The sequence below is a fragment of the Sapajus apella genome, unplaced genomic scaffold (genome assembly GCF_009761245.1).
Source record: "Sapajus apella isolate SASKATOON/1434 unplaced genomic scaffold, GSC_monkey_1.0 scaffold2, whole genome shotgun sequence".
NCBI lineage: Eukaryota > Metazoa > Chordata > Mammalia > Primates > Cebidae > Sapajus > Sapajus apella.
The window spans coordinates 60372187-60444275 of record NW_022436942.1 but is presented as its reverse complement, the minus strand read 5'-3'; the positions used below and the strand labels follow the sequence as shown (position 1 = coordinate 60444275).

Genomic DNA, 72089 nt, shown 5'->3' with positions numbered 1-72089 from the left:
CCTTAGCTTGTTTCTAAAGTCTTTTGCTCTTTACTCTTTGATCCTTCTTGCCTACTAGACTAAGAGTCATAAAATACCAGTTTCATCCTATCACTGCTGAACTCAGAAACCTAGAATACAGAGAAGCGGTTAAGAGTGAGTTAAGAGTTAACTGCCTGCAGTCAAATCCCAATTTTACCACTTAATAGCTGTGTGATCTCTGATAAGTTACTTAGACTCTGTCTCATTCTCTTCACTTCATCTTAGGGAACTTTTTGGAGATTGTTACATAGCCTCTTACTTCCTTTACATTTGAATCCTCCATTTGTAATATAGGTTGAGTATCCTTATCTGAAATTCTTGGAACTAGCAGTGTTTCAGATTTGGGATTTTTTTTGTATTTTGTAATATTTGCACATACATGAGATATCTTAGGAATAGGACCCACGTCTAAACATGAAATTCATTTATGTCTCATGTATACCTTATACACATGACTTGAAGATAATTTTATATAACTTTTTTTTGTAATTTCACACATGAAACAGTTTGTGTTAAGTGCTTATATGTGGAATTTTTCACCTGTGGCATCCTGTCGTCACTCAAAAAGTTTCAGTTTTTGGAGCATTTCAGATTTTCGGATTAAGAATGCCCAACCCTGTATTTTACCATATAACAGTGAATCTGCTCACACCTCAGGTATAGCTAATGAGATAAGGAACTGAGTTTCCTTTTTTTTTTTTCTTATAGCTGATGGTTGCAGAGAAGAATGGAACAATCCGGTTTTATGATCTTATGGTTCAACAGGCTATTTTATCTCTTGAATCAGAACAAGTGCCATTAATGTCAGCACACTGGTGCTTAAAAAACACCTTCAAAGTTGGAGCTGTTGCAGGAAATGATTGGTTAATTTGGGATATTACTCGGTCCAGGTACTTTCTTGATTATATTTGTCTATTACAGAAGAAAAGTAACTTTGCTAAATGATCCACTCAGCCATCCTGTTACACCTGGGACTACATTGTCAAGCAAAAAGAAGTCTCTCCTATAGAAGGCCAGATCTATGGATTTTTACCTAACATAAGCTTGCTATGCAAATTTACTCTGGGAATAACCCAGAAAGGACAGTGCAAAAGAGGAAACTGTGGATCTGTGCAATGTTTACTTATATTGGAAAATAGGAAAAAACACCAACCCTGTTGCATAATGGTTCCCTTTAGTGGTTCTAAGTCATGTCTTTATTGTATTCCATGTTTTAACTGATTGCTTGTTTAGGATGTATTATAGTTTAAACACATTGGACATTCTGTCCTATAAAGAGAAAATGTCTTTGAAATCTTAGTTTAAGTTCATCTTCTTGAGTCTAATACAGAATTCTTAAAATGCAAAATACTATCTTTTAGTTACCCTCAAACTAAGAGACCTGTTCACATGGATCGAGCCTGCTTATTCAGGTAATACCGTTTTTGTTGGAGCTTTGATTTGATCTTTTGATGTTGTGTGCCACCACTGGTATACTTGTGTAGTTCTCTCCTTTGCAATGGATTTTTTTTCCCCTGATTGTTTTATAAGTGGTTCTTTTACTTTCCCAACTAAGTCATTGCTTTTTTCTTTTGGTCTAGACAAGGAGTTGATTTGTTTTCTAAATATTTTCTTTACACAAAAAAAACACGTAACCACTCCACCACTACCACCCCAATAATTTGGAATATATTATGCTTCCTGATTGTTCTGTGCTGTTAAGGATGTAAATGTAGGGGAGCCCATGTTCATGTATATAAACTTACTGTTTGTTAAATGAAATCATGCTAGATAGCATATCTCTGCAACGTGTTTTTACTTTTCACTTAACATACATATCTGCCTTGTTCTTTTTCATAATACTCCATTGTATAGTGTGGTCATTAAGCTATTATTTCTGCTTTTTAAGTAAGAGCCAAACCAAATAAGAGACTAAAACCAGTTATTGGGGATATTTTAGATTTGCTGGAATATAGCATATTCTGTATTCCAGCAAATCTAAAATATGCTGCATTCCAGCAAATCTAAAATATCCCCAATAAAATTATAGAACTTGGCGATATCATTATTGAGAATAAAATACATTCAACTAAATGTAAGAATGCCATGGATTATAAGATACATCCTGACTTTAGAGATGTGAACAAGTATACACCAATGAGCAGGTATACATCAATTTTAAAATCAGTGAGCTATGGTACTTATAAGTCTGTAGGTAGTCTCCAGGTTTGTTTAGCAGCTCATCAGTGTCATCAAGAATTCACAGACCCTTTTCTTCCTTTCCCTCTGCTATTCTCAGTGGCAAGGATTTGGGACTTGTTGCTTCATAGTCACTGGATGGCTGTAAGAGTTCCAGGCATAAGAGGATTACTCCATTTGCAGAACAATTAAACAAAAAAAAAAGGAGAAGAAGGAACCCACTCTTTTTATGGGAGATTGCTGTGACTGCCTTAAACTAATAATGTGTCTCATCCCTTGGGGTTAGACACCCTGTGCCCTGAACAAAGTTGGGGTTCACTTAGCATGGAAAAGGAACAGAATGGCTGTCATATTTGATGCCTTATTTGTGTCGTCTCCCACACTGTTAGCCCTTTGGGTTGTGAAGAAAAGAACTGTATTAACCTTGTGTAACTTTGGAACTTAATGAAGTGACAGAAAATAAGCACTTCATAAATATTTAAAGTATGAGAAAATATTTATGGAATATTTTCCTGGAATTCCCAGTCTAATTATAAAGACATATGAACAAATTTAGGATTATTAAAATCACTGGTTTTATACAAAAAGAAACCTGTTTCTGGCCAGGTGCTGTGGCTCACACCTATAATCCCAGCACTTCAGAAGAACAAGTCAGGAGGATCACTTGAGGTCAGGAGTTTGAGACCTGCCTTGGCAAGGTAGCAAGACCCCATTCTTGCAAAAAATAAAAAAATTTAAAATTACCTGGGCCTCATGGTACACACCTGTAGTCCCAGCTACTAGGGAGGCTAAGGTGGGAAGATCACTTGAGCCCAGGAATTTAAGGCTACAGTGAGTTTTGTTAGCACTTCTGCACTCCAGCCTAGGTGACAGAGCAAGACCCTGTCTCTTTAAAAAAAAAAAGAGAGAAGAAAAAGAAAACACCAGCTTCAGAAAAGCTTGTAGTTATCTGTAGGATACGATACTTACTTTCATGCTTCCTTATTTCTTAGGTGGTCCACAATTAGTGAAAATCTGTTTGCAACCACTGGTTATCCTGGCAAAATGGCAAGCCAGTTTCAAATTCATCATTTAGGACATCCTCAGGTAACGTGGAAATGTTTTGTAACATATGTGCTTTTCTAAATTTGTGTTTTTGACTTTTCCACTCGTAGGTCTAAATTTGTAATTTGTTAACTAAAAACATTTGTATCTGTTTTCTGTTGAAATTGCAAGACAAGGTGGTTAATTTGTTTTTGATTTTTGCGTGTATTTTGATGTTTACATTACCAGTGACAACAGGTTTTTTGGCCAATATATTCATGTAAGAAGCTTTTTATTTTTTCTGTCACTTTTATATTTTCTTCTTTATTTAAATACATTAATTTTGCTTATTTGGTTGGTGTAGACAGCAAAATAGAGTCTGGACTGTGTCAGTTATTCATAGATGGATTGTATCCCATATTCCAGCTGCATATCAATAATGTGTATTTCACCTGTAAGGGAGAATATTTTTAAATTTTGTTTCTGCTACAAAGATAATTTATCAGCACATTTCATATTTTTGAAAGTCATTTTGATTTGTTAATTTTGGGGACTTATTGTGCTTCTTGAATTCTTCACATATTTTATAGCCCATCCTCGTGGGTTCTGTACCCGTTGGATCTGGCCTCTCCTGGCATCGAACTCTCCCTCTGTGTGTAATTGGAGGAGACCACAAGCTGTTGTTTTGGGTGACTGAAGTATAAAGTTTTCTCTGTACCTTAGAGTCACAAACTTTGTATTTTTAATACACATTTTGAAGAATTTCTTATTTTTATATCAAATATACTGTATACTTTAGAAAATGTCTCAGTTGCTTTTATTACATAAAATGTTCATGGTTTGAAAAATTATTTTCCTACTCTGTTCTTTGTGTGTATACATATATATCTTTTTTAATCGTCTTATAAAACTATATATTGACTCAGCAGCTCGGCTCCAGAGAAGAGATGACTAAGGAAAAGTAATGCTTTTGAGTTTATCAAAAAAGGAGTATTCAAAGTGTATCCTGTCTTCTATACTTTGAGTGTAGAATTCTAATTCTCAGGGTCACAAACATATCAAAAGAGAATAAAGTCAAGGTGCAGTGGCTCACACCTGTAATCCCAATACTTTGGGGGGCTGAGGGGGGTGGATCACTTGAGGTTAGAAGTTTGAGACCACCCTGGCCAACATGGTGAAACTCTATCTCTACTAAAAAAATACAAATAAAAAAATTAGGCAAGCATGGTTTGAGAGGCTGAGGTAGGAGAATCACTTGAACCTGGAAGGCAGAGGTTGTAGTGAGCCAAAATCGTGCCACTGCACTGCAGCCTGTGTGACAGAGCGACACTATCTTAAAAGAAAAAAATCTCTTAGGGTACTCTGGAAGTGGTTGTTGAGTATATATATGTGTATGTATACTCAATGTAAAAAATGGTCTTTAGTTTCTTAAATATGTAATTGATTATATTCCTCAACTCTGCTTATGCAGATTCCTTTGGCCTAGGTGTGTTAACAGCCTTAGAACATCTGAAATATGGGATAAAACTTACCTTGAAAAATGACTTCTAGTGGATGCCTTTTTAACAGCCTCTTTTATGAATCTTCACTGTTCTTACCAAGAAACTCAAATGTTTTTGAGCTGGGACCTAGTGGCAATGGAACTGTATTCACCCTCTCAAAAATCATTAAAAATCAACATTACCTAAGACAGCTGTATCACATTTTTGGGATACATCATGATACGGACAGAAGCATATAAAATTATGGTTCTGCTTATCAGTCATGTATAGAATTCAATACATTTTGACAAACTGTCCATTCCTGTAAGTTAATGCCCTCTCTGTAGCTTCATTTCCTCTTACAAAATGCAAATAGAAATCATTGTTTTGTGGAGTTGCTGTAAGGATTAAATAAAGGTGAAAGAAAATACCTACTATGTGTCTGTCACACGGTTTAGAGATGTGTATTTATTTCAGAGATGAGTAAGTCTTATTTTTGAGGTTTTAGAGATTTATGTTTAATTAATGCCAATAAATATTTTTTACTCAAGTTTTCGTAAGGTGTCTTAAAATAATTATCTTATGAAATCAAGAACATTATATTTTTAAGAGATAGGAGAATGTTCTAGGTAATTAAAGAATTCAGCGAAATTTTATAATCATGTAGATGTTTGGGTTCAACTTTTACATGCTTAAAAGTACAGATGAAAAATTTCGTAGCAATTTCCAGGTCAATTATTTAATACAGTAAGATATTATAACCAAATGATATAAATTGTTTCATGTACCCCTTTATCAGAAGATTTTGAACTAACAAAGGAAAAAGCAAAGAGCAGGGAATTTTGGCATGGTTCTCTTTAAGAGTCTCTGTGATGGGGCAAGGATTCCTAAAAGTATCAGGATAGCCAAAGGTCTTTCAATAGTGACTCTAAAAAAAAAATTATCATTTCACGGTATATCCAAGAAATAAAGTCATCCCTAAGGCCAGTGTATTCAAAAATGGTTGTCATATACTTCAAAAAAGTGGTGTAGGAAGTGGTGGGTTTTATTTAGGGATGGAAATTAGGGAGCTGAATATGTTGGGCTTAGGTATATAAGAAATGGGTTCTCTGGAATAAGGGCTTATCCAAAATAAAAAAGTTGTCTGATGAAATTACCCAATAGGGCTGGGTGTGGTGGCTCATGCCCGTAATCCCAACACTTTCGGAGGCTGAGGCAGGCAGATCACTTTTGGTCAGAAGTTTGAAACTAGCCTGGCCAACATGGTGAAGCCCCATCTCTACTAAAAATGCAAAAACAAAATTAGCCAGATGTTGTGGCATATGCCTGTAATCCCACTTACTCGGGAGGTTAAGGCAGGAGAATCACTTGAACCCTGGAGGCGGAGGTTGCCATGAGCTGAGGTCGTACCACTGCACTCCAGCCTGGGCAACAGAGTGAGACTCCATCTCAAAAAAAAAAAAAAAAAAAAAGATTACCCAGTAGGACTTCTGTATCTTGCAGTAGGGGAAGCTGTGTTGGAAAACAATAACTCATGATGATTGTATGTGGTTATGCGAAAAAGACAGGAAATATTATCCTCAAAGAGAAGAAAATGGTGGTTCCATTTGTGAATTAATATAGTGATCTGTAAGATAAGACATTCTCAAGAAATGAGAGGGTTGACTTTACCTGTTAGTTTCAGGAGTGAAATGTACTTTATCCTGTGTAAGCAGTGAGAACTCTAACCTCTTTTTCTTTCTTTAGATCGTAAATGTAGGCTACAGGACCATTTTCCAACTTACACTTTGTTGTTAAACTTTATTTTGTTTATTTTGAAATTGTATAGTGATTTTTTTTCCTTAGTAAACTTTGTTCTTTGAAATATGTTTAAATTATACTAAGACAGGAGGCAGTATTTATGAGGAATTAGTTACTGGTCATCACTTCTAATTCCTGATGATAACATGAGATATTTCACATTGTGTGTCCTGGTTTTAATTTTTCCATGTTTGTTTGTAAATATGTCTAAATTTCTGTTGTAATTTAAGTTTTCCTCAGGATGCTTCACTTAAAACATCGAAGAGAGAAAGTTGTACTTATGTTCTAAAACTTGTATTATTTAGGACTATTGAAGCAAAAGTCAGGATATCACAAATCTGCAAAATGTCAGAGCTAAATCCTACTTTTTCAGAATGATGGGATTATAAGTTCCATTTCGTTTTTATGATTTGGCTTCCATGTTGTGAATATTTCAATATCTCTCCCTTGCCAAAACACAAAATCACACACCCATGCACTCCAATTTGTTTCTTACTTCGGTAATTTGTGACTGCGTATTGACACTGACTCAGAAATGTTTCTGTTGCTGTTTTAAATCTCATGTCAGTGGAGAAGAAATTGAAATCTGGTTTGCACATTTGTGTCTGTTTTTTTGTAATTGTCCAAAACCTGACATTGTCCCAGATTGGGAAGTTATGAGGCAATATTGTGCCCAAGACTGATTTTAATAGTTTTTAGGAGAGAAAAAGTATGGCTCTAGATTATTTTTCATGTTTTTCTATACCTCGAAAAGTTAAACTCAGTTTACTTTTTTACTTTTTTACTTCTATTCCATAGAAGTAGTAGCCTTAGCTCTGGGCTGAAATAAAATTTGCCAAATAAAAGTGATAATTATTATTCATTTCCACACACTCCTCCTGAGAGCTTGGTCAGGTCCTCAGAAGCAGCATTGTGTTCCAATATATCTTTATCAATCTGTGTGGTCAGTAAAAAGGACAGGAGAGAACACTCTGCTTCTTTAATTTTAACACCTTGCTGATTCAAAAACAGTTATCTTAACAGGCATTGGAAAAGAATTTCAAAACAATTAACATTTGTTTCTAATTACACATTTAAAGAAATAATGCCCTTTAAAATGTGAGTAGACCTTTTTTATTAACATGATTTTAATTTATAGCAACCATTTGTTACCTGATCACAATAACACCACAAAATAATTAATGTATCAGCTTTGAAGATCTCATTTCACAAAAGCTAAAAAAACACACATGTTATGATATATCCATTACTCAAACTCGTAAGCACTTCCATTTGCATGCATTGGGCACAGATTTCATGGAAAATCAAAAGCATTTAATCTACTTTCTGACCTTTTCATCTGTTCTTTGAACTACCTTAATTAAAAAAAAATTGTTGCTCTTATGTAGGATCAAGTGATGTCTGTCTGAAAATTTCCTTGGATCAGCTTATTTCTGTGCAACTTATGTCTTTGTTATATAGCTGTTTGCCTTTTGAACTAATTTTTGACAGGATGTTCTACCTTGAGACTTGTAACACTTAATGTAAGCTTATAAAATCCACATGAACAATGGTAAGTAATGAAGAAACCACCAAGTTTCTCAGCCTTTACAAACAATTTGATTTAAAGATTTATGAAATATTCATTTCTACCAACTGCATTTATAATACTGTAATGAATTGGGTTTCTATTTCTATGTGGTAAAAGACAATAAATGCTGCTGGCATCTTTGCTTCTAATGGTGGTTAAACATAAAACTTTGATCTTATAAACACAGCTGTTGTCCTATCATTGAGCCAAATTCAGACAGGATTAAACTCTGGCCAAAATTAAGGTTAATCTTTGCAACCATCTTAAGTAAGAGCTTTCTAATTCTGTTTTAGGAAATCTGTTTTTGAGACAGCATAAAAGGAAGTAAGTTCCAGACAACTAACCTCTAAAGTAAGCCAGACGCAACTAATGATAAATTATACCATAGTGATAAAGAAGATAGAAAGGTGGAAACTGTCTAACCAAATAAGTTCATTTTGGTTCATTTTTACTTAGAAAGTCACCTTTTACCCTAATAGTCTTAGTTGACATTAAGTTTAAATCAGACCAATATAAGTTACTTTTTAATGAACTTTCTACCATCTTAATGTTTCTTTGGTTAATTGCTAGTATTTTCTTCCACTAATACTAAAACTAGGTGTTTATTACAAATAGAATAACTTGATATATTTCATTGTAATTGTTGTGTAATAGCTCATTTTGGTTTCTAGCCAACAACAAAAAAAATTTTTTTCATTAAGTATTAGACTTTCTGGAATTTTGTATACTTTGCCAAATGTTCTGTAGGGCTGATTCTCCTGTGATTTGGACATTAGCACCTCAAGCTGTATTGTGAACAGCTAATAATGCATTTCTCTCCAAATTACCTATCCCAAGAGAAAATTTGTGGGACTAACCCTCACCTGAAATCTGTAGAGCTCTAATATGGATTTATCTCATAAGATTTTCCTGGCATGTGATTTTGAGCAAGTACAGGATGTGGTTATATAGACAGCTTTCAGAGGTCTCACCTCATCCTGGACTTAATCCACAAATCCATTAAATCCCAAAACTAGGGAACAATTCTGGAATTCTGTCAGTGTTTTTGACCTCTTTCTCTTCCTATCATTACACCCACCTACCACGATAACTAAGATGTATTTTTTTGTATATATAGTCTTCATGTAACCCTGGGTCATTGTTCCCCAAACTTGGTGGCAAGTACCCAGGAGAATATGGAACTATTGCAAGGTTTCTCAAAATTATATTCCTGCTGCCACTAGCAGAATCCTCTTTTTCCTTAGAATTCATGACCTCTTAGGGTCCTGAGATAATAAAGACAGCCCCAGAATCAAACTTGTTCACATATTCCTAACAGACTTTTGCTTAAGGTGTCTTGCCATCTTTCACTTCCTCCCCAAAACACCATAATAGGAAGGAGGGGAATGACCTAGCCAAGGAACTCTCCACTCATATTCAGAGATAGTGACTTTTAGAGATCTCAGCAATCTTGAGAAGGGTAATAAGGCATTCCCAGATATATGGAGGTGTGTCTCATCTTGATATCTACTACGCGTCTTCAGATTTAGCTCTGGAGTTTGGAAAAAAGCCAAAAGAGCTCACTTATATTCCTATTTTAAATTTCCCACACAACAATGTATATGTGTTTGTTCAGTGAATATTAGATGTCCAACCACAATCATCATCAATGTACTTCAGAATGTTTTTAATATTATTTAAAGGGCTTCTCATACTGGAAAACACTATGAACCATTTTCCTAGATTGACTGGCTTATAACTTGTGGCCCAGATATTTTTTAAAAGTTCATAGCAAAGGCTCTAGCATGATCATTTTGAACTCTAGAAACAAAGCTTCGGGAAGAAATGTTGGTGCTGAACTTCAGAGTAGTTTTAAGTGATTTTATTTGGTTGTGATTCAAAATGACCTGACCACTTTAAGAAGTCCAGGTGCTGAGTCATTTACAAACACAGTCAGGGGAGGTTAATTAGAAGCAGCTGATAGTGGCATCATTTGCTGCTTTTCAAAAAATATAAACGGAGATGGCAATTCGATGAAGAGGACAGAGTGCTAATAAAAGTGTGCAAAACTAAGCAAAGACTCATGACTGAGGTTTACCTAATTTCTGCTGCACCAAAGGGGGAAAAATATGACTCAGTGAATTCAATATAAAGTACTGTAACTCTATAAAAATAGTAATGGTTGCTCCTAAGAAGTCCCCTCGCTTCTTTCTCTCCTAACCAAACTGGTGTTTCCCTTGTGGCCTTGTATGGCATGGTGTGCCTCTTGGGAACAATAAGTACTAAATTCTTTCAGTAGCATTAGCTTCTCTGTGTCATCTCTTGTCTCCATAAGTAAAAGTCCCATGAGTACAGTGAGACCTTTTCCCAACCCCCTCAAAGAAGGCGGGATCATTTTGATTGTTCTTTTGCTGAGGAATAGCTGACTATAAGTATCTGTAGGTCTCTTCTCTTGAGGTAGTTAGCTTTCCAGAGAGGAATCAAGTCTCCTGCCCAGAGGATACAAGGTTACAACTCAATTTTCTGTATGAAGTTAGGAAAGGCAGAACAATTAAAAGGAATAACTGGAAACATGAATTACACAATTGAAGTAACAAGGCTAAAATTCCTTCACTTAACCGAGTCTCAACAGATGATTGGTATCTTTCCTGAGAGATGGGGTTGAGGAGGAAATAAGGATGGGAAACATTTGTTTTCCCACTATTATGAATCAACACCATGCCTCTCTGTTCCACCCTGAAGCAGAGCAGGGAGAAATTTTAAAAAAAAGGTGGGGTGGGGATGGGGAACCATTTTTAATTGTTTCCTCACCTCATACCATACTCATAATAAAATTAAATAACAGCAATTTTCTGGTAATCTTCTGAAAACATTTCAAGAAATTGAAAAATTCTTAAGGTTTTTTTCTTAAATGAATATATGGAGGTGGCACATACAGTCTTTGAAATCAGTATTCATTACAATCTCTTTTGCCCCCAAAATTCACTACAGTAAATGAAATTTGTTAATACTTTTCATTTTTACCAGTGCAAGAAAACCTGAAGGAAAGATTACATATTTCAAAGGGTATCTAGCAGTTGGCCAAGACTTCTAGGTATAGATTCTTTTTAATAGTCCTGGAAATCCTTTATTAAAATGTGAATGGCACCGCTCTCAGGAACTAAGGACGACTGATGAACAGTAATCATCAAGGATCCTAGGAGGCAAAGAAACTGCCAATCTAAAATCCAAACCATTTAACAAAATTTTGTTGGTAGTCTCTTGCTTCTAGGCCACAAGCCTGTACAGCACATTACTGTACTAAATCCTATAGGCAATTGTAACACCATAGTATTTGTGTATCTAAACATAGAAAAGGTGTAGTAAAAATACTATACCTTTTACTATAAAGGGTTCATCCTGTAATAAGTAGTCCATTACTGATTAAACGGTATGTGGCCCATAACTGTATCTAGAACCACATCATATACACGTGTATACACAAATACACATATATAAATGCCTGCTACTTACATATAACCATAACCATGAAGTTACTGTGCTGTCTTTTTTTTTTTTTAATTTTTCTCCTGGTTGGGAGCCTCTCTTGGCTCTAGAAGAAGGCTAGACCGACCACTAGGGAATTCTGCTCAGGGAGGCTGATTAAGTGAGTAACCAGAGTTGTGAGTTCCACCTAAATTGAAGGTTCATGGAATATCAAGTAAGATGTGGAAGTACAAGGTTTATTAAGCCCAAATGTCACTCAGAAGATACTTAGCATTTGCTGTAGGTCAGACATTGGGCTAGGGCCTAACAGAGACTGCCCTAAATTGATAATATAGTAGGCTTTGAAGCGAACAGGCAATTATATATGCTAATTATATATGTCTAAGCAGAGAATGCTATAGACGCATATAAGAACAGTTAATCTAATCTTTGTGGGTTAGGGAAAGCTCTAAGGATGGAATGGCAAGACTTCTGCTAGTAGTTAGAATACAGAAAGATCCATGAAAGCCTTCTACATAGTGGTAATAAGAAATAACCAGATAAAAATCACAGTTTTTATTGGGCTGTTGAAAAGCAATGTCTGTAAGACCTTAATAAAATACATTCTATAGACATGCCTATGTTTGAAGCAACGTAGTTGAGCAGAGAGCTGTGGCATTTCCATGCCCAGAACAAGCCTGCCACACTCTAGGAGACTTTGCAGAGTTAAGGAGAAAGTGGCTGAGATTTTGCCAATGGTATAAGCTGGTGAGACAGACTTGGGTCTGAAAGGACCTCAATCACAAAAATAAATCACTTAGGCTTACGCCCCACCCCTAAGATTACTAAGAAAGCAGCAATGGAGGAAATGCTTTTGGTAAGTAGAGAAAATTCACTAAATCTTGCACATTCTTCCAGTGCTTGGATTTCAGAGCCCTGCTGAAGCTGAATCCAGAGGTGAACCAACTGATCTGAAACTATGGCCCATCCCCCTCTAACGCAAACACTGACAAGATGCAAGAGCTGAGTCTTTTGCAGGAGGTTGAATTGAATTAACTGCAGGTAAACTTAATCTGAAGTTGCAGCCCAGCACCAGCTTGATTCAAATTGTGACTGAATCTGAATGTTTCATTCCTCACTGAACATTCTGTTCTTTTTTTCACAATGTCCAGAATAAAATTAAAAATTATAAGACATGCTAAAAAGCAGGAAACAACCCATAATTAGGAAAAAGTGGTCAATAAAAGCAGGCACATTGATGAACAAGAAATTGGAATTGTTAGATAAGGACTTTTTATAAACTTTATAAATTTGTTTTTTTAATAAAGAGGAAAAGATGAATGAAGGGAATTTCATGAGAAAAATAGAAACTCTAAAAAACATTTTTAGAACAAAAATATATCTGAAATCAATGTATAGGATGAGTTTTATAATAAATTGGAAAGTAGAAAATACTTGAAGATAAGTTGGTAAGAATTATCCACACTGAAACACAGGGAGAAAAGAAAATGATTGGGGGAAAATAGCAGAGCACCATGACCTGTGGGCAATATCAAGCAGTCTAACATACAAGTATTTTTGAAGTCCCAGAAAAAAAGAAAAATGATAAAAACTTGTTTTGAATAATTAATGGCCAAAAATCTTTCCAAATTTGATTTAAAACAACCCCCAGACCTGAGCAGCTCAGCAAGCCACAAGCAGGATAAATACAAAGAAAACCATACCCATACCCCACGCACATTATATTCAAACTTGAAAACCAAGGAAAAAGGAGAGAAGAGATGTGAAGAATGAGTAGGAGTTACTCAGGCAGGGGTGGTTAGGAAGCAAGGGAAATAGTTCTAGTCAGAGGGAAGACAACATCTTGAAAGACCTACACACAGCAAGCAGTTCCAGGAATTGAAAGAAATTATTTGGGGTTAAGGAGAAAATTATAACAGTAAGAGGTACGGTTAAAGAAGTGGCCAAGAGCCATAGAGAGGACCTGTGAGCATATTAAACTGAGGGAGATGGGGAACAAAATTATATCCTGGGTAATATAATCAGATTTGTCTTCTTAAGAGTTACTATGGCTACAATGTGTAGAATAGATTAGAGAGACACAAGATGGAGGAAGGAACTATTGCAGTAACCCAGGCATAAAAGTGTATTCCACAGAACTTGAGATACGGCAATAAAGATGCAGTTACAGATTGATTCAAGAGCTACTTAGGAGATAGAAGAGGTAAGATGTAAAGGAGGATGGAGTAAGGAGTGACTGTTTCTAGGTTCAGCCACTACCCTCAAGTCACATTCATTATCTTGTACCAAATAGAATGTCCCAAAGTATAATTCTGAACATGCCACGCCCCTGCTTAAAAGCTCTTCAGTGACTCCCATCATTTCTCTGCTCAAGATCTTTCCATGACTTCCCATTACACCCACAGTGAAAGCCAAAGTCCTTATGTCCCATAAAGCTCTACATGATCAGGTCTCCACATAACTTTCAGACATCATGTCCTTCAGTTCCCTGCCCTGCTCACTCTGCTTCAGCTATATTGGATTCCAATGTGAGATTTGGGCTAGATATATGAATGTGAGAAACTTTAAAGATTGGGGACATGAGAAGGAGCCAGCAAAAGAAACTGAAAAGAAATGACCATAATGATAAAAAACAAAACCAAAGAAGATTTGCCTTCTTGAAAGAAAAATTAAGAAAGTTCAATCAGGAGAAGGTGATCAATCTAAGGTTAAGCTAGGCAACGTGAAACACCACCCACTCCCAAATAAGTGCTACTGATGGTCTATGGATCACATTAGATAAACGTGGACTACAGTAACAAATCTGGCATAAAAGGCCCTTAAATGAAATTTATCTGGCTATGTTTTCTGAGGCAGAACAGGGTCTGGAGGGAGGGAGCCTAAAGCCGATTCATACTGACTTCCTAGAAAAAAAAGGAAAACCCCAACTTTCTATACCTAAGTAATAAAAGGACTAGAGGCTACTCCCTTTGCAAACCCCTACCTTTTCTGATGGGCAGGTGAAAATGTACCTCTAATTGGTTGCTCTCTGCAACCAGTCAGATTTTGCATAGGAGTATAACTTTGTAACTTCACCTCAGCTTCTGATTAGTTGCTGTCTGCAACCAGTCAGACTGACTGTGGGCCAAATCTTCGTTTGCATAAAAGTGCAACTCAGTAACATCACTTTAGCCTCTGATCGGTTGTTTCCCACAACCAATCAGATGTTTGTATAGGAATGTGACTGGTGTAACTTCAGCCTCTGATTGGTTGTTTTTCACAACCAATCAGACTGATTGTGGGTCACCACTTCATTTACATGAGGAGAACACCAAGAGGACAATGGGAAACCTCTAGCCGGTATTTAGACACAAGATTCTGTATCCAGGCCCTTGAGCTCCCACCTGCTCCCACACTGTGCAGTGTACTTTCATTTTCAATAAATCTCTGCTTTTTTGGTTCATTCTTTCCTTACTTGGTGCGTTTTGTCCAATTCTTTGTTCAAAGCATCAAGAACCTGGACACCCACCACCAGTTAACACTCCCACCTCATTTCCTACCATTCTCCATTTATGGGATCATTTGCTTCAACCAAACCAACAGGGCCAGGTGCTGGTGTCTCACATCTATAATCCCAGTGCTTAGGGATCATTTGAGTCAAGGAATTTGAGGCTACCATGAACTATGATCCTCACAGCACTCCAGCCTGGGTGACAGAGCAAGACCCCACCTCCCCGCATCTTTAAAACAAAACTGCTCACTTCAGTCTACGTCTTCATCTTTTTGATGCTCTCTGTGACAGTCACTTCTGTAGGTTGTGCCTCACCTCTAGTATTTGACATTTTACTTCATGTTTTAAAAACCTTTGGAAGACTAGGTGCGGTGGTTCACGCCTGTAATCCTAGCACTCTGGGAGGCTGAGGCAGGAAAATCTCTTGAAGCCAGGAGTTTGAGACCAGCCTGTGTAAATAGCGAGAACTAGTGTACACACACACACACACACACACACACACACACACACACACACACACTCTTTAGAAGTAGGTCTTATATCTCGTTCTTCAGAGCATAAACCTTGCCAGTGCAGCAGTCGAACTCAATCTTTGTTTTCCCAGCAAGGCCTAGCAGAGTATATGGCACTTAGGATTTTTTAAAAAATTGTTGCTCAAGGAATGATGGAGCTATTATATAACAGAACTAAGCAGGGATAACCTCAAAAGGACCCGCAATTTCTGGCTTGTTTGTTTCTTTTTACCCCCCTCTAAGATTTTACTGCTATAACTGCATCCTTGTACCATCACGCACCACCCCGAAATTAAAGTCACATCTGGACTTAAACTACCAATCCCAGAATGCCCAGCGAGGAGGCAGGATCTCCGGAAGCCGCCGAGTGATTGGTAAGCGGAGGCGTTTTCTTCCGCCGGGAAGGGCCCCGGAGGCGGGGATTTGGGGAGGACAGTTGAGACACGATTACCAGGCTGGGCGGTCACCATCTGGGCGGGGTTTGTGGGTGAACTCTGGGTACCCCGCCCGCTGAGGAGATGGATGAGGACGGGCTTCCTCTCATGGGGTCAGGCATAGACCTGACCAAGGTTTGTAAAAGACGGTGCTAAACTTCCGGCCACCCGGGAGGAGGTTGGGGATGACGCCGCTTCCCGGGGAGACCCCACCTTCCTGGGCCCCACCCTGTCCCGACCCCGGGCCCTTCTGCCGGCCTCAGGAGGGAGAGCCCCACAGTCCACCTTGAAATGAGGTCCCTCCTGAGCTGATTAAGGAGACGGTGTGCATCTCCCAACTTTCGCTTCCGGTGTCGGGTGTCTCTAGGTGCCACTGGCGACCCAAGCCGATTGTGATCGCTAACCCTACCTCTTATTCAGCCCCAAGTTTTTGTGTGTGTTTATGTGTGTGGCTTTTGCCTGCTAAAATTCATACTAGTGACGCTAGAGCCTGGTCTCAAACTTGAGTGCATCCTCTGTCATCTTCGGAAACCCCACCTACAGTTTAGGAAAACAAGTTAATGACTATTCAGTCTTTCAAGAAATTCATATCACACAGCAAAGTGCCTCGTGATTATGTACAGATATTAAAAGGTTTGCACAGCGTACGTTCCTCCTGTATAAACCATGTTTGTTTTTACGTAACACAGGTGCCAGCTATTCAACAGAAAAGAACAGTGGCTTTTCTAAACCAATTTGTGGTGCACACTGTACAGTTCCTCAACCGCTTTTCTACAGTTTGTGAGGAGGTAGGTCCTGTGATACTGGTTTATAGAGTCGCCTAGAAATCACCTTGCACTGCTGAGATTGACAAATGGAGTAAAACAAGAATTACAGTCTTTATTCATGTACCATGATCTCTTGTCACCAATTGTGTTAACACACCTTAAGTTCTCTTTTACTCTGATTTCCTGCACCTCCTCCTCTATTAGTGTTCTAATTAGTATTCTAGAAGTCCTCGTGAGATAGTTCAGTCAGGCTTATTGTGATTAAAGAGAACAAAAGGAAATCTAAAATTTCTTTCTTTTTTTTTTTTTTTTGAGACGGAGTCTCACTCTGTCACCCAGGCTAGAGTGCAGTGGCGCGATCTCGACTCACTGCAACCTCCACCTCCCAAGTTCAAGCAATTCTCCTTCCTCAGCCTCCCAAATAGCTGGATTACAAGTGTGCACCACCTCTCCTGGCTAATTTTTTGTATTTAGTAGAAATGGGATTTCACCATGTTGGCCAGGCTGGTTTCGAACTCCTGATCTCAGGTGATCCACCCGCCTCGGCCTCCCAAAGTTCTGGGATTACAGGCGTGAGTGCACGCCCAGCCTTTAAAATTTCACAGTTGGAAATAGTTTTTATTTTGAAATTCGTTCTCCTACCCCAGAAATGCATTGTTTTTATTAAAATTATTTTGCATTCTAATCTAAAAGATGGCTAGAGGATATAGCCTAGAACTTTGGCATCAAATATGATTATAGAAATAAAAATATTTTCTGTGAATGAATTGTAATGTAAAGATTAAGTACCCAACTAGCGATTAGGCACCAGAACTGGCACAGCAGTGTGCACCTGTAATCCCAGCTATTCGGGAGGCAGAGGTAGGAGAATCACTTGCACCCAGGAGTTTGAGACCAGCCTGGACAACACCGAAAAACCCGGTGTTTTGTTGTTGTTTTTGTTTTTGTTTTAAAAAAGAGGATTAAGTACTATCTCCAGGATCCAGGGAACCCCTATCTTTTAAAAAGCCAAAAAAGAGGATGAGGAGGACAATGGGAACCATGGGTAGAAATTTAAGGAAAGAAAAGTAAATCATGGGACTTAGATAATTCACAAGTAAGTCTGTTGAACATACTGTCTTATGTAAAGTATAGCCTTAGCAATTAGAGTTTTTGTTGTGTGTTCTACTGTTAATAAAAATTGCATGAAGATGGAAAAACTATTTTTTACTTGTATGAAATTCCAGTTATTGTTTTGTCTAATTATCAATATTTCTTCTTCCTTCTAAGACAAAGTAAAATGTAATAATTGGTAGAGTAAGGGACTCAATTCAGTTTAGTTTATATATTAATGGCCAGAAACTAGATGCTTTCCTCCAGTCAATTTTATTTTGTCCTGCTATCTCTCTAAATAATTTAGGATATAAAATTGAATAAAAACCAGTAAGCCAAAGTTTTCACCCTTCGATTTTTATACCCAGGCAAGATGGAGGAGTATCTGGAAAGGGACTGTCCCAGACTTACTAGCAGAAAGGAGCAAACACTCCATCCCCATAGTCCTTATCATCAAGCTGAAAACTAAAGAACAAATCAACAAGCAAACACACCTATGAAAGCAACTTGGTTGAGCTGTCCTGAAGCATGGATAGCCCTTCACTTTTGTAGTGCCCAATGGTTCTTGAGTGAGAGCTGTTTACTGACAACTAGATCAAACAAAACAATAATCATCTGATTTATTGATAGATTATGATCAGAGACTCATGAGTCACTCTTTAACCTCCTGCTATTCCTCTCTCAACTTCTCTGCAGCTGTTCTGGCTGTATCACTATTCCCTAGTACTTCCTTGAACTCTAGAGAAAAGTTTGTTCATCAAAACCTCATGAAGTTTAAAGGTAGTCTATTGCCTTTTTTCATTATTCAAAAATCTTATTTCTTTATTTAAATTGAGAGGTAAAAATTGTATTTTTATGATGTACAACATGATGTTTTGATATATGTATACATTGTGGAATGGCTACATCAAGTTATTTAACATATGCACTGCCTCACATACTTAATTGTTTTTGTGGTGAGCACACTTAAAAATCTCCTCTCTCAGCAATTTTCAATACAATATATTGTTATTAACAGCAGTCACCATGACATATAGGAGATCTCTTGAACTTATTCCTCCTGCCTAACTGAAATTTTATATCCTTCGACCATATCTCCCCAATCCTCTTAACCCCCAGCCCCTAGTAACCACCATTCTACTCAATATTTCTGAGTTGTACTTTTTTTCTTGAGACTTGATCATGGTGAATGACCTTTTTAATGTACTGTTGAATTCAGTTTGCTAGTATTTTGTAGAGGATTTTTGCTTCTATGTTCATTGGGGATATCGATCTGTGATTTTCTTTTCTTGTAGTGTCCTTGGCTGGCTTTGGAACCAGGATAATGCTGGTCTCCTAAATTGAGTTTGAAAGTTTTCCTTCCTCTTCAGTATTTTGGAAGAGTTTGAGAAGGATTTGTATTAGTTCTTTTTTAAATGTCTGGTAGGATTCAGGAGTGAAGCCATCAGGTCTGGGAGTTTTGTTTAGTGGGAGACTTAACTACTGATTTGATCTCTTTACTTATTATTCGTCTGTTCAGATTACCTACTCCTTTATGATTTAGTCTTGATAGGTTGTATGTGTCTAGGAACTTATCCATTCTAGGTTATCCAATTTGTTGGCATATAATCGGTCATAGCAATCTCTTATGAGCCTTCATATTTCTTTTGTTTTAATTGTAAAGTGGTGTTTGTTGAAGTATGAACTTATATTCAGTAAAATTTACTCTTAAGTATGATATTTGACAAATGCATAGTCATACCATAATCATGATGTAGAATAATTGTAAAATAAGGTATAGTATCACTCCAAAAATTCCCTCATGCTACTTTGCAGTCATCCCTTTTTTATCCCGAGGAATCCATTGTTCTGTTTTCTGTGAAAAGGGTCAAATTTAATCACTACAGTGATCTCCAGTATTGTAGAAAAATTTCTGAGCATAAAAAACACACAACAAAGTTTTTAAAAAATGAGATACTTTAAAAAATTTCTTTAGCATACCAGCCAAATGAAGGTAGTTTACTGCAGATGCTCAGATATCTTAGGCAGAATTAAGTCCACCATTGCCCTATATATGCCTCAACAGTAATATCTGAGTAGACTGTAAAAATAAACTTATAATCTTTAGAATCTTCAAAGCAATGGGATTTTTAAATGACCTTTGTAAGTTAAAGCAGAGTTTATAAAGTTGTCTTACATAGTTGTAAAATTGCTAGTCTAATTAGATAGAATTAATGTGTTCTAAAACTGACCTGCTTGAAGAACTATACTCTTAGTCATGCCTTTGTAGATAGAGTATGTGAACCAAGATTAAGTACTTGCTCTTTTGTGTTAACACTGTTTCAGGTTTCAGATTGGGGCTGGTTGAGAAAAACTGTTTAAAAAACAAACTAGTTTAAATAATGGAATTGAATTTTATGGAAATTCTCTATGGCACCAACTCAGCCACAGGACAGAGACAAAAAAATCTCGTATGAACATTCCTATAGAAAATTGGGACCATCTCAAAATTCACCCCAGCTACTACCATGAAAGAGATAAAGAAAGCAAAAACTTCTGTTCTGAATATATCAGTGGTCTCATATTCAAATACTCCTTATCTACTTGAAAAGCTTTGCTGGACAAGTCACGATGACTCACACCTGTAATCCCAGCACTTTGGGCTAAGGCAGGTGGATCACTTGAGGCCAGGAGTTTGAGACCAGCCTGACCAACATGGTGAAACCTCATCAATACTAAAAATACAAAAATTAGCTGGGTATGGTGGTGCATGCCGGTAGGCCCATCCACTTGGGAGGCTGAGGCAGGAGAATCACTCAAACCCAGGAGGCGAAAGTTGTACTGAGCCAAGATTGCGACAGTGCACTCCAGCCTGGTTGACAGAACAAGATTCTACCTCCAAAAAAAGAGCTTTGCTGATTCTTTAAAACACACACCAGACCTTAAGTTTGTCAGCATTTATAACATCACTGAGCCGAATTGCACTCCGTGGCTGAAAAAGGCATTCCTTCTATTTCTGTGGTATCAGTTGTAATGTCTCTTTCATTTCTGATATCATTTGAGTCTTCACTCTTTTTCTTAATCCAGCTACAAATTTGTGGATTTTATCTTTTCAAAAATTCAGCTCTTAGTTCTGTTGATCTTTTCTATTGTTTTTCTAGTCTCTAGTTCATTTTTTTCTGTTCCAATCATTATTATTTTCTTCTTTCTACTAACTTTGGGTTTCGTTTGCTCATCTATTCCTTGAGTTATAACACTAGGTTATTTTGGATCTTTCATCTTTTTTGATATAGGCCTTTATTGCTGTAAACTTCCTTCCCCCTTAAAACTCCTTTTGCTACCGCCCATAAGTATTGATGTGTTGTATGTCCATTTTCATTTGTCTCAAATATTTTCTAACTGCCATTTTAATTTATTTGCCCTATTGATTGTTTAGGAGCATGTTGTTTACTTTCCAGATATTTGTGATTTTTTCAAAATTTCATCTATTATTGATTTCTAGTTTCATACCATTATAGTCAAAAAAGATACTTGATAATGATTTCAATCTCCTTAAATGTATTAAGACTTGTTTTGTGGCATATGATACAACCTGGAGAATGTTCTGTATGCCCTTGAGAAGAATGTGTATTCTGTTGCTGTTTTATTGAATGTTCTACATATGTCTGTTAGGGCCAGTGTTTCATTATTGATTTTCTGCCTGCATAATCTGTCCAAGGTTGAAAGTAGGTTATTGATGTTCCCCATTACTATTGTATTAGAGTCTATCTCTTCAGATCTATTAACATTAATACACTAGTATTAATATATTTAGGTGCTCCGATGTTGGATGCATGTATATTTACAATTGTTACATCTTCTTGGTGAATTGCTCCCTTTACCATTATATAATGACCTTCTTTGACTCATTTTACAGCCTTTAACTGATGGTCTGTTTTATCTGAAAAGAGTAACTCCTGCTCCTTTTTGGTTTTTTATATGAAATACTCTCTTCTATTCTTGCTTTTCTTTCTACAGTGACGTGTTAAGGGATATGCAATATAAAAAGATTTACATTACAAAATCAAAAACAAAATGTGGAGAGGTGGAGTAAAAGTGCAGAGGTTTTTTATGTTACCAAAATTATGTTATAATCAGTTTAAAATCGCCTGTTACGACATGTTTTATGTGAGCTTCACGGTAACAACAAAGCAAAAACCTAATACTAAATACACAAAAGATAAAAAGGAAAGAATCAAAGTCCTCACTAGAGACAGTCATCACAAAGGAAGACAGCACGAGTGGAAGAAAGGAACAAAAGATCTAAAAAGCAACCAGAAAACAATGAACAAAATGGCAGCAGTAATTCCTTAGCTATCAATAATTATCTTGAATGTAAATGGACTAAATTATCTGATCAAAAGACACAGATTGGCTGAATGGATACAGAAATAAGACCCAATTATATGCAGTGTACAACAGACTCATGTCATCTTTAAAAAATGGATGCACATAGATTAAAGTGAAAGAATGGAAAAGAGCTAAGCACAGTGGCTTACATTGGTAATCCGAGCACTTTGGGAGGTCAAAACAGGAGGATAACCTGGGCTGGAATATAGTGGCATGAACACAGCTCATTGCAGCCTCAACCCCTCAGACTCCAGCAATCATCCCACCTCAGCCTCCCATGTAGCTGGGACCACAGGCAGACACCAGCATGCCTGGCTAATTTCTTAAATTTTTGTAGAGACAAAGTCTCACCATGTTGCCCAGGCTGGTCTTGAACTCCTGAGTTCAGGGGAACCTCCCAATTTGGCCTCCCAAAGTGTTGAGGTTACAAATGTGAGCCACTGTGCCCAGTCCTTTTCCATTCTTTCACTTTAATCTCTGTGCATCCATTTTTTAAAGATGACATGAGTCTCTTGTACACTGCATATAATTGGGTCTTATTTCTGTATCCATTCAGCCAATCTATGTCTTTTGATCAGATAATTTAGTCCATTTACATTCAAGGTAATTATTAATAGGTAAGGAATTACTGCTGCCATTTTGTTCATTGTTTTCTGGTTGCTTTTTAGATCTTCTGTTCCTTTCTTCCACTCTTGCTGTCTTCCTTTGTGATTAAATGATTGTCTCTAGTAAGGACTTTGATTCCTTCCTTTTTATCTTCTGTGTATTTACAATTAGGTTTTTGCTTTCTTACGATTAAGCTCACATAAAACATGTTATAACAGGCTATTTTAAACTGATAATAACATAGCTTTGATAACAAAAAACCTCTGCACTTTTACCCCACCTCTCCACATTTTGTTTTTGATTTTGCAATGTAAGTCTTTTTTATATTGCATATACCTTAACAAGGCATTGTAGCTATTATTTTTTTAATAGTTTTGTCTGTTAACCTTCATACTAAAGATATAAGTGATTTATATACCACAACAGTATTAGAATATTCTGAATTTGACTTTATACATTTTTTTCAGCTCTAAAATTTGATATTTTAAAAATAATTCCAATTTTTCTGTTAAATTTCTTATTTTGATAATTTATCATTTTCCTGATTTCATCAAATTATTCCTCTGAATTTTCCTGAAGTCGCTGAGATTCTCTAAAACAATAATCTTGGATTATTTGTGAAGAAGAGTCAGTTATTAGTGATTTATTTTGTTTCTTTGGTAGTGACATGTTTCTCTGATTATTCTTGATCTTTGTGGCCATGTGTTGATGTGTGTGTGTTTGAAGAAATAAGGACTTATTCCAGTCTTTGCAGGCTGGCTTTGTCTGGGAAAGCTCTTTACCAGTAACCCCATCCAGAGGTTCTAGACAAGCCATCTGGTGTAATGCATGGCAGGCTTGCTGCTGGAGTCCTTGGGTAGACTGGCCTGGTGCCTGGGTTCATGGGGTTGTTCCTAGAGCCTGATCTACTGGGGTGGATCTGTTGATGAGCTCTATAGGGGTGGGCCTGGATCCTTAGGATTCCAACTTGAAGCCTAAGTCCACAGGGGCTGGTCTGGCACTGGTGTGAGCATTGAGCCTGAGTCTGCAGTATCTGGCCAGGTTCCAAGGTGGTCCTGGTGCCTCGGACGCCTGGGATGGGCCTGGAACCTGAGTACGTGGGGGTGGGCCTGGGTCCTAAGTATAGCGTGCCTAGCCTGGAGCCAGCGTCTGCAAGAGTGGACCTGAAGCCTCAGTTTATGAGGGCCAGTCTGGCAATGGAATCTACTGGAGTGGTCCCCGACTCTGGTTCTGCTGGAACATACCTAGACCCTGACTTCACTGGTGCCTGGCACCACAGGAATTTGCCTAGCACCAGCTTGATGCTAGGGCGAGTGTGCAGCCTGGGGTCACAGGGGCTAGTCTGGAGCCTGGGGTGATGGGTGCTGGCCTGATGACTTGGGCCACATGGGGCTGGCCTGGGTCCTAGGGCAATAGCGGCTAGCCTGGAACTTGAGTCCACAGGGGTGTTCCTGGAACCTGTGCCTATGGGGGCCAACCCAAAAGAGGGCCCTACTGGGAAGGGCCTAAACCCTACTTCCACTGGGGTGTGGGCTGCAGAAGCCAGACTAGGGCCGCAGGAGCTAACTTGGCACTGGTCAGGCCTGGAACCTGTATCTGCAGGAGCTGGCCTGGTGCTTGAGTGGGCCTGAACCTTGGGCCCATGGAGGCCAGCCCTGTGCTGGGAGTGGTCTAGAACCTAGGGCCACTGGGGCTGGCCTGGCCCTGGAGCAGAGTTGGAGACAGTCTATGCAGTCTTGCCTGGTGCTGGGGCTGTCCTGAGCCTTGAGCTGGTCTGGAGCCTGGGATCCCAGTGGGATAAGCCTAGAACCCAGGACTTTGTGATCCATCCTCATACCAGGATGGGCCTAAAGTCTTTGGCTGCAGTTATCAGCCTGGAGCCTGGGCTGAGGGGGCTTGCTCAGTGCTGAGTTCTACTGGGGTAGACCTGCTGCTGTGGTCCAAGGCAAACTCCCATGCTCACTGCCTCTCTTTCGCCCACCTGGAGGATATCTCTACCCATGCTCTGCTGCCTGCAGTTGGCAGAGGGGTGACATGACTGCTATAAAACTGTCCTTCTTACCCTCTTTAATGTGTTTTTTCTTATTTTTGTGCTACACCTAGTGCTGTAATTTCTCACCTGGTTTCCTTAGCTCCTGAGAAGGTATTTTCGTGCGTGAATAGTTTTTCAAATGGATGTTTCTGTGGGAGAATGAGTGCTGGGAAGTCCTATTCCCCCATCTTGCTGTTGCCCTACCTTTTTCTCCTTTATGTATGATAATCTAGGGTTGACTGTAACTCATTTTCTCATTTTCTACAGTATATATTTAGGCAATTTGTACATTCGTGTCAGCTGGAGGCTGTTCAATGACATGACAACTAATATTTATTGTGTACTTACTCTGTGCTGGGCATTATACTAAGTGCTTTATGTGTATTTAATTATCAGAGTCCGCCCTTTGAGAGAAGATTGGTTATCCCACTTGTGCAGATACAGAAACTAAAATGCAGAGAAGTTTAAATCATTTGCTTACTCATTCATTTATTCAATGTATCTTTGCGTGCCCCTAGTAGTTGTAGCTGCATTCACTGCACATACACAGAATGTAGCAGAACTGGATTCCAACTGATTTTTTAACTGGAAAAGTCAATATCTCATTACTGTCTTACATTGCACTGCCTTATCTGATTAAGAAGCATGTTTATGTAGTTTTCGAGTGAGAGAGTACAGTACCAGTACCTACTTATAGCTATATTAAAATCTATTTTTAGATTCATATTCACTTCTTTGCTATGCCATGTCTGTTTGATGTAATATATTTTTTGATGTAAATTCCGAGGATATGTGTATTCAAATGTGAAGTGCCATTTTCTCCCAAGTTAAAGTCACTTCAGTGTTTTGAAATGTTTTTTTGTTAATGGCCTCTAGTCTTTGTTTATTTAAAGCCTTAAACAAGAACCAAACTGACTGTTTCTCTCAACAAAAGAGGAATCTCAACTGTTAGTTTTACACTGAAAGTGAACTGGGAGGAAAAAGGAAACTTCTTCCACCCCCCACAGGGTCTGGTTTGAACCAAATCCAAACTTAAGCAACTTCAGTCACAGATAAACTCTCAAGCCAGAATTAAGTTTGAAACAAATTGCTAGGCCTCTTTCCTCATCAGTGACACTGTTTTTAGAGTTCTTCACTAAAGAGAAGAGTATAAACTGCATTCTGTGAAGAACTCAACTTTTGAAACACTTTTTGCCTATTTGGCTACTTTTGTAACTCTTCTATTGATTGGCACCAGAGTAGAAGAGAGATTAGATGACAGAGAAAGTAGTAGAATCAGACCCAAGTTACAGGGGTACTTAGGGTCATCTCCTCTTCCTTCACAAATCCCCAGTGAGCATTTTTATTCTTGCTTTAGTCAGCAGAATCTTATCGTCATCCATTGGGACTGCAAATTTTGAGGGGTTGGCAGGAAGCAATGTAAGATCTATGCATATTGCAGGTAAAACCTGAGCATTTAACCGTATAGTGAACCTTAAAGTCAGAGGTACTTTGTAAACAGACGTGTCAGATGTGTTACTATGTTTTTTACATAATGTAATTTTTTTTTTTTTTTTTTTTTTTTTTTTTTCAGAGACAGGGTATTGCTCTAACACCCAGGCTGCAGGGCAGTGGCATGATCACAGCTCAAGTCACCCTCAACTTCCTGGGCTCAAGTGATCCTCCCACCTCAGCCTCCTAGAAGCTAGGATTACAGGCATGTGCCACCACACTCCGCTATATATATATGTGGGTGTGTGTTAAAGATGGCATCTTACTACATTATCTAGGCTGGTATCCAACTCTTGGGCTCAAGTCATGCCTCAGCCTTGGCCTCCCAAGTGCTGGAATTATAGGCATGAACCACTGCACCAGGCCAGAATGTATTTTCATTTAAACTTTTTGTTGTTTTTTTGAGACATGGTCTTACTTTGTCACCCAGGCTGAAGTGTAGTGGAGTGATCTTAGTTCGCTGCAGCCTAAACCTCCTGCCTCAGTGCCCCAAATAGCTGGAACTATAGGTGCGTGCCACCACACCTGGCTAATTTTCTGTATTTTTTGTAAAGACAGCGTTTCACTATGCTGCCCAGGCTGATCTTGAACTCCTGAGCTCAAGCCATCTCCCTGCCTCGGCCTCCCAAAGTGCTAGGATTACAGGTGCCCCTGGCCAAACTCAGACTTATTACATGCCTAAATACTGAATTTTTAAATAATTTTTAATATTCTGAAATTTCTTTTTCTAAAATTTTTAAGTACAAGCAAAAGTGCTGAGGATTGTCACATAACCTAAAAGTTTCTTTAGTGCTTATTACCTGCCATTGGACTTAACCTTTAATCAGATAATGTTTTGCTTAAATCCTTATTTGCTCTTATATCTTTAATAACTGCTGGACTTAAGTATCAGATGCAACCTAATTAAAACCATTGACTGTTTCCTTTTCTGGCTTCTGGGACACATACAACACAGTGGAATATACGAAGAGATCCATTATCTGAAAATACTGTTTCTCTTTTAGAGAAATGGATATATAAGCTAGATATTTTACATCCATGAAAAGCCAGTGTTTTGTTTCCATATTCACCTAGTAACTCCATATTTCCTTCTTTCTTTTATCCTTTTATTTTGACTTTATAAAATGTACTGCCTTAAAAATAGATCAAGTTTTCAGCTTGTCTGACAAATATCAGGTACTTTGTAAATTCCCCTGTTATCCCAAACCATAGCATTTCAAGTTTGTTTTTAGTCTTCATAAAGACGACAGTTAAATGGATGAGAAAGACTGTTACTTTTCCATTTCCTCTTGCTAAAACTTTCAGAGGTGAAGACAGCTACTCTCACTGATTATGTTACTTATGTCATATCCATAGTCATCCATACTATAGAGCAGTGGCTCTCAACCAGGGGATATACAGCTGTGTCTAGAGGTGTTTTTATTGTAATAACTGCGGAGTGCTATGGGCATTTAGTAGGCTACTAATCTTTACTGGATAGAGACCAGAGATTCTGCTACCCATCTCGTAGTGCACAGGATAGCCTTCTGCAACAAAGAATATTTCACCCATAAATGTCAATATAGCCAGTGTTGAAAAACCTGCTTTATAGTGGTCTGGGGATTATATAAGGAAAATGCCACAAGCATAAACATCTTAGAAAAGAACTTGAGCAGCCCATAAATGAACCCAGGTATACCTTTTGAACTGACGATGGCTCTGTAAAAGGTATACATTCATGTATGTTCTAGCAATAAATACATTGTAACAGACAAAACCATTTATTAGACTGAATTATCTTTGAAAAATAGTTCTTTCTTTATCATGCCATGGACACTTTGACAGTCTAGTGAAACTAAATCAGTGTTTTCAGGCGGATAAAATAAAATGCATAGGATTACAAAAGAAACCAGTTATGTACTTTAAAAAATTCAAAACTATGATATACTGGTAGGTTCTTTATTAAAGCATCAAATTATAGAATCCTTTAGTATGTCTAATAACCATAATTTTGAAGTATAAAGAAATCTGTAATAATTGTAATGTGATTTTTAAAAATCTATGATTTCTATTGGTGACAGTCATAGATTCTAAAACCACTGTGATTTTTTTTTTTTTGACAGAGTCTCACTTGATGCCCAAACTGGAGTGCAGTGGCATGATGATCTCAGCTCACTGCAACCTCCACCTTTCAGGTTCAAGCGATTCTCCTGCCTTAGCCTCCCAAGTAGCTGGGACCACAGATGCACACCACCAAACCCGGCTAATCTTTTTGTATTTTTAGTAGAGATGGGGTTTCACCATGTTGGTCAGGCTGGTCTCGAACTCCTGACTTCAGGTGATACACCTGTCTTGGCCTTCCAAAGTGCTGGGATTACGGGCATGAGCCATTGTACCTGGCCTATGGTGATTTTTTTTTTTACTACTTTTTTTTTAAATGCCAAATTTAAGCTAGAAGTAGATAAAAATAAAGGTAGAATTTTTTCTCTCGTCTTGGTTCATGTACAGTAGTTCAGAACCACTTTGTAAATGATCGTCTCAAAATCAGAAGAGAAAAAGGCTTTTCCTCTTGGCACAGAATCATCATAGTGAGAAATGAATTGATCATTTATTAGCTTTGGATAACAAAAATTCTATGCAACACCCAAGAATTTACCATTATATCTTAACAATGTAAAATTATCTCAAAAAAATCTGATGAAGTGTATTGCCTCTGAAGTTAGAGGGTTTGAGTTCAGGTTATTTTAATTGTATGAGTCTCAATTTTCTTATCTTTAAAACTGGCATAATAGTTCCTACTTCATAGATTTGGTGTAAGATTTCAAATGATATATTGCATATACAGTGTAGCATATGTAGTGAGGTAAATGCTCAAATATTTACAATATTTATGATTACTGTTTAAAAGTACATATTTATATAGGTATATTAAAGCACAAAAATTTTTAATTCAATTTTTTGTTTCTTTTTCTGTTTCCTTCACTCAAACCATTACGTCCATTTTTAAATAAGCTGGAAATTATCATTCACTTTACATATTAATTTGCTGTAGAATTTCTTCTCTAGTGAATTGAGACTGATGAGATTTGCCAAAATTAAATTTCTATGATTTAAGGAATACACTTATAATTTGGAGAGGGATTCATCTATAATATATGTTATAAACCTGTATTAGTATTTACTTAAAAGCTTTATGTGAATGAATTCTGAAGTTAAGGGTAGATTTAGCTTTGATATCATGAAAACTAGATCCTAATATTTTATTTATAGATTATCTTGATATCTTTGTGGATATCAAGATGCTAACCTAAAAATAAGTGACCTGTAAAGAAGCACTCTCTACTCTGTGGCCACTTTCAGTTTTTGCCCTCTCTAATTGTGGGCAGGTGACAGTTTCCCAAGATGATAAAGTTCTACTTAATAGTCAGGATTTTAAAAATATCCCAGAATACAGTCAGGATTCGTGTATCTGCCAACTGCTCTTGGACTATATGACTGAATATAATGTTTACGATTAGGAGGTTTTAAGTAAATGTTCTTACAGATAATATTTTATGATGTTATTTTCTTTGTGTAGGTGTAAATTTATAAGGTATATTGATAATTATACAGAGTAACAAGCATGATAAGCTGGTTTATCTTGCATTTTGGTGGTAGATTTTTTTTAATACTCTAATTTTTTATCTTCTCTTTCCAAAATGAATTACTAATCTTCCAATTTCATCCCCCTTTATTTTTCAAACTAGGGATGTTTACATCTGGGACAAATTGTGTATGCTTATTCATTTAAGTAATTTATAAAGGCAGACCTTGTTACAGGGTGTCTTTGAATGAAAAACATTCTTCATTTATCAACAAATAATTATTTAGCCCCTGTTAAGTGTCAAGGTATTATTCTGGACACTAAAGGTACAGTAGTAAACAAAAGGCTCTGTCCTGGGCTGTTTATATTCTAGTCTTAACAATTGTTTACTGCTCTGATAATTAGTTTGCTAAAACTGAAAATGTTATTCTCTTAAAAGTGAATATAATTTTGTAAAATAACTGAGAAGCATTCTAATACAGGTAATAGAAGTGTTCTCATTCCTACTCATGTAAGACCGTACTATATTAAAACATGACAAATATTTAAACCATGGTTTTCATATTTTTAAATCTGCCCTTAGTATTGTTAACAGTTTATTTTAATCAGTTCTTATTTTTTTGTCTCTAATTTTTCTTTTCCAGAAACTGGCAGACCTTTCACTTCGTATCCAACAAATTGAAACAACTCTCAATATTTTAGATGCAAAGGTTTGTATTTCTGAATAATTGTAGTATAAACTTTGCTGTACATATACCAGCTTTCTTAATCTTACTTAACTTTCATTGCATTTAGGAATGATTCCATTTAACTTCTGTATCTATGAAGTGATACTGGTTGTGTTTTTAATTTTACTACAGTTGCAAAGAAAATGGTGTTCAGTATGAAACATTAATTCAAATGTGCACATAGTTTGAGATAGGCAAATGCATAATGCAAGTAACATGTTAACAAGTTGAGCTGTTATATAGTTCACTTCATTTGATAGAAAATTCCAAAATCATTTTACTAGTTATTTGATAATACAATAATAATTATATAAACCTTTAGATGTCTCAGAGCAAACTTTGGAGACAATGTTTCTGTTTGCAGATACCTTAAGTACTAATGAAGAATACCAGTTTTGATGTCAGAAATTGCAAATGATAACTAAGAAAAATAGGAGACTGTTTTAGATTGAAAGCTTAAAGATTTTGATGACAGTGATATATTTAGTTTGGTTTCATTTTTTAATATATTTATATATTTCACTTGGTTTTTTTCTGTTTATATAGTTATGGAGACACTAGTGTATTTTCATGACTAACTTTTCTGAAATTAATATTTTCTTTGTCCATTTACCAAAAAAAAACTAAGAAATATTCAATGAATATTTATTAGGAAGAAAAAAACAGTATCTCTTTTGAATATGACCAGAATATCTAGTTTGCACTTTCTAGGTCTCCTTATGGACTTCATCACCTGTGTTTCTCTTAGAACATTTCTCTAGTTTGAAAACCTGGCCTTGAAGGTGTTTAGATATTCTTTTAGCAGCCATAACCACTTGAAACTATTTGGGCTGTAGCCACTATGCTAACTATGGTTATCAATCAACAGTTTTCAATGAATATTGCTGCTTGAGATCTTATTACCATTGGTTTTTTAAATTATTCTTTATTATGAATATGTATCTTATTTTAGTGTTTAAGGAATTCTTATGGAGTTAGAGTCCAAGGTGACACATTAAGTTACCATATGTAGAAGTTAACCTTAGTTATTCCCATAGCCATAGAGTCATCCCCAAAATTAGCCAAACATCTGCCAAATATGTATCATTGGTATCAGGATGAACTCAGAAAAGAAGGTTTGCATGGGTCTTGCAGATCTAACCTGAAATGCTTGACTATTTCATAGTGAAATGCCAAACCATTTCAGGTTGAAATGCCAACAATATGCCCATTTTTTTGCATGCAAGAAACATTTTAATAAAATTCAGTGGTGAGTATTCAAAGAAAGAAAAAAGAATGAGCTGTGTCATACATTAAAGTGTAAAGACAAGATTTTTGTCATATCCTAGATAATTCAAACTCAAAATTTGCACAAAGCACTTTTTTTCGAAGTATTATTAATAGAAATATTTTTACAACTTTACTAGGTACATTTTCTTATCTCCACTTTACAGGTGCTATTATTGAGGCATAGAGAGATTTATACAAGATCACACAGCTTGTGAGTGGTAGAGCTAAAACTTAAAGCTAGACAGTCTGACCCCAAAGACCAGTCTTTCAGTCCTTACACTACGATTGTCTACATTTTGAAAATGATATAAATGACATAGCTTCTTATTATATAAACTAAACTAGATTTTTGAGAAGTTCTTCAAAAGTATTTATATCTTTCCCCTTTAGTTTATGACATGGAGAATTAAAAACAAGATTTTATAAACCTATTTGTATAGACTTAAGACTACTATTAAATATACACAAACCTAGAAACGTATCGTGGTCATCTATGCAGGTTCTATTTTTATAGTTAAACACCAGTTTTCTTTTCTCAGTTGTCATCTATCCCAGGCCTAGATGATGTCACAGTTGAAGTATCTCCTTTAAGTGTCACGAGTGTCATAAATGGAGCACATCCTGAAGCCACTTCAGAGCAACCACAGGTGAGTTCTAAGAAACGAGCAGATGTTCTTGGTTGAAACTGATAGTCTTAAGCAGGAGGTTGGAAAGAAGAAAAATAAAAACATAAAACTTCTAATAGTAAAATTTTAAAACCTTAACATGGAAAATGAAGTTTGGGAAAAACAAATTTGCTGTGTTATTTTGAAGGCCTTCCTGAAGTTAATACTTTCTTTGCCTATGAAAAAGAAAATCAATCTGTATAAGACTAGGAAAAATCATCAAATAATTATTTTCTTGAAAATAATTAGAAATTTTTCTAAGTTCTTATAAGAAATATACATTTAAAATATTTTATTGTAAAATTTTAAAACATACAAAGAAATAGGCCTACATTCACCAGTTATGATTTTGTTACAATTGCTTCATCTATTTTTTTGTCACTTGCTGAAATTAATTTCAGACATCATGTCATCTCACCCCTGCATAAATTTTTGAGCATCTCTGAAAAGTTTTGACATTTTCTTCTGTAACATTTTTCTTATATAAATGCCTTTATCATATACAATATAATTAACAATAATTGGCCAAGTGCAGTGGCTCACACCTATAATCCCAACACTTTGAGAGGCCAAGGCAGGTGGATCACTTGAGCTCAGGAGTTCAAGATTAGCCTGGACAACATGGTGAAACCCTATCTCCACTAAAAATACAAAAATTAGCCAGGTGTGGTGGCGCGCACCTGTGGTCCCAGCTACTTGGGAAGCTGAGGTGGGAGAATCACTTGAGCCAAGGAGTCAGAGATTGCAATGAAATGAGATTGCACTACTGCCCTCCAGCCTGGGTGACAGCACAAAACTCTGTCTCAAAAAAAAAAAAAATTCCTGCTATTGTCTAACCCCTTGTTACTCTAATACGTATACCCCATGGACCAACTGCATGGCCATCATCGGCAGCTTGGTAGAATGAAGCATCTCAGACTTCACCCCAAAACTACTGATCAGAATCTACATTTTAAGAAGACCCCTAGGTGATCTGTAGGCTCTTGAAATTTGAGAGCTACTGATCTTAGAAATACCAGTTGTCTAAAAAGTGTGTTTTTGTAGTTGATTCGTTTGAATCAGAATCCTAGTAAAAGCTATACTTTATATTTGGCTCTTAGATCCTAATGTTCACTTAAGCTTCTGTAAAATTTTTTATTACTTTTTATTTCAAAAAAATAAAGATTATTTGTTGTTTGAGAACAGTCTCTAGTGTATCTCAGTGAGGTATTAAAATCTAAAACAAAATAATCATCAAAATGGTGGCCTACCAAAGTAATAATAATAAACAAATAAAACAAATAGACTTGTATAATGGAGTTCTGCCTTTATACCTGGAGGTACTTTTCCAGGATATATTTTAGATCATGATGATGTTGACAATGATGATAATAGCTAACACGTACAGGGTGCTTCCTGTGTACCAGGGCATGCACATTTCTAAGTGCCTTGCGTAAACTACTTCATTTAATCTTTACAGCAGTCCTATAATATAAGCACTATATTATCTTACTTTATAGATGGGTCAAATGAGGTATATAGAAGTTAAGTAACTTGCTGAAGGTCAAAAAGTAATGTAAGAACTGGAATTTTAACCCAGGCAGTCTGATGCCAAGAGCCCTAGCACTTACCTGCTACACTACACTGTACTACGCTGCACTACACTGTTCTCACTCTCCGTGCTCAATGTATTAAACATATTGATGATGTGTGGTGTGAGGCCCTGTAGAAAGAGCCATATGTTAAAATGGTATGTATTTGGGTAATAAATTAGATGATCATTTACTTAATTAGATATTATAAAATTCAACATCCATTTATTTAATATGGCAAATTTTGGCTGGGCGCGATGGCTCATGCCTGTAATCCCAGCACTTTGGGAGGCTGAGACAGACAGATCAAGAGTCGAAACCATCCTGGCCAACATAGTGAAACCCGTCTCTACTAAAAATACAAAAATTAGCTGAGTGTGGTGGCGCACACCTGTAGTCCCAGCTACCCGGGTGGCTGAGGCAGGAGAATTGCTTGAACCTAGGAGGCAGAGGTTACAGTGAGCCAAGATTGTGCCACTGCACTCAGCCTGGTGACAAAGCAAGACTCCATCTCAAAAAAAAATAAAAACTATGTATGTGTGTGTGTGTGTGTGTGTATGTGTATGTATATATACATATATATGTATATGCATATATATTTATGTATATGTATGTATGCATATGTATATGTATGTATGCATATATATATGTATAGCAAATTTGATTATCATGGCCACTCAAATATATAAAATGTGCAAGAGAATATCCAGATGTTGTAGAGGAGTTTAACTTTACATTATCTCAATTAAATGACTATCCTCTTTCTAAAACAAAACATCTATAAAGAATATTAAGAAAATATTTCTACTCTGCCTAGTAGTTATGTGGTAGACAGTGTTGTCATATATTTTTATAAAAATTTTAAGTGTACCTGTCTAACTTTGATTATTAATTTTTCCAGGTGTTATTATGAATGCCATCTATAATATGTACTTTAAAATTTTTATTCAGCTGTGTTGGTCCTCACATGTTTAATGTCCCAAAAAGTTGATTACCAGTAATCACAGCTGAATTTCTTAATGTGCTTTGGAAATTAAGAATAACCTGATATATGTCTGGCAGCTTTATTTAAAAATTGTACATGTAACCCTCTATAAATAAATTAGAGGGTTTATCAAGTTCTGTTGGCTCCCAAAGTTTGAATTATTGTGATAATATTTTATGTTGATTAGTTTAATAAAATAACTGCTCAGCATGTTCTTAATATTCAAACCAACTTCTCATTTCTTCATTATTATTAAATGATATATTTTATATTTTATACAAAATATTTTGAAATGGGCTTAAGTATTACTTAATGCAGAGTTTTCATTGACATTCTAGTCAACTCAATTATCAGATAAAGGAGAATAATCCACTTTTTAAAAAAATTATCACTCTTTCTAATCTATACATGAGTCAAAGACGCAAGCTTTGCATACTGATTTTTCGGCAAATTTAATTTCATGGTTCCGATTTTATCATTATTCACAGTAGAGTACCCAGTTGTGGATACTGAGATTGATTTGAGAATAAATGAAGGACAGTTGAGAGATATGATAGAGGATTGAATGGGTCATTCAAATAGCATGGGTCATTTAAATATATTTCATAATTAAACCTTGTTGAGGTCTTTGTTATTACGCAAAAGTTAACAATTGAGAGCTGATATCTGGCCAGGATATATTTCTCATTTGCACAGTTTTGCTATTATATGAGTTTAATTTCCATAATTTTTTTAAAAACATACTTGGATATTATCTTAATTTTTTATTTAACAGTGTTTTAAAAGTTTTGCATTTATGTATATTATAGATGAATTTATATATACTCACTTTTGTAACACTTAGCAATATCATGTAACAGAAGAAACCTAAAGGATTTTTGGGTGTTTTATTTGCTTTGGAGTTTTTGACAGATTTAATTTATATTTGAATTATCTGAGGAAAAACTTCAATATGTAATTCACATTCATATTCTAACAACTATGAAGATAGAAAGATATTTATTTTTCTATATTTCAGCATAGACGATAGACATAAAATTGATTTCTGCTAAGGTAATTCTTCTTAATGCTTATATACAGATAATGAGAGAGATTCACAAAATTAAGCTTTTTCTAAATGTTTGGTTTGATAGAAAAATCAAGTACTGTATACAGGCAGTTCTAGTTTTGCACTTAAGCAAGGATATGGATCTGATATGCACAAGTTTCAGTAACATGGTACCAAGACTGCCTGTATAACAACAGCATTTTGGTCTAAAAAGACCACTCCCCAGTATTCTTTATTGTAAGTTATATTTAGTAATTCATCTTAACCACTCTGTATACAGTGTTACCGTTAATAGTTCCATCAGTAGCTGAAATGTATAAAACCAGATAATTTTGTTCTACAAATTCTCTAAAAATTGCTTTCTAAAAAGTTAGAAGAGCCATGTCCACTTAGAATAAAATGATTTAATAAATAAAGGGCTCAATTAGGTAGATGATAGATACGTAGGAAATCAATTCATCATTATCTCGGTAAACTTATTAATTTGTAAACAGTTCATAAGTTTCATTAGCTTTATTAAAAGTTTTGTTAAAATAGTATAACCCCCTATAATTCATGCTTTCTGTCAGCACTCTGAGGACAAGTAAAGCAGAATTTTAATTTTATTGCATGAATATACTTGCATTTTAAGGAACCAGTATAGCATCGAAGCAAAACCTCCTCTGAAGTGATATTTAAATATTTGTAGATATTTGGAAACATATCTCATAACTAAATTATTGGGATTTAAATTTGGGGATATGATTTTTTCTGCCCTTTATTGCCTTAGAATTATGAAAAGAAACATCCCTTTTAAGTAACATGATGGACCCTTTTTGTGAATTGTCTAAAGATTTACACAAAATACTCTCTACAGCAGAACAGTACACAAGACTCTGGACTACAGGAAAGTGAAGTATCAGCAGAAAATATCTTAACTGTAGCCAAGGATCCAAGATATGCCAGATATCTCAAAATGGTTCAAGTGGTAAGCTATTGGTCTGTCTTCTTTGTGTAGCAGCCTCATTTGAAATTCTTAACCCTGGAGGTTTTACTGTTATTTTTTCAATCTGAGAAAACTGCTAAACCAAGCTTTCTGTTATCTTACTTCTTTACTATTTTAATTAATACTCTGATTTTAAAAAAAAGTCAGAAGTCAAATCTTGATAATTAGAATTGATCCCACATTTCAAATTAACATAGTTTAATTTAGATTTATGTAAATTTTTTTGCTTTACACAAAGTTATCAATGCAAATGTTAGAAACAGAAAGTAATGAAAGTAGACTATTCATTTGGTAAATCATTTGATTCTAGCTTAATCCCCGTACACTAGCACAAATAATAATTTTAAAACACTTTTTTATGTTCATCTATCAATGATCTCTTGGCCATGTAAGATAATGCTTTTAATATTATATGACTTCAGAATTCATATTTTTCATAACAAATCATAACATGGTATGGTACCAAAAATATCTGCAATTGTCTCTGATAGCAGAAGTTAACATTTTTTTATTCCTTTAGAAACTATTTCAGTAGTTGAAGGAGGTAGTTGTCCATCGTTTTTCTGTTAATCAAATAATTAAGGCCATGTGCAATGACACACACCTGTAATCCCAGCACTTTGGGATGCTAAAGTGAGAGGATCACTTGAAAACAGGAGTTTGAGATCAGCCTGACCAACAGAGCAAGACCCTGCCTCTACATTTAAAAAAAAAAATAAGTTAACTCTGTATGATGGTGTGTACCTGGTAGTCCCAGCTACTCAAGAGGCTGAAGTGGGAGGACTGTTTGAGCCCAGGAGTTCAAGAATGCAGTGGCTGACCTTACTGATTATTCCACTGTACTTTGGTATAGGTGACAGAGAGAGACCCTGTCTCAAAAAAAAAAAAAAAAAAAAGTTTTTGTAAAATTGTATTATCAAGCAAAAGAAGCACAATGCTAATATTAAAGGACAGTTTTGTTTTGCTGTCCATGGGATAGTTTATCACCTAGTAAGTTAAAAGCAAATTCTGACAATCAGAAAGAGTAGATTGGCTCATTTGGAAGCTGCAATGGTGAAAGTGGTTAAGAAAGTACATTTACTTTCTCTAGCTATCAGAAGTGTAATTTTTCACTTTCACGATTCCATTTTCTTCTGAAGCCTAGAGCTCAGAGTATTGATGGTCAGTTTAGAAAAAAATAAACCAGACTTCGGGGTGAAAATATATGAAGTTTTTTAATTAATAAGAATAAAGCAGGCCCGGCGCAGTGGCACGTGCCTGGTAATCCCAGCACTTTGGGAGGCCGAGGCAGATGGATCACAAGGTCAGAAGATAAAGACCAGCCTGGCCAACATGGTGAAACCCTGTCTCTACTAAAAATACAAAAATTAGCCAGGCACAATGGCAGGCGCCTGTAATTCCAGCTACTTGGGACGCTGAGGCAGAAGAATTGCTTGAACCCAGGTGGCAGAGGTTGTAGTGAGCTGAGATCAGGCCACTGCACTCCAGCCTAGGCAATAGAGTGAGACTATGTCTCAAAAAAAAAAATAAAAAGAATAAAGCAAAGCCAATTTAACTGTGAATCATATTGAACACATTTTTAAAGCTAAAATTCAGGAAAGCCTAAGCTTAAAAGACAGACTGACGTAAAAAAAAAAAAAAAAAACTATGGGGCTAGGCGTGGTGACTCACACCTGTAATCGTAGCACTTTGGGCGGTAAAGGTGGGCAGATCACCTGAGGTTTAGAGTTCGTGACTAACTTGACCAACATGGAGAAACCCCATCTCTCTACTAAAAATACAAAATTAGCCTGGAATGGTGGCACATGCCTGTAATCCCAGCTACTCAGGAGGCTGACACAGGAGATTTGCTTGAACCCGGGAGGCAGAGGTTGTGGTGAGCCACGATTGCACCATTACACTCCAGCCTGGGCAGGCAGCAAAAGTGAAACTCCTTCTCAAAAACAAAGAGACAAACACACAAAAAAACACTCTGTTTCACTCTTTAAACAAAAGGGAGATGCTTCAAAATGACTCTGAAAGATTTTTATGTTCACCCCTCCTTGCCAAACCTATGTAAAATAAGAAATAGGAACATCTGCTAGGTTATACTCTATAAAACTGCCCTGAAATCTTTTATGAAAGCTGCATCTTAGAATAGTTGTTAAATTCTTGATAAATTGCCTTTGATTTTACAAGAGTTTCAAAAACTCTTTTTCAGTATAAATCTGCCAACTGTTTATTCCACAAATATTTATCAAACACTTACTTTAAACTACTGTATTAGGTATTGTCTAGATTTATTTAGCGAGCTAAGGTTTCCAGATACCACTTGCAATTTTTATTTTTGTTATTAATTATGTAAACAAGTTCCATTGCTTTTCAGTCATATATATATATGTATATATATATATGTATATATGTGTGTGTGTGTGTGTGTATATATATATATATATATATTAAATAAATGACCCTTTAAATATTTACTTTTTTAATCATATGTCTTATCGCCTCAGTAGGAATAAGCCAAGATCCTTCACAGGCCCATGAAATCCTATACAGTTTAGCTCCCCTGTTACCTTTATGATCTCATATCCTCACTTACTCTTCTCCAGCTCTGCTGGCCTCCTTTATGTCCCTTGAATAAATATATTGGCAGTCTCCTGTCTCAGGGCCTTCGCTTCAGCTATTCTCTCTGCCTGAAACACTTTTCCCCAGATATCTGCATTGTTTGCTCCCTCACTTCCTTCAAATCTGTATTCAAAAATACTACCTTCTAAGTACGGCCTTCCTTGGCCACACTATTTTAAATTGCAGCATCCTCTTACCCAATTCCCTGTACCCCTTCTCTGCTGTGTTTTTCTTCTTATCAACTTCTAGCATTCTACATGTTTTATTTATTATTTACTCTCTCTCTTCTCTACAAGATTATAAACTCCACAAGACAGGGAATTTTTTCCTGTACTACACTATTCTTCATTCCTGCAACAGTACCTTGTCTGTAGTCCTGTAAATGAAAATGCTTATAATTTGTCTATACCATTTCACATTCTGATAGGTTTAGGTGATAGATTTCTTTTTCACACTAGCTCAGTGGTTTTCAGAATAAGAAACTTCCAAGATGTAAGTTCCTGGGCCCTCTCTTACAAAATTAGAATCTCTAGACTTGGTACTTGGTACATAGAGCATGTGTGTTTTGAAAAAATACTCCTGAAGAAGAACTGCTTAAAAATATTTTAAACTATATATTAACATCATTTAATTTAATTTAAAAACATTTAAGAAAATAAATAATTGTTTTATTTTTAAAAAGCCATAACTTTCTAACTGTACTTGTTACTTAACTCCAGCCCATCCTTTTTTGCTTGATGTCACTGAGTATGATTAGGGGTTAAATTTCTTCTGCCTCAGACTTTTTCTGATTTAAGACAAATTTTTCTGTTTTTAGCCCTTTGTCTTATTTTTGCCTTTGGTAAGGGTATATCTATTTCCTAAGCATTTTCAGGGTTCTGGAAGTGCAACTTCTTCCTGGCATCTCCTTCAGACACATGGACTTTGACCTTCTTTGGCTCTGCTAAGTCACCAATCATTCTTCTACCTGCTCTTAATTTTTATGTAATTGGTTCATATATGCCTCTTAGTCATTAAAGCTGTAGGTCATATTCTGTTTCTAATTGTTAAGGGGTAATTTCAAGAAGAAAGTGGGGAGCGACATCAGACTGCCATCATAATACTAGAAGTCCATCCAACTTAAATTTAATTTTATTGTTTTTAGTTTTTTGTGCCAACTGACATCCCAGAACCTTATTACCCAACTCTTATTTTCTGTTGCTCCCTGTCCTAAATTCCAGTTTTTTTTTCTTTGAGATGGAGTCTCATGCTTGTCTCCTAGGCTGGAGTGTAGTGACGCAATCTCGGCTCACTGCAACCTCTGCCTCCTGGGTTCAAGCCATTCTCCTGCCTCAGCCTCCTGAGTAGCTGGGATTACAGGCGGCTGCCACCATGCCCGGCTAATTTTTGTACTTTTAGTAGAAATGGGGTTTTGCTATGTTGTCCAGGCTGGTCTCGAACTCGACCTCAGATGATCCACCTGCCTTGGCCTCCCAGAGTGCTGGAATTCCAGGCATGAGCCATTGCGTCAGGCCCTGAATTCCATTCTTTAATCAGATAAAACCACAAACCTTTCCCTATATAAGTTCCGTGCTTTTCCTTCTCTGAATCTAGATTGTCCTTCTCTTTATTGTCACATGTCCAAATTCTATTATCTAACATGTTCCTATGATTGTGTCCACTAAATCATCCCAGATTCTAAACCCACCAACACTTAAAGCTAGAAGTAATAGCTCCTTTTGTTGACCTATCCAATAACTTTACTGGTATTCTTTCTGGAATTTGTTACTTAATACCTTGTTTTATGATTATCTGTACATATTTTTATATCTCCAGTTGAAAATGGAACCAGGAGAGGAAGAATGGTGTCTTGATTAATCTGCATATTCATGTTAACAACTTACCCATAAAGGTGCTCAATCAATATTCGTTAAAGGACTATATATGTAATCACACATATTATCTCTCCTTCCTAGCTTTGTGCTACCTGGATATGTATAAATATGTTCTCATTTCTTCAAGTTATCAATTTAAAATGTTTTCAGGACCAAAACAAGAATAGACCCAATAGAGGTCCTCCTCAAGGTTGACATGAATCTACCAATCATTATTTTTTGGATTATGATTATTGAACAATCTATAAATTCACTCTTTCTTCTGTTTTCTAAGCATATCATGAGTGACTGTCAAAATTTCCAACAACAGATGTAGGCTACATGTTTGATAATGCCCAGAAATTTTCTTTCCTTGGTGTGATCACTACCGGAATTCCTGCCCCTTCTTTATTATCATTTATTTTGGCCTTTGTGTTCAAACTTAGGCACAAATAGTTGCATGTTTGCTTCATTGCCCCCTTTATCTATTGAGAAATTAAATTTTCAGCAGGGCAACTTAGGAATTTATCGGATATTCTAATATAGGCAAAATTAAGCTTCTAGTATGTGTAGATGGATAATATTCCCCATCGTGTCTGTATCTTTCTGCTCATTTACAGTGTTTTAAGAAAGCCTTATGTAAATCTTCCATCTGTCAGGGTAGCAAAAAGTATGCTCCATCTGATAAAATTCTTGCCTTCTTTTAGCCTCACATAGGAGTTTCTTTATCACTTGTTCAAGAATTTCTATATATGTGTATATATTTTGATTTATGGTAATTGTCCTCTTTCTGCTGGGAAACATTGTAAGACATTTCTTTCAAATGCCAATTCTCATACACAAGTTTATTCCCATTAAGTGTTAGCTTATTTATTTTGAAATTTCAGATTTGCTCTATTTACATACACACAGACACACACATCACACATACAGACACACTATTTTTTAGGCTATTGGCTTTGTTTACTGTTTACATTTTCCTCCTAATAATTTCCTGGCAGTTCTTCCACTGTTTTTTCCCTATTATATTGTTGTTATTCATAGGTCTAGTCTTACAATTTTAATTGAGGATTTTTTAATCTTTTGATTTCAGTGTAAAGCTTCTTGAACATACCTGTGGGTATTGCTGAACATAATCCGTTGGTTCTTCCAAACCACTTAGCACTTTTCCAAGAGTACAATCATTCTAATGTCATAAGTTATCACCTAAAATATTATTCTTCAGCAGTATCCACATAGCTAGTTGTGTTTCCTATATCCATTCCTTTACAAAACTATAACTTTTAACTGGAAGAACAGATGACAGTACCACTCTGCGTTAGAAAATGCCTCACAGAAGTGGAGTGAAGAACAACCATTAGAGACCTATTACAATTTGTACCATTGAACCATTCATTTTCTGTCATAGACATGGAAAGAATACAGATGGCTTTGTATCTCTATACCTTAGGATGGTGATATGCCTTTCTGTTTTCTGTGTTTGTCTGCTAATTTGTTGCTCACTCTGAAAATGTGGTTCAATTCCTGGAGTATAACTGAGAACAAACAGGGTTAAGAGGGATATAGATAGAAAGAAAAGCAAATTTGACCACTGGCTATAAGGAGGAGCCTGACCCCAGCTGATTCTAGAGGGTGACTTCATTACAAACTACCTTATCATACTGAAAAGTGTTTTACTTTCCCAACAAGATTTTAAATTTGTATTAAAACCAATTTTTCTCAACTTTAGGGATGACTAAAGTTTACTTACCTACCAGGCAAAATTCAGTTTTAGTTCTTAATGCACAGAAAGACCAATAACAACGTAATTCTTTAAATGAGTTCCAATTTGTCTGTTGGTATGACCTTGAGTAGCTTACCGTCCATTGTACATAAGACAACAGGTTATAGAAACAGTTTTAAAAGCCTGCATCTCAGCTTTTAGGGAATTGTTTGTATTAACGAAAAGGAGGATAGCATTGTCTCAACAACAAAAAAGACCTCTTTCTGAAAAAAAAAAAAAAAAAAAACAACTATATACCAACAATATCTAATCCTTTATGCCAACAATATCTAATCCTAAGATCCTAAAAATAACTGTCTCTATACATTCAAAAGGGAATTAACAGTGCCACAGGTCTTTCACCTTGTGAAAGAGTAATAACAGATTTATCTCTTTTTCAGTTGCCTTTATATTCTTTTCCTTTAAAAATATGAGTTACTGCTCCATAAGCAGAGTCTTATACCTCTACTCCAATTATACTGAGTTTCTTTTTCCAAAGTGTAATATACTTCCACTCAATATCATCTTGATACATAGCTCCTCAACAATCTTTTAACCATTTCTATTTTTTAGAACGATTTTGTCTTATGTAATATGACAGAACCATGTTTTTCAAGCCCTTTTGGCTTCTTCTCTAATATAGAAAGCTTTGATTTGCAGAATTCTCATGTGATCATTCACTTTAGATATGGCAGAAAGTCTTGCATGTTACAAAAACAGATTTTTCTTGATTTTAAGACTTTCTGGGTATCAGGATGAACTACAGTCTACCTTGGCTTCCTCCCTAAACTGCTATGAAAACTTCCTCTACCTGGGTACTAACTATCTTCTGGAATGCCTTGCTTTTATATGTGCCTTGCTTACTTGCCACATACCTATAAATCTATTTTACAGTCTAGAGAATTAAAACTATTTAATCAATATAAACTCCTTTGAGAGTATAGAGGTACAAACCAACACAGTCCTTCACTAATTACAAGTACCAGTTCACAGAGTAATAAGCAATACCTTGCTTTTTGCTCTCCATGCCTTTTTCTGTCACTCCTGGATTACTGCCCTCTGAGAGATAAAACAATGATTAGATTAAAACAATGAAAGAAAAGTTGTTCTTTTTCTGGGAGAAAATTTCATTGCCTAGGAGTACACCCAGATCTTTTCCCAGAACTTCTGGGATACAACATGGTATAGTTTCTTAGCTTTGTCATCACATCAGGCCATGTCACCTCTCAAGACTTCAGTTCTCCCGTACATAAAATGAGATCAGAAGTTCCTTTTAGATTTATGATCTATTAATTGATCCCCAAATTTGAATCTCATTGATAATGACTGTTGCTGGAACACCTGCTGGCATTTTCTGACTTTTTTTTTCCTTTTTAAGCAAGTTTTATGCAAGATTTTTCAGTAATACTTTTGTGTTCCAAATGTGGCACATAATTGATTTTGATTTAATGTTTGTTGTCATAATAGTGCAGCACAAGCCTTTACTAAATTACATATTGCTTTTATAACTTAACTGGAATTGTGTACATAGATCACTTTTCCAACAATTCTCCCCTTTTTACTGGCAGATCTTGGTGAATCCTTTGCCAGTAATAAATTGTGCATTGGGAAAGTCCGACTTCCACATTAAGAAGCTAATGACTTGTATTTTTTGAAACCATATTTGCCAAAACAGTCTCTTGGACACTTAGGCTTTTTTAAAGCTCTATTTTCTTTGGCTGGCTTAAAATGTGAATTGAATAATCTCTTTGGTTCTGGTGGTTCTGATGCATCTGTTGCCAGTGGTGGATGTTGGCCTGAGGAAATGTGACTTCCATTACCTAAGGATGAGGAGGCTCCAATGATTATTAAAGATGTTCATCGAGAAGTTAGGCACCTTGGACCTTGTGAAACCAATCAAGCAGGAAGTAGCATGTTCTTCAGATAACAAACAAGATGTAGTTATTGTAAGAGTAGTTAAAATCTTTAAAACCTTTTTTTGGATATGACCCCAATGTGGCTTTCTGTGTTTTACAGAACTCCAAGTCCTCATCACTGATCAACAATATAGTCAAAGTATAATCAAAAAAGAGGAGCTATTGGTTTATATATAATCATAGCTGTGAAAACCCTGTTACAGATTTAGCTTAATAATTATGTGTTTTTTATGGTTTTTAACTGTAGGTATTATAATATTAATATGTATTTCATTTGTTTTATAATACCTAAGGCTTACTAATCAATATCAAGATCAACATTTATTGAGTACATGAAGGTTTGTGGGATGGAGGAATAACTTTTGTATTGTTTTAGCCTCGTTTTGTTCATTGAAAATAAAAGCTTCATGTCCAATTACTTTGATTTTCCATACTTATGAATATAAAGAAAAGATACAAATGAACATTTGTCTGTTTAATTAATTGCATAATTTAGCCAACTTTGAAAACTTTAAGTAAAGAATATTTTATCCTTCCCGTGAACTAAATAGGTAGGCAGGTCTGTCTGACTACAACTAAAAGAAAGAAGCAAAGCTTAGTAAAATAGTAGACTATATAAGCAGTAACTTTGAGTTGGGATAAATGAAATTAAAGTGACCTCTGACATTTGTCCTCCTCCTTCTACTTTCTATCTTATATCAAATGCAAGAAGGTTTGGATAGAGCTTTCCCTTAAGCAGAAAACTGACAGTTTTCCACCAACTGGAAGCTCCTACCGTGTTACCTGTGCTTTGCCATGGCAGTATACAGAAGACCTAGAGACAGATAACTTTTGTCATACTTTTGTCAAAGAATTACAAAAATTACTCTCTGCTAAAGTCAGTGAACTGGCCTCTAAGGAAAGTATGTGTGAAGAATAATTATGCCAGGTTTACAGATGATGATTTTTCCATCATTTTAGCTGCCTTTTGAACCCTCCCCATGTTGCCTTGAAAGTTAGGGAGCTTAGAACCACTCATACTATGTACAGATTTAATGTTGAGAAGTATTGCCTTTCTATTATGTATTTGTCCTTTGGTGTATTTTAAAATTTTCTTGTTATAAGTGTTTGTTAGAGAGCAGTAAACAATGATGCTGCTAAGTTCAGGTTTTAAATTTCTTGCTTTTTCTGATTTGTGATAAAGATAGAAGATTGAAGGAATTGCTTGCCGTGTAGTGGGCAGATACTAAATAGTTATATGGTTGTCATGTCAGTGCCTACTTGGTAATATTATATATGCCTCCCTCAATTCTCATTTCTTTATTTCTCACTAATACCACTGTTGTCATAATAATATAGCTGAGAATATTTTCATGCAAATATCACATTTTTTCTTACAGCCATCCTTAGGTGGCATTTAATTGCCATGAAAGTATTTATTTTTGAATAATTTGTTTCCAGGAACTAGTTGTTTACCGTAACTATATTTGTATATAGTACATACAGTCTCTGGAAAATATATTTTGAACTTGAGCCCCTCAGAACATTCTAGAATTCTCAGTCATATTTGAAGAATAGTCACATACCAACAAACTAATAGATGGCATAGATGCCAGTCTCCATTAGAGTTGTAGAAGGATATTTGGCTACTGTAGACTTGAGTTCTTTTTTTTTTTAATAAAACATCAGGCAAGTAAAATCAATTTTAATTAAAAAAATTTAAAAGGGGGAATAACTGAAACATAAGAGAATTCAAAATGTAAAATAATCTTTTTAAAAAGTTGATAAGCTAATTTAAGGTGCTAAATTTGTCAAATCAGTTTTTCATGAGTGTGAAAGTGTATTTGAAGAAGATGTTATTTCTTCAGAATTTATTCTCCATATTTTAGTGTCACTGGTATTAAAATTCAAATAATTTAGATAAGGTGGAGGATGGTTTATCTGAAACAGTCCTTTTTAAGCCAAAATGTTTAATTCTTGATTTTAGTTTATTTCACCAAGTGCCAATAAAACTTATTTATCTACCTTAAATTCATCACAGCACCAAACCCCTGTCCCCATCTCCTGACAGAAGGAAGCAAGGCAAAGAGAGAACACAAGAAAGCAAGTTTAGGGGAGAGAACTTCCAGAGGATTAGCTCAGAGTCATTCTAAGTTTCACAGGAATTTCCTTTAGATGATGCATAAAATGATAATAAACAGAAGGCATAAACAGAAAAACATTTTAACTTATGACTTTATATCTTTCCTTCTAACTCATTTAAGCAACTCCTTAACTCTTTGGAAGGTGTGACAAAAGGAACAGCACTCTACTGTTAGGATTCATAAGGAAGCTCTTGATGCATACAAGCGATAACAGTTGTTATGCTTGCTGAAATGTATGGTATCATTCTTTTCTCTGATGCAATAGTAATTTTTTAGTTTTCCAGCTTTGATTTCTCAACGCCCTTCTCTTGCCTTTCCCACTGACCACCTCTGCCAGAAATAAGAAGGGATCTCACATAAGTTTTCCAAATTGGTGTATTTAGAAACACCATGATTCTCACCTTAACTATAAATTTATCTAAGATCATGTTTAATTAATGAGAGAAAAAGTAAGGACCAGAGGAGCAAATGAGCTAGGATAAGCAAGTGGGCTCACCTCAGAAGGGAGAGAAGTGCCTTAGAAGCTTTAGAGACCATGAACTTGAGGAAGGCATTTTTAGCACTATATCAAGGATCTCAGATGGTATAAGCATTCATAATGTGGTAGATGGTCCTAGGTCAGAAGATAATTTGTCTTGAGTGGGTCAAAGCACTGTGAGATGCAAACACATACTTCATTCGTAAGCTAATTTTTTGGGTGAGGATTATTTTAGATTTTGGAGTAATGCTGTTATGTTAGCTATATGTGTTAAAAGGAAATTAAAGAAGATTTCAAAAATACTGAATTTCATTGGGAAAAGTGAATGAAAGTTTTCTGTTCTTTTACCTGAAGATAACCTCATTTTTGTGTTTATCTTAATGCCATCATTTTAAAAAATATTTTCAGACCTAAGTATGACTTTCTGAAGATTTCCATAATACAGTGAAACACCCCAGATTTTCTTTTCTTGTTTTTTCCTAGCCCAAGTTCACCAATGACTTTTATTCCATAGATTAGTTAGACCATGTGCTGATGACACATTGTTATCAGGTTGAAGGCCCTTTCATTGTGGTTTCTGTAGCCACATGGAATGCCTAATCCTGGCCATCTCTCTTTAAATGGGTGCCTGTTAGATCCCTAAGGGCATTGAATGAGAGAATCATACCAGTTCGAACAAACTACCACTACTGGAAAATTAATTCAAAAGTGAACATGCTGTTATGTCAATCAGTAGCATCATCTTTATTGTTAGTTACTAAGGATTCTGTTCTTTGTAACTTTTATTACTATATTTGGAGATATTTCTTTAAAACTTCTTGAATAGGTACAACGTAGTAATAAGTTTTGAAAAACTGATCAGGAGACTTCTGAACTTATTACACTCTTTGTTACTTTTCAGTTTTAGATTTAAGGAGTACATGAGCAGGGTTGTTGCAAGGGTATATTGCATGATGCTAAGGTTTGAGGTACAAATGCTCCTATTACCCAGGTAGTGAGCATAATACCCAGTAGGTAGTTTTTCAACCCTTGCCCCATCCCTCTCTTCCCCTCTCTTACCATCTCCAGTGTTGGTCATTTCTATCTTTATTTCCATGAGTACCTCATGTTTAGCTTCACTTATAAGTGAGAACACATAGTATTTAGTTTTGTGTTTCTTCATTAATTCACGCAGGATAATGGCCTCCAGCTACATCCATGTTGCTGCAAAGGACATGATTTTGCTCTTTTTTTATGTCTGTGTAGTTTCCCATGGCATGTATATACTACATTTTCTTTATCCAGTCCACCATTGATGGGCACACAGGTTGATTCCTATCTTTGCTATTGTGAATTATGCTTTGATGACCTTGTGTGTGCATGTGTCTTTTTGGTAGAACTTTTTATTTTCCCTTGGGTATCTACCCAGTAATAAAATTGCTGTGTTGAATGGTAGTTATATTTTTAATGCTTTGTATACTCTTAATTTAATTAGCAAATTTCAAAATGATTTACTATAAAAATTCTCTTAAAGTTCTTATTCCTGTAAAGGAAGATTTAGAAATTTATAATTAATGTATATTTCAAAGTAGAAATACTGTAATCATTTGAATGAAATTATATATTAGGTATATATACCTAATATATATATAATATATATAATATATATATTAGGTATATATTCATAATGGTGTTTTAGTGTTAATTAGCCTAGCATAGCAAATCTATAAATTTTAGATGCTGCTTTTGCATTTATAATGCAGAGAGGAAAATGGGTCTTCAACAGCCCCAAATTATCCTTAAATCAGCAAATACTTGAGTAGCTACAGTATGCAAAGAAAATACCATATACTTTTTTTTTTGGTGATCAACAAGTGATTATGTCTATAATAAGTATGTTTTATGCAGGCATGGGAGGCAGGTTAAGGGAGTAGTGAGTCAATCACATAGGGAAATTTATGAATTGTATTTTCAGTTGTGTCATAACAATAGATCCCTTACTTTTTGAAATAATTTTCTTAAAGGTTTTTCTTCATAGGCATTCAGGTTAACCTTAGTTCTCACCTATAAAAGTCACAGGTTGAACCACTAAAATGTATTTATTTTATGAACAAAGTAACAGTAATTGCTTTACCAACTTCCTGGGGCCCTGGTCTTGGCTGGTTTCATTTTGGTCCATTTTTTAGTGTGATTTCTCCCTTCACCTTTAAAGATACCTCACTGGAGTCAGTGAAGAATACTTTCTGACTGAAACTGATGTCTTGAGATAATCTTTGAAAAAGGAATAACTTACCGTTAGTTTTCATAGAAACCACTGTGTGTGTATATATATAACATATATATATGTATATATATATTACTAGTCAAGATTTGTGACTCTTTTTGACCCACATATTTAAGTTCTAATTAATAATACTTGATGGTAACAGTATCAGAGTTAATCTCAGAGTCTAGCATTTTCTAGGTCATTAGAAATAAACTTTCCATTTTTTTAGATAGCCATATTCATTTTACAGTGATTAAAAGATCTATTTAAATTAATTTATATTCCTTCACTGAAAGCTTTGAAGAGAAAGATCATCAAGCATTTGCTTTCTTTTGTGTTATAATTTGTTCAGTGAACAGTAATTCATTATATATTTTATCTGAAAATTTTATCCTGAATGCAGCATGCTATGAATTTATTTTATAAACTGCAGTCAAATATTTTTAAAATAGCACTGTTGAAACTCAGAAGGCAGGGGCCGGGCATGGTGGCTCATGCCTGTAATCCCAAGCAGTTTGGGAGGCTGAGGCGGGAGGATTACAAGGTCAGGAGTTCAAGACCAGTCTGGCCAACATAATAAAACCCTGTCTCTACTAAAAATACAGAAAATTAGCCAGGTTTGGTGGTATTCGCCTGTAATTCCAGCTACTCAGGAAGCTGAGGCAGGAGAATCACATGAGCCAGGGAGGTGGAGGTTGCAGTGAGCCAAGCGACAGTGCGAGACTCCATCTCAAAAAAAAAAAAAAAAAAAAAAAAAAAAAAAAGTCAGAAGGCAAAGATATGAGTCCATTTTATGAAGTTAAATTTTAAGTAGAAGGGGCCTAATTGGAGGACCGGCTGCCTTTTAACAACCTGTAGCATCTTTTCAAATTCTACTACTTCCCGTTCTCTGCAAAGAAAAAGCTTTTTCCATCAACGTATTCAATAGATCTGTTTTTTATTGTTGCCTTAGGTGGGGAAGAAAACTTCACATTTTTCATCCTTTATAACTGAAATGTTATAATTCACATTTATAAACTAAGAGGATAAACTTTAAAATGTAAGAAGCATTTTAAGTTATTTTTAAACTAGGAAAGTAATTTATCTCTCTTGAGTACAAAGGTTTTTTTTTCCTCCTTCTAATCTAAAACTTTAGGAAAATTTCAACATGGTTTATAAAAGGATTTTGTCTTTTGACTTTTTTTAACACAATAAGAAATAAATGTAAATATTGGCAGGCCTATAAACCTCTAAACAGTTTTTTGTGATATAAGAAACTAGTATTTAACTATTAGTGCTGCCATCATAATTTCATTAGTGTGGCTCTGTACACACTTTCTCCAGTGACGCAAATACAGATGTTATTTTTTGGAACATCAGACTTATGGCTGCCTTCTCTCTTCTTCATTACTTATGTTGGACACACTGCCTGATTTCACTTGCCAAAAAAAACCCCACAGTTCAGTAGACTTCAGTTTTGAGGTCTTTCTTGTCCTTCTTAGACCACCAGTAGCTTTGTCCATTGGCAATCAGAAATTGGACACTTCTTTTTGGTGTTTAACAAACCAGACTCTCTTACGTGACCTCTAAGGAAGAATATAGCAAACTAAGCAACATCACTGGAAACAACAGCAGATCCCTTTGGAATACATTCTTTGGAACACAGGCCAGATTATTCTTTTTATCAAGCTTTATGAGATTTTTATTAAGGTAGCGATAAGTCTAAGAATCAAGTAAGATATGAACAGTTGTATATATTTTCCTTTACCCATATCCATATACAGAAATGACAAGATACCAAATTGTATATGTATCTGTGCTGTTCTACTGTAAGCAGACCCCAGAAACTAAGGTTCAAATTTGGAGCTTACAGGTTTAGGTTTCTATTAGTCTTATTGTATAATCAATTCCGTGAAGCTAATGGTCAAATAGAGGGCTTATCTAATTCTACCAACTTCCCTGTTCCCCATTACCCTCTTCCCACCCACTGCTTCCCCTCACCACCACCCAATATACACTTTCTTTGCTATATTTTAGGAATTTTTTTTCAACCTCATTCTCCTCCCTTCTCTTGGCTTGGCTTTGTAACTTATTTGTATGACCTTTCCAATGATGTCCTGTGGATTATGCTAAAGTATAATAAATAAATCACATGCTTGAGTTTGTAGAAAGACCTTATACCATCAAACCATAGTTAATAGAAGCCAAGAGGTCTTTTTAAAGAAGTATGACATTAACTCTGCTCTTCTCTTTTTTTCTTAGCATTTACATATTTTTTTGTGGAATGTTCCAAACTCATAACTTACCCCCTGTTATCCTAAATAATTGAATGACATTTAATTATCAATGCCAGCTGTGTCATTCAAGTAATCAGCTTTCTCCTCTACTATGAAAATTTTGTTACTAAGTACATTTTGTTTGTAAACATATTTCATTCAAGTCTTAGTTTTAGATAATATATTTCAAAAGTGGTGTTAGTTTTTATTTCTTGCTTACTTTATTTCAAACTTGAGTCTGTTCACATTGGATGTCCCCAGCAAGTGGGCTTTTTTCTTTTTGCTTTTCTCTTTTTGCTCATTAAACTTATCTTCCACCTTCTTTGTCTTCCAAACCTATTATAATGCACTTTTCAGAATATCTCAAAAATTGCCTCATGGAACAATATTGCTTTCAGAGGTATGGTTTTGAAGAGAATTCTGTGATGGTACTATTTATATTGATTCATCTAATATTTAGAATGCACTTAAGTATTCATTTTTATCTGAGTCTTAATAAGCTAAATTTTACTAATTTATAAGATAAAACACAACAGTTACCAAGATAAGTATACAAATGGGCCTGCAAATGACTGCTTTGCCTTTGCTACCTCTCATGAGAGTCTTCTAAGTAACCTGTAAACTCAAAAGAAAGCCTTTGCTTTCCTAACCTTGTTTAACCTAGCAGGCTGTGAGAGGAGATGTGGCTATTTTTTTCTTCCATAGCCAAAATAAGTGGTTATGAGTCTTTCAGTAGCTGTCTTTTCTGGGCAGTTTTTTAAAGTAAATAAAAATTAAATTTTTTGACATAAAATTTTCTGATCAAAAAACTGAGGATTAGATGTAATGATTTAACTTAATTTGGCAAGATCAAATTTGAAACGAGTGTACATATGATAGGGTAGATTAAGATTTGTGTATATTTCTAAGTGTTTATGTTTTTCATTTTAGACAAACTCCTATCCCATCTTCAAGATGTATATTTCAAGATAGCTATGGGAGAGGATTTTAAAAGTTCCTACCACAAATAATAAATATTGGAGGTGACGGATATGCTAAATAGCCTAATTTGATTATTCCTCAATATATACATATTTCAAAACAGCATACTTTACCACATAAACATGCATAATTATTTGTCAGTTAAAAATAAAAGTAAAAATAAATGAACATCACAACTGGCTAGTGATAAGAGAAGAGTGTGCAACAGCAATAGAGCAGTGATTGGGCTTTTTCCTGTGTGTTCCTGGGTGTACCTTCCTTCTTATGCCACATGGGATGAAAGAGTCCCATGCTGTGACTCTGCCTCCTTTAAGGAGACAGAATCAAGGCCCTCAAATTGAACACATCAGTCTAGTGTTTCTTATCCTTGGGGATGGTGTGAAGAGGAGGAGTTGACAGATTTGATGACATCTTCTCCCCTTAGAGCTTTACTAAGTGAACTTGGAATAAATGTTTAGTTGTATATCAATTCTCTTCCCTTTTCAAGTAAAAGTCTTCATTGTATCACTTCAACTGGTATTTTAATCATTTGAGTAATGTTTTCTTTCTTTTGGTGATATAAGAAGAGTGAGAATATGATCTCTGTTTTCTATATGGCAGAATTAGTAATGAATAAGCTCAAATGACTTAATTTGGGCTTATGTGATATTGGATAAAACTGATTCTGTTAGGTCAGTGTAAAATGGGTACTTTACTAGATTATGCAAGTGCTAGGCATGTGCTAATTTAAAAGTAGAATACGAACTCTTAAATAATGAGGGATCTAAAGGTCTTGTTTTAGATGGTATGTGTAGACATATAAAGGAAGCATTTTTAATGAACAGATTATCTCATGTCCTTTGCTTAGGGTGTACCAGTGATGGCAATAAGAAACAAAATGATATCAGAAGGACTAGACCCAGATCTTCTTGAGTAAGTAATTCTCCTAATATAATGATATTATTGCCAAGACATTACTTTGTCAGTTATAATAAAAACATTTCAAATTCTCTAAATTTTTTCTCTACAGTGTTTTACGGTTGAGGATATCATCTTTGTAAATAGTGTCTTTTATGTTACCAAAAAGAAAAATATACTATTCTACTAAAACCAGCCTTTACACATTTTAGGAACAGCTTCAGTAGATCAGTAATGATTCTAGATATCCAAAGGAGCTGAAATTTAATGACAGTTTTTGGGTTTTTTTTTCCTTTTTGTGCTACCTCCTTCTTGGTTTTTGTTTGTTTGTTTTGTGCTTTTTTGGTGGGGAGTGATTATTATCTACCAGGGGGTAGATGATTTCATTTAAGATCTTAGTTTGTAGGAAATTTAGTCTACTATAATGTAGGTTAAGGCAGATTGAAAAATAAATAGGTTAGTTACCCTATGTCTATGTTCATTGTTATTAAGAAACTAGATACTAATTTATGTGAAATTTTTTAACCTTAAAGTATTTAATTCCATATTATGTGGGTTTTATAAAATTTTTTTGAGAAATGATAAAAAAATTATGGCTCAGAATTTTGACAACTATTTATTTCATCCAAGTAAATATGGCTACATAGTTCATCTTGGATAAAATATCTCATAATGGATTTTTCAGAAGAATTCTGTTTTGCAAGTATCTAGGTACTTGTAAAGAATCTTTCCAGTTTGGGGTTGCAGTTCAACCCCATGTATTTCGCGAAGCGCTCTAAGCACTCATTACTGTGCTAGCAGTATACTTTGGAATTTTTACTTTGGCTCTCAGTCCTCCAAGAAAAGGTGTACACTTTGGAGGTAAAACATGATGAAATAGTCTTTTTATCATATTTTATCTGCCAAAACATGAAATTTATTAATTCTTTTAAAGTCTGAAAGAATGAATGTCCAACATATATCTACATTTGGTATGCATCCAAGTAGCAAACAGTTCAAGTGTAGTGGCATAGTTTGGTAACTTGAGCTGAAGCATCTCCGGGATAGTTGGCATTTGTTCTAGAAATTGTCTCTGACACACACTTTAAAAGCCAGATGGATTGTGATATATATTTTAATGTGAATCGAACATACACGTTCCATCCACTTTGGTACTCATTGCAATATATAGGTTGTAAATATAGTTAACATTTACTATGACCTCCTATTGCTTCTGGAAATACATAGACCTCCTATAATAACAGAGAGCTAAAATTACCTTTAAATTATGACATTTTTCTAGAGTAAATATAATAAATGGAAAATTAGCTCCCTACAAGCATCAGCATATGCTGGATATCCAAGCCTTTTATCTGCTTCTGGCTTCATTTCATCCCCTGCCCAACCTAAATCTACTTTATAATCCTTTACTTCAACCCACACTGGCAACTTGATAATCATCCTTGATTCTGTCTTATTCCTTACCCACTACAGTGTCAATCACTATGATTTTCTCATTTTTAATATCTCTCACATCTCATCATATTCCTCCATATCCATTGCTGTTTAGTTCACGCCCTCATGCTTTGTAATCTGAATTGCTATAGTAGCTACTGATTGGTTTTCCTGTTCTCTTTCAAGTCATCCACTGAAGCCTGAGTGGATTTCTTCATACTTAATCATTGCTTCACATCTTCCTGTGACCCTCCACTGCCTTCAACATGTAGTCTAACCTCTTAGTATTGTATAGAAATGCTTTTATCATTAAGACCCAGATTCTCTCACTAGCTTCATCTCTTGTGATTCTTTCACATATGCCTATTTCATGTAGCCACACCAAACTACTTGCTGCTCCCTGAATGTATCATTTTCCTTTCCCTTTCGGTGTCTTAAATGTTTTCTTCTCTCTGTGAAACTCCCTTCCCCCATCTTATTGGCCTGGCTAACCTACTATTCTTCAAGACTCCATCAGGTATCACCACCTGATAGAATCCAAAGGTAACTACCATGGGTGAAGATCCCAGGCCCTTCAACATTTCCTTGTATCTCACTTGGCCAGTTTGAGAGTATTTCGTTGTCTATAAATGTTGAGAAACATTCACTTGTGAGGTGGTGCCAAGTTTAAGGGTAAAATTCCAGTAACAATTAACATTGTCTTACAGAAAAGCTGCTCCTCAACCACAGCCTGGAGCCTGAATTCTGACCCATTACCTCATAAGCACATGCCATTGGTCACCAGGGGCACTGGTTGGAATGGGGGTGACTCACTGTAACCTATCATCACTACTGGCAAAGCAATTTTAACTGTCTTTAGCTAGATATGATAAGTGGAATCAACCACCTTATTAACAGAGGAATTCTGGTGCTTTTGGAATTATGTTTACATAAAAGTTAGCCTCACTTTGGGAGAAAAGTATGAGATGATGAAAGAGAAGAAAATGTGCCATCCAAGGCAAGAGTACACTTTTATTTAGAATCTTAGGTACATTTTAAGCCTCAGCCAAGAACTTTCAGTAAAGATTGTTCTGTGTTCTTTTTTATTTTAAAGTGTAAACATATGCTTTCTTTTTTATTAGTTTTAGGTAGTAAGACAAACTCATATAACTGTTGGAAGAAATGGCCTAGATCTGCCTGCACTAAGCAAAGGGCAAAACTGAAGTTAATATAGAAACAAATACTGATCAGAAAATGTATTGATATTTGATTGACTTATGTATATAAAAAATTGGAAGCTGAACGTACATAATTTTAAACCAAAAATATTTACAGGATAAAAGAGAAGAGACCCTGGCAATTTTCCTAGAAAAATGACTATTACAGAATTTTAGGAAGTCTATAAAACTGTAGAAAATGCCTGATAATTACTAAATAAAAAATAGATTTTATTCTTCTGTTTGTTTTTAAAAATTCAAGTTTTTGAAAATAATCATTTATATATAACCAAGAATTAGTCCTGTTTAGCTTCTAAAAATTAGTTTTACTACCACTGAGATAAAAAGATAGTGTGAAAGAATACCTTTGTCACCAAAATATTCGAAACAGTTTAAGGGGAAAGAAAATGGAAAAGTTTAATTGGTCTTTGGCCAAAGGTTAATCTGTTTTAGCTTTACATTCAGAAATATAGAATGGGTAAATCATGCCTTAGATATTCTTTCAATCATTGCCTAGATTTTCTTGCTTAGAAAAAAAGAAAAACGTTTCTCCCCATCCTGTTCTGTCCTCTTACATTTATGTCCCTGAACTAACGTTACTATTGTTACCTAGTAATTGCTACTTTTACTGTTCTAGGATAAACCGATCAGCTTCTGGACTTGACCATCAGCAAGCCATGAAATTCATGGTGGTTAAGGCTCAGGAATAAGGCCTGCTTTACAGATGGCCTACTTGTATTCAGACTCTACCCTGCCTCTCTCTAGCTGTATGAACCTGGTTTGATTACCTAACCTCTCTGAGCATCAGTTTCCTCATCAGTAAAATGAGAAATAGAAGAGTTCACTCCCTTATAGAATTGTTTAGACTAACATAGATAATGATCTAAGCACTCAGCACAGCTCTGGATAAGCAGTAAATGTTTAATAAATATTAGTTGTGATTTATTAATGTTTTAATGGAGGAATATGTAGCAAATTCTAGACAATGATTAATCGGGCTTTTGGATCACAACTTGTTTATAATCCTTTAGTTGCCTATATAGTGTTCTCAACAAAGACATATTTAACATATACAGAGTAGTTATCTTTTTAAATTACATTCTGTTTTCTTAAACTGAAAACCTATATTGTTACTTTGCTATAAAGAACAGATTTCTGAAATTGAAATTCAGTTGATCACACTCTTAACCTTAGTGGGAGGGTACAGTGTGCAACTTATCAATTTGGCTAAAGAAAACATATAAAAATTGAGTTCAGAACCAGACTTTGAACAGAACTAGCTCAGTTGGGATTTCTCCTGGATATATCTATCCAAAAGGCATTTGTACTATCCTCCCAGACAGTGGAATGGCCACTCTTAACAGTTGCCAGAAATAAAAGTAGCCACCTTCGCCTACTTATTACTGAGACAAGAGCAGATTTATTATTGTTAAACAAAAGGATACTGGGAAGCAAGAAAACTTTTTTTTGCATGGCATGTCCAGCAGATTTTTCTACCCTCTAAGAGAATTCCTTGTCTGCCAGGAGGATCTTTACCTCCTGCTATATAATAACATAGTGGATTAAAGATTGAGTTTTGGCTGGTTGAGGATAGATTAGACCTTATTTGAACAACTGGACATCCAAAAATAGGGTTTTTACTGTTTCCATTTTGTTAGTTTTTGCTGAGCTAGGTTCTCCATTTTATGTAATTACCAGTCCTCATTCATTAGCTGGCAGACATTAGAAAGTATAGGAAAAATAAAAACCGTGTCAAAAAATTGTGATTGGTCTGCTTCTAGAGAACTTGATCATAAGAATGAGAGAGAAAATAGATATATCAAAGAGGAGGTGTTAAAAAGCAGTTGTGGTCTGTCAGTGGCTAGCAGAGGAGTAACAGAGAAGCTTCTGAGAAATAAAGGATCCCAAGATGGGCAAAAGCCCATCCTACCTAGAACAGCTGCTTTTCTTTTTCTTCATAATATCAGGCATTAAATTGTTTTCGTGGTTGCAGGAGTCTACATACTAAGGCAAAGAACAGGATATACCTGTCGATGAGAATTCAAAAGAGAAAATACCAAATGATCTCACTAGCTGCTATAATATCAAAGTCAAAATTGTTATATTTTTAACTACCCAGAGGTCCTTATTAAGTCAATGCAATCTCAGTTCATCTGACAAACCACCATTAATTGACAGAAGTACCATGTGACATTATAACTTCATGTGTGTAGTTGACATTAGTAATTTGAATAATAACTACCTCACCACCTCCTACTCAGCAATATTTTTACTAACAATGTTTTTGTACTTAGTCTGCTTTAAATTCAGTGATTTTAAATGTATAGAAAATGAAAAATGTTTTTAAACTCTTTATCATACTTGTTTTCCCAAAGAATGTTTGGTTTTTGTTATCTTTAAAGTAACTGCAGTTTTAAACACAAATACAAATCTTCCTTTAATGAAAACAAATTAAACCAACAATATTGCTATATTAGGACTCTCTTCATATTTAGGATGGCAGAAACCAACTCAAACTAGCTTATACAAGAAGGGAAGTTATGAACTCTCGTAGCTGAGAAATCTAGGTAAGGACAGGATCACAGGATTCAGTGTCATCAGGGCTGCTGGCGGCATTCTTCTCTCCCCACCTCATTCTACCTTTACTTCCTTGGTATAATAAACTGTGCCTCTCCTAGTTTTCTCTCTGAAGCCTGGGAACATATTACCCAGCCTCTCCTAGTTTCCTCTCTGAAGCCTGGGAACATATTACCCAGCAAGGCTTTAACATTGCTAGTTTTTCCAGTTGAACAGAAATAGAGCTCCTTCTTCTCCATAACCCATAGTTCATTTCTAAAGGGCCAGCCCTGCTTGAATTGTGTGCCTTTCCTTGAATCCATCTCTCTCTCTCTCTCTCTCTCTCTGTCTCTCTCTCTCTCTCTCTGCCTCTCTCTCTCTCTCTCCACCCCCACCTCTCCCCCACCCCCCCGTGATTGGCCAAGCCTAGATTCCTGTGATTGGCCAAGCCTAGATTGTGTGATTGAAACAAGGAAGTGGATAGGGAAAAGATGAGGATAGCAAGGATTCTGATTGCCAACCTTCATTGATTGACATAAATAGGAGAAGAGTAGGTGTCAAAATTAGAATGCACACAGCATCTGGTATGCAAAAAAGGGCAGATTTGTATATACTTCATCCTTCCTCCTGCTCCTTTCTATATTTTGGCTCATTGTTACTTGAGGTCAACCTAGTAAATTCTTTGAATATATATATATATATTTAGATAGTTTAGATGTAGTAATTAGTTTAAACTTCAACTTTTTAAAAATTTGCTTTTATTAAAAATTGTAGTGATAATTTTGATATCACAAATATAAATATGCTTATTAAAATGTAGCCACCAAGTGTTTTTATTGTAACCATCAAAGATTGAAATTTTTAAAAAATATATATGATATTCATGATATATATTTTTCTGGATTTTGTTAATATAATCTTTTTTGGAAATTTACATATTTTTAAAATAGAGACTATTATAAAGGCCTCATTTCCAAATTTTAGTAGTAAAGTGTGTTTTCTTTGAATTGAGAGAAACTAAACTTTAGTAGTTTAAAGTAGCAACTTTTTCAAATATGTCCTAAAATTTCTTTTCATGAAAAACAACTTTTAGGGTAAAGTAAGAACATTTATGATCATAATATACAGAGTGAAATTTTTGTTCCCCTTGAAAATACGAATATCCAGGCTGGAAATGATGGTATTGCTGTGAGTTTTATTATTAGTAGTAATATTTTTAAGGCTTTACAATTTATAAAATTCTTTCCTATATATTACCTCATTTGATTCTTATGGTTTGCTTTTTATTTATTTATTTTTTTTTGGAAATTCTGAAGTCTTGTGCTTTTCTTTTTTAGACCCAAAGAGAACTAGTGTGTACTTTTTGTTTTGTTCTCCTGGCAATTAGTATAAAATTTACTTTAACTTGAATGAGGGGGCCAGGCGCAATGGCTCATGCCTGTAATTTCAGCACTTTCGGAAGCAGAGGTGGGCGGATCACCTGAGATCAGGAGTTTGAGACCAGCCTGATCAACATGGCAAAACCCTGTCTCTACTAACAAATACAATCCCCGATACTCAGGAGCCTGAGGCAGGGAGAATTGCTTCAACCTGGAGGCAGAGGTTGCAGTGAGCCAAGATTGTACCACTCTACTCCAGCCTGGGCAACAGAGCGAGACTCCATCTCTAAATTAATTAATTAATTAAAATAAAATGAGCGAGGAACCAGGTGCAGTGGCTCATTCCTGTAATCTCAACACTTTGGGAGGCCAAGAGAGGAGGATCACTTGAAGCCGGGAGTTCTAAACCAGATTGGGCAACAAAGTGAGACCTCATCTTTTTACAAAAAATTAAATTAGCCAGATGCAATGGTGTGTATCTGCAGTCCCAACTACTTGGGAGCCTGAGGCAGGAAGATCACTTGAGCCCAGGAGGCTGAGGCTGTAGTGAGCTATGATTGTGCCACTGCACTCCAGCCTGGGAAACAGAATGAGACATTGTCTCCAATAAATAAACAAAGACAATGATAAGTATTGGTAAGGATATGAAGAAATTGGAGCCCCTGTGCATTGTTGGTGGGAATATAAAATGATGCAGCTGCTATAGAAAAGAGTATTGTGGTTCCTCACAAAATTAAAAATAGCATTATTGTTCAGCACTTCCACTTTTGGGTACGTACCCAGAAGGATTGAAAGCAGGGTCTCAAAGAGATTTTGTATACGCGTGTTCATAGCAGCATTTCTCACAATAGCCAGAAGATGGAAGCAATGCAAGTATCCATCAGTGGATGAATAGATGAACAAATATGGTATATACATACAGTGGAATATTATTCAGCCTTAAAAAAGAAAGGAATTCAGACACATGCTGCAACATGGATGGACTTTTAGGACATTATGCTAAGTGAAATAAGCCTATCACAGAAGGACAAATATTGCATGAGTCCACTCGCATGAGGTCTCTAGAGTAGTCAAATTCATAGAGACAGAAAGAATAGTGGTTGTCAGCAGCTGGAGGGAGAAGGGAATATTATTAATTGGGTACAGAGATTAAGTTTTGCAAGATGAGAGTTCTGGAGATGGACAGTGATAATGGTTGTACAACAGTGTGACTGTACCTAACACTACAGCTGGGAAAATGCTAATTTAAAAAGTTCACTTGCTGGCTGGGCACAGTGGCTCACGCCTGTAATCATAGCACTTTGGGAGGCAGAGGCGTGTGCATCACCTGAGGCCAGGAGTTCAGACCGGCCTGGCCAACATGGAGAAACCCCATCAATACTTTTTGTATTTTGTAATAAATACAAAAATTAGCTGGGCGTGGTGATGCATGCCTGTAATCCCAGCTACTCAGGAGCCAGAGGCAGGAGAATGGCTTGAACTCTGGAGGCAGAGGTTGCGGTGAGCCGAGATTGTACCATTGCATTCCAGCCTGAGTCCCAGAGCAAGACTCTGTCTCAAAAAATTAAAATAAAATAAAATAAAAACAGAGGCTGGGTGCTGTGGCTCACGCCTATAATCCAGCATTTTGGGAGGCCAAGACACATGGATCACTTCAGGTCAGAAGTTCAAGACCAGCCTGGCCAACATGGTGAAACCTGCTCTCTACTCAAAATACAAAAATTAGCCAGGTGTGGTCATGCACGCCTGTAGTCCCAGCTATTTGGGAGGCTGAGGCAGGAGAATCTCTTGAACCCGGAAATGAAGGTTGCAGTGAGCAAAGATGATACCACTGCACTCCAGCCTGGGTGACAGAGTGAGATTCCTTATAAGATAAGATAAGATGTAAATACTAAGTGATAGAAGTTTCTCAGCTCCATTATAATCTAATGGGCCCACCATCATATGCAGTCCATCCTTGACTGAAACATCATTCTGTGGCACCTGGCTGTATCACATTCTGTAACAATTTATTTGCATTTTTGTCTCCCTCACAAAAATATTAGCTGCTTCAAGGAAGGAACTACTTGTTATTCATCTCTGTATCTCCAGTACTTAACACATTTTCTAACAAACAGTAGATACATGATGAAAATAATATAATCATAACAGCAGATAACATTCATTTCCAGATATTATCAGACATATTTTATGTTTATTAATTAATTTAAACATCACAAAATCCAATCAGTCAGACACAAAGTAGTTAAATAGCTTCCCCAAAATTGGCCAAGTAAGAAACAAGCATGGGATTTCATCACAGACAGTCTATATTCTTCATTACTATGCAATATATAGCATCACATGTATCAATAAATGATTACACATGTAAATTAAGGAATTTTATAGTTTCACTTTCTTCTAAACCTAAGCTGCTGCTTTTACCCTTTCCCTTTTTTTTTTTTTTTTTTGAGACAGGGTTTCACTCTGTTGCCCAGGCTGAAGTGCCAAGGCATGATCACAACTCCCTGCAACCTCTGCTTCCAGGCTCAAGTGATCCACCTCACCCTCCCAAGGAGCTGGGACTACAGGCCTGTACCGCTACACTTGGCTAATTTCTGTATTTTTTTGTGAAAGATGGGATTTTGCCCTGTTGCCCAGGCTGGTCTTGAACTCCTAGGCTCAAACAGTCTGCCCTCCTCGGCCTCCCAAAGTACTGGGATTACAGGCATGAACCAACATTCCTGGCCTACCCCTTTCTAAAGTAGCATTTATTTTAGGAAGTTATGTACATTGTTGTATTTGTTTGAGTTGTCATAGATACTAATATAATTCTGATGTGGTATTGAAATAATTCCCACTGGTAGTGTTTTCCTACTTAACAAAGTGTAGACAGTAAGAAATCAACTATATAGCAAAGAGAAATATACTGGGGAAAATGTGCCTAGTATTCATGCCCACTGATTCTAGAATTGTTGCTTCAAATGAAAAGCATTGAAGATGATGGCCCCATGTTAGTATTTTAGGCAGATGGAGCATCAGTCAAATCTTGGAACTGCTGTACCAAGCTGTAAAGTTTTACTGTATTGAGTAGGTAAGTCTTCATTCTAGGTATAATCTAAAATTGTTCAGCAGAGCAAATGGGTTTATATTTGACAACTAGGGAGCAACGCTAGCATTTCTTTCTCTTTTGTAGTATGCCAAATATATTTTAAAATATAAGCCATAATTTTAATACCTAAAGTAAATACCATGCATTTTTTTATTTTAGTAATTTCTGTTTGCGGTGAAGAAGAGTTTTATTTTTAACTGTCCTAAATGTTTAATAAGAGTCAAAAAGCCTGAGGGAGATCTCAATCTGGTAGTTTTTAATTATTAAGATACAGCAGTTGTAGGCCAGGCACGGTGGCACACGCCTGTAATCCCAGCACTTTGGGAGGCTGAGGCAGGCGGATCACAAGGTCAGGAGACTGGGACCATCCTGGCCAACATGGTGAAACCCTATCTCTACTAAAAATAAAAAAATCAGCTGGGTTGGGTGGTGTGTGCCTGTAGTCCCAGCTACTCGAGAGGCTGAGGCAGGAGAATTGCTTGAACCCAGGAGATAGATGTTGCAGTGAGCCAAGATTGCACCATTGCTCTCCAGCCTGGTGACAGAGCGAGACCCTGTCTCAAAAAAGAAAAAAAAAAAAAGATATGGTAGTTATATTGTTACTCCTTCTCCTGTTGGTTTCCCCCGCAAAAATACTTTCCTTGCTTAATTTGCTTTCTTGGTAAGAGTGAATAGAGGCTGAATGATAGTGCCACTGCACTGATTAAGTGATTTACTGGCACAAAACTATTGGGCTTAACTAGTTGACTGTGTTAATAACATCATTAAAGTTTCATTTTTGGTTTATTAGAGCACATCCATGCAGAGTTGGAATCTAACCATTCTCATGTCTCCTTATTATGCCTAGGGGATCTTTGAAACACTATTTTTGCCAACTCATACTTTATGTTTTCATTCTATAAATGTGAAATATGTAAGTGAAAACATTTAAAAAAAACATTAAGAACCTTCTTTGACCAGGCACTCTCCTTCACTACAAAATTTCCTCATTACCTATTTTTTAATAGCCATTATTGAATTCTCTTCCATTTCTAAGTTTCTCCCTGCAGCTTTCCTGAACATGAAGTGTTTCCTTTTCTTTCCATTTCTAGCTTTCCTTTCGCTGTACCTCATGTACACTTGGAAGCTTCAGGGATTTAGCAGTGATCATGCCAGCCTCTACAGATCGCATCTCTGTCTGTAGTTGAGTCTCCATGGTAATGAGAAGCAAAAAGTGCTGAAGCAGCACTCTATGTAAGGACTGGCAAAAGAAAATACTGCCGAGGCCTCTACAGGCGTAGCATTTAATCCCCATGGTGCCAAAGAAGCCCGAGAGAAGCACGCTGTGGTGTGGAGCGGGAGACTAAGGACATGGACTTGGCAGATTTACTAGCAGCAATATTCTAAGACGAACCTAATTTACAGTTTGCAAGTGCTCTTTTCAATTGGAAAAGACCTTGAATTTTTTCTTTTCTTTTCTTTTAGGAGGCCAGATGCTCCAGTGCCTGATGGCGAAAGTGAAAAAACTGTAGAAGAAAGCTCAGATAGTGAATCTTCTTTTAGTGACTAAGCTTAATTTTGATAAGAATTACATATGCATGCATAAGGGTACATTTGGGTATATTTACATTCTATGAGAGACTGAGCCTGAACTCTAACTCTTAGTCATAAAAACATCAGATGGCCACATGTCCACTATCAAGCTTCTTCTATATTAAAAAAATGATAACAAAGTATTTATAACCTGCCAGTATGTCTCATTACTAAAATAAAGGGCCTCAAAATGAAAAATAAGATAAACTAAATAAAGAACAATTAGTGCTACAAATACTAAGATGGACTATTTTAGAGATGAAATGAGCAATTATGGCCTGGCACAGTGGCTCACACCTGTAATCCCAGTGCTTTGGGAGGCCTAGGTGGGTGGATCACCTGAGGTCAGGAGTGCAAGACCAAGCTAGCCAACATGGTGTAACCCCGTCTCTACTAAAAATACAAAAATAAGCTGGGCATGATGGTGGGCACCTGTAATCCCAACTACTCAGGAGCCTGAGGCAGGAGAATGGCTTGAACCCAGGAGGCAGAGGTTGCCGTGAGCCGAGATTGTGCCATTGCATTCCAGCCATGGCATAGAGTGAAACTCTGTCTCAAAAAAAAAAAAAAAGGTGCAATGAGTAATTTTAAATGAAGTCAGTTTGAGTTTAGTGATTAATAATAGACCTAATGCAAAAAAAAAAAATAGTGAATTTGATGAAATTATTCAGTTTTTGTGTTTATTTTAGCATGAAAAGTATATGGACTCATTATCATGAGTTGTTAAAGACATTTCTGGTAGAAAGTAATACTGGGTTGAAATTTTCTGTGGCAGCTTAAAAACATATCACCTATGTTATGGGTATGGTACTTATTGGTAGTATTTTTTAGCATATACAGACTTTTACCACTTGGCCATTAGTTTATATGTTTTTTAAGTCAGATATTCTTATACAGTCACATTGATTAACAACAGGGATCCATTCTAAGAAATGCATTGTTAGGTGATTTTGTTGTGCAAACATTGTGGAGTGTACTTACACAAAACCTATTTCTTCTAGGCTACAAACCTGCACAGCGTGTTACTGTAGTGAATACTGTAGGCAATTATAACACAATGGTATTTGTGTATCTAAATGTAGAACAGGTGCAGTCAAATATGGTATTATAATCTTAGGTAACATTGACCAAAATATTGTTACGTAGTGCAGGACTGTATTTATTAGCAGATGGAAATTGAATTGAAGGTAGTTTCAGTGTGGTTCAGAGTGAGTAACCATCATTGCCATCAACTCCTTTATTACCTAAACAACAAAAAAAATTTGTGCAGGATTAAAATGTTCTCACCTCACCTTGCAAATAAGTAATTCATAGTTATTTACACACAGTCTAGAAAATTCCTAAAGTACTTATGTGGAAAAATATATAAATGCATTTAACTAATAGTGCCCATTTTAGTTTAGTTCACCTGAAAGTCGAGCCTGAGAAGAGGACTTGGGTGTATATAGGTCATTTGCAAGGTGATTCCAGAAAACAGATGTGAGAAAACAGGGAGAGGAAAAGGGAGAAAACCACTTAAAAGTGTATTATCGGCTGGGTGCAGTAGCTCATGCCTGTAATCCCAGCACTTTGGGATGCTATGACAGGCGGATCACTTGAGGTCAGGAGTGCGAGACCAGCCTGGCCGACATGGTAAAACCCTGTCTCACTCCAGCCTGGGTGATAGAGTGAGACTCAAAAATAATAAAAAAGTTTTTAAAGTGTGTTATCAAGATTGCCAGTTAGGGTTTGAGTGCTCCAAACCTTCTGAGAAGCTTTCAGAATGCTTCCCAAAATTTTCCACCTAATATAACTGGGACTATTTATTAACAAGTTTCTATCTGCCATTAGATGAGAGCTGTCTCTAGGGGCATTAATTATCCTTGCACTTCTGGGCTGTGCTTTTGTGTGAGAAAGCAGCACCCCAGTGTTGAAGAAAGACTCAAAACAGAAAGCAGAAAGATACATGGCTTCAGCTTGCAGTGGGATTTCACCAACAAAAAGGACAAGTTTGAGCTTACTCACCTAGAACCATCCATGTAGCTGTGACTGATACCGGAAGTGGACAAGGGAATGTGCAAAAGAGGTATTTACTTCAGTCTACCCATAAGCAGTCAAATCAGAACTGCTGCTTGAGTCCCGTGTTAAGTCTGTTTTGTCTTTCGTCTGTGGAATAGCACAAGATGGTGGCCAGCCACAGTCTTTCTAAAATCTACACAGGAAGATTAGTGAGACAAGCTACCGTTACTGTCGCTACACCTGAATGCAAGACCAAAATTGATACTTGTCATCTCCTCCACCACCCATTTTACATTTCTCTTGCTCTATCAGAAATTCCGCTGGTCTAGGTTGTCATGTATAGTGACCCAGACCTTCATCCTTTAAGTTTTCTAGGGTTTTGATTGCTTTGCCCTGTTTAGGCAATAGTTATCATAGTCATCTGTTTGCTGTTCACACCAGGAACTGAAGCACCACGACATGCCCCAGTGAATCACCTGCATTCTAGACATATTCTTCCTGTTTCATTCTGTAATCACAACCCTAGCTCCTCATGTTAACATATTACTTCCTGTTTTTGTCTGTTATCCCACAGACATGAGCAGTCCCAAGGGACCGATTGGCAGCAGTAAATTCAGTTTAATGGAATCCTTACTGTGCTTGCCCATGGAAGTGTGCTAGTTTCTTCCCCCTACCCCATCTGTGAACTGGGACTTCCAGCAAAATCTGAGATGGCAGGATGGGAAGCACAATTGCCAAAGAATGTCACTGAGAATGGTGGAAAAGGACCATTGCTGTTTCTCTTCTCTTGGTTCCTGGGTCCGTGAATCCTGACAGTTGAAGACACAGCATCATACACTAGTCATTTTTATAGTGTGTTTACCACAACCTAGAGACTGGCACCTCAACCCTGCAGTATGTCATCTCTGAGCTGGTGCCTACACTGAGCCTATAATAGGCAATTTCATTGTTCTATTTGATTGATTTCTTCTGGATAATGCTGTGTACGGTAAGACTAGTGGATCCAACAATTCATGCACCCATTGTTGCTCATTTGCTACAAAATAATCCCAAGATCTGAAGCAGTATAATGCAGGATACCATGCTGATAAATAGGCATTTCTGTAGGCTTTCAGAGAGTAATGCTGGCAGAGGTGCCTCTGGAAGAAAAGGAAAGCCCCTATTAAGAGTAATAATTAATTATAATAGGAAATAATTACTCCTCTTCCAAGGTGGAAGAAATTTAATGCAAATAAATTGCTCCCAAGTGACTGGTTAACCACTTCAAGGAGTAGTACCAAACCATTGGTCTCTGCTGCCGACCAATTGGGTATTCAGCAGTAGCTGAATCCTAGCTCATCTAGCTCATCACTAAGTGAGTTTTAGTGAGGAAGCCCAAGCTGTTGGTCCCAATCACAGCTTGCATCTCTGCCACCACGATTACTCCATTTGTGGGTTCATTGTGTAACCTGGGGCTATCAAGGACAAGGCTGGTTGACATCTACTGGAGAAATCATCTTATCCACCTAATTTTTCCTCCTGAGTGTTTTCTTTCTGGCAGAAAATCTACAAAAATCTCCACACTTGTGCACATTCCCATAGTTTTGTGCACATTCTTTATCCTTAAATCTCACTTTCTCTAATCTTCCAATATTGTTCCTTCCTTGTCCCTGACCAGCCAAGCCAGTTACCAAGATCAAAAGTGTGTAGTGCTTAACTCAGGCCACGTGCTATTTCAGCAACATCGTAACAAAGTGTACTGTTTGAAGTTCTGTCCATCAGGAAGGTTATTTTCCCTACCACTAATTGTTAGAGCCGCATCTGTCAGAGGCAGCAGTGTGGCAGCCAGTCATTTTTGCCCACATCAAAATATCAATCTTGACCATGCGTCAACAAAGTCCACTGTTTCCTGTCAGCTGGTGTGATACTATTGCAAAAGTAGCTTCAATTGTTCACTTCTCCCTATTCCATGCCTTTTGCCAGTTTGCATTGCCCTTCCCCTCTGAGTAGAGCATTTGGCCTCAACTTTTGATTCTGAACTTAGCCAATGGAATATTAACAAATGTGATCCAAGCAGAGGCTTGACAAATACTTGGTTGGTTGGTCTTACCTTCTCTTGTGGCTCTGTTATTGACATAAGAACATGACTTGGATAGTCTGATGAGGATGAAAGATGCATGGAGCAGATGAGTTGTTCCATTCACATATCAGCCAACCCAAGACATGAGCAAGACCAGCCAAGATCAGAAAATCTACCTAGCCAATTCCCATCTGGCTGTGGATATGTGAATAGTAAATGCTCACTGTTGATTATCATAAAGTTTTTTGTTGTTCTTGGTTGTTACCACGTAATTGTAGCGATAAATAACTGACAGTTGACGATTGAAGATGCCCCATGAGATCACACAAGTATGTTGAAGATAAGGCATTAGTGTAAGAGATATAAATGAGATGGGAGGTAAATGATAGGTCACTTGTCCATGTAACTTACATGTGCTGTATTGACTTTTTCAGGCTTCATCCCAGATGTATAATTCCATTAAATAATGGATTGCTACTGTGACTACCTGACTTTATGATTTGGCATATCCAATAACACCCAGCTTATGATGGGCAGCTCAGTTCATTACTTGATATCATATATGGTCAGATTCTCAAGTTTTTTTCTTTGTTTTTTTTGTTTTTGTTTTTTGTTTGTTTGTTTTTTCTAAAAAGAAGAAATGGAAAAACAGATTCTCACCTTCTACTGGGCACATGCTACTTATTGCTGTTCAAACAATGAGAAGGCAAGACCTTTGCTCCAGAAGCAGAGGATCTGTGCTATTAATCTTCTGTTAGGGCTGGCTAGACATGCTGCACAATCTTCATATCTACCATAGACAGCTCTATCATCAATCGGTAATCTGAGCCATATAGTTCAGGAAGGAGGGCGGCTTGTATCACAGCCTGAACTGGCAGCAGAGCCCTCTCTTGTTCTGGGCCCCACATAAAACTTGTAGAGCTGTATTCCTGAGAAAGTATATGAAGTTTCAAAAGCAGAAGTCCCCAACATACTATGTCTCTTTCTTACTGGTAAAGGGTAAAAGTTCACAAATTTGTCATTTACCTTGGAGGGGATGTTCCAGCACCTTCCAGACTATTGAACTTCTAAAAGCTGTAGGGATCTGAATCTTCCATCCTCTGGCTTGTGTACATCTTATTGAACACCAAGAGTTCTTTCTGCTGTTTACCCGATACATGCAGCCTAATGTTATCAATATAGAGGATCAACACAAGGTTCTCTGTAATGTGAGAATAAACAAGATCCCTGAAGACTACACTGTGGGCCAGGCCCGGTGGCTCACACCTGTAATCACAGCATTTTGTTAGGCCAAAGCAGGTGGATCACCTTAGGTTAGGAGTTTGAGACCATCCTGGCCAACACGATGAAACCCCGTCTCTCCTATAAATACAAAAATTAGCCAAACATGGTGGTACACACCTGTAGTCCCAGCTACTCAGGAGGCTGAGCCAGGAGAACCACTTGAACTTAGGAGGCGGAGGTTGCAGTGAGTCAAGATGGTGCCACTGCAATCCAGCCTGGGCGACGCAGACTCTGTCTCAAAAAAAAAAAAAAAAAAAAAAAGACTACACTACACTGTGAGAGAGAGGAGAGCTAACGTAGTTCTGGGGCAATCAAGTTAATACATATTGCTATCATTTCCATATAAATATAAACACTTTTAATGTTCCTAATGATTGGAAAAATGTTTGTCAGAACAATGGCCACATATCATGCAGAGGCTGTGTTGATATGTTCCAGGAAAGGTACCATACTTGACATGGTAGACATGATTGGTACTACTACTTGATTAAGTATATAATATTCCCTTGTCTTCCACCATGGCAGATGCCGTACACGTAAATGCAGAGGATGCTACCTCTGCATCCTGTAAGTCTTTGGAAGTGGTGCTTATCTGAGAAATTCCAATCAGAATGCAATATTGTTTCTCATTTGCTATTTTGGCTGGGGTAAGGAAGGTACAATTTTAGGGAATTTTCACTAGCTCCTCCATACCACAATGGATGTTTTTCCATAGGTCAGGAAGCTAATGAGAACGTATTAAGAATATTTATACCAGGGAAACAATCAAAGTAACCCCACTGGAGCAATTGAAAATACTGTAAAATAGACTGGAGCCCAAACTCCATCTATTACCTGGTATCCACAGCCTCCACTCTCTTTGGGGGACAATGAGGATATTTTAGATCACTTGATATCAGGTCAACTAAGCCCTGTATACAACAACCTTTGAGATGATTGAGTTTTCCACTTGTTTCACTTTGCTAAGTGGTTTAAAGTCCTTTGGAGAAAGATTGAGTGAATGTTTATCATATATACTCCTGGTGACATAGGTAGCATTTACTTCAGGATTGCTGTCACTTTGTTGCAGATGGTTGAATGCCACTACCTACCTCCTGCCATTATGGAATTCTTTTCATCTCAGTTAGTACTAAAGAGCCCAGTTCTATGCCATCACATCCTACGGTGAATCCTGGCCTATAGGGTACAGTTTCTGATGATTTAATCAAAGATATTGTTGTCACCCTCAGTGACATCCTTTATTATCTTAGTCAAGAG

General features: G+C 36.3%; 2 protein-coding genes across 4 annotated transcripts in view; both read left to right on the top strand.

Annotated features, from left to right (window-relative positions):
* NUP37 (nucleoporin 37) overlaps positions 1-5133 on the top strand; it is a 44649-nt gene extending 39516 nt beyond the window's left edge. The window contains exons 7-10 of one of the 2 annotated variants that reach the window (XM_032299392.1): positions 730-911; positions 1383-1433; positions 3192-3285; positions 3813-5133. In XM_032299392.1, coding sequence (XP_032155283.1) covers positions 730-911; positions 1383-1433; positions 3192-3285; positions 3813-3926 — 441 coding nt within the window. In that variant the 3' untranslated portion in view covers positions 3927-5133. The remainder of the gene's footprint in view (positions 1-729; positions 912-1382; positions 1434-3191; positions 3286-3812) is intronic. The other variant, XM_032299401.1, reaches the window with a different exon arrangement.
* A 10767-nt stretch (positions 5134-15900) lies between these two features.
* On the top strand, positions 15901-65648 carry WASHC3 (WASH complex subunit 3). Of its 2 annotated transcripts, none has more exons than XM_032299357.1 (7): positions 15901-16109; positions 16664-16762; positions 30537-30602; positions 32429-32536; positions 37018-37125; positions 54214-54278; positions 65384-65648. In XM_032299357.1, exons 1-7 carry the CDS (start codon positions 16059-16061, stop codon positions 65466-65468), a joined length of 582 nt encoding a protein of 193 aa, XP_032155248.1. In that variant the 5' UTR covers positions 15901-16058; the 3' UTR covers positions 65469-65648. The 2 variants fall into 2 exon arrangements, with proteins under 2 accessions (XP_032155248.1, XP_032155247.1); XM_032299356.1 differs by having other exon boundaries at positions 37015-37125.
* Positions 65649-72089: the final 6441 nt, after the last annotated feature.

Bases quoted from the DNA above. Each gene is read 5' to 3' on its own strand.
- WASHC3 (XM_032299356.1), top strand. From the start codon at position 16,059: ATGGATGAGGACGGGCTTCCTCTCATGGGGTCAGGCATAGACCTGACC. The intron at 16,763-30,536 runs GTAGGTCCTGTG...TTTCTTTTCCAG, and splicing joins TTTCTACAGTTTGTGAGGAG to AAACTGGCAGACCTTTCACT. The intron at 30,603-32,428 runs GTTTGTATTTCT...TTCTTTTCTCAG, and splicing joins TCAATATTTTAGATGCAAAG to TTGTCATCTATCCCAGGCCT.